This window comes from Miscanthus floridulus, chromosome 11 (genome assembly GCF_019320115.1).
Source record: "Miscanthus floridulus cultivar M001 chromosome 11, ASM1932011v1, whole genome shotgun sequence".
NCBI classification, from domain to species: Eukaryota; Viridiplantae; Streptophyta; class Magnoliopsida; order Poales; family Poaceae; genus Miscanthus; species Miscanthus floridulus.
The window spans coordinates 47,486,746-47,558,341 of NC_089590.1; the positions used below are offsets into that span (position 1 = coordinate 47,486,746).

Below are 71,596 nucleotides of genomic sequence, written 5' to 3' on the forward strand. Positions count from 1 at the left end.
GGGTCTACCCTTTTATAGCAATTATATATCAAAATTGATCTCATTCGAATCACCTCTGCTGCACCTTACACATCCTACGCGATAAACCATGCAACGTCAAAGCGCAGACAGTCAGACTGGCTGCCGATGCAATGTAAATAGAAACCTTTGACCCTGCTACGCTCACTAGCCTGACTTTATGAAGTAGGGGAGGGGGGGGGGGGGGGGGGGGGGGGGGGGGGGGGGGGGGGGGGGGGGTTATACTCATGGCTAAACCAAAGGCCGCTACATCACACGATGTACATAGGCAACTCAAAGGACCTTGACACAGTGAGGATATATCTGGAGCGTCATGACCCACAGCAGGTGTTCCCTTTCTTGACACATGGAAACCGCAGCAGTCCTCCAGACAGGAGATGGATGGGCCACAAAAATCAGAACTGCAATCAGCTAGCCGTTAATTTGGGGGAAGATTTGTGATATCTTCATGAAAACGTCCATGACCTAAAAGCAGAGACAATCGTGTTAGAAAGCTAAACAGGGTGGCACTCCCAGTCCCGTCTATGTTCATATACTGACTGACAGCAAGAGGGGTCTACAAATAGAAATACCTCCTTGTCGTTTTGGTATTTTACAATGTTAAGAGGGTTCTGCGAGCACTGCATCAAGATGGCACCATGTCAGAAGACTCAAAGGACAAAGCAGTATAATAGATGAGTTTCTGCAGGGTCTTACGTCCATGATGGCTGTCTGTATTTTTGGATTCTGGAATGCAACAGCTACATCTGGGTTTGCCATTATTTTTGATACCACTTCCTCAGGAGTCATGCCAACTTGCGCTGTACAAGCAATCAAATGATTTAGGAGTTCATATCTCATCTAAGCAAAACTGCTTTGATGGATAACCAATGGAACAAATTTGCACTAAACAGTTCTTTGATAAACAATAAAAAAATGATACCACAGAAGCACAGATTCTTAACTTAAATAACTTAACTGTTACCCTTGCCTTGCAAACACTAGAAGCATGTGCTGACTATGCTAGGTTTGAGCATAAGAAAGTAACATGGGTATTCTAAGAACACCAGATTCTCAAATCTCAATATGCTAGCTTGTAGCAGCCTCACATCAGAGGAACATATTTGAAGCAAAGAATGACAACAACCATAATGAATCGCAGGCAGGAACAAATGTATTACATAGCACGGGGAATTTTGCGGAATTCATGTGTTCCAAACAAAACCCAAGTTATGTAGAAAGCATTCAATTCACTCACCAAACTGCTGCCGCACTTCTGGACTGCTAAGGTCAAAGTTCTTTAGGTGATCAACCATGCGGTTATCCCATTGATCAGGAGAGGCACCCATGTTATTTCTGTCAATAGGTAGCAGCATCAGTAAAAAAATCAGGGAAGATTTTTGCGCTACAATAAAGACAAGGATTTCTGCTAAAAAGTTAGTGTTAAACATTCAGGTATCGATACTTGTTAGCTCAACTGCATACAGTGTCCAGTTGCCATGATAAGTTGATAATCAATTGGTCCATGAGACCATGAGTCTGGGTGTAAGTTCTTTGCTAAGACCACATCAGTTGGCATTGCCCAGAGGATACCGATACCAGGCATCATCCCAAATGCTTCTACCGTCCCATGGCATCATTATTCAAGATTTATATGGCATGTACTAATGATAGGCTTGGTCAATAATCAAACTACTAATGCCATGGTTCATCTTAATTCTAAAACAATAAGTTAAATAAAACATTGAAATATCCAAGTTAAAACGTAAAGTTAAAATATAAAAGGTGAGAAATCAAAACAGAAAGCCGATGCCTATACGAAAGCAGGGTGCAAATAGATTTAATACTTACAGCATATCCTGTAGTTGTTGCCGGTACATTGGATTCTGCAGCATCCCTGGAAAATAATATTAACACAAATCAGTATTTAAAATGGAAAATAAACTCTGGATATGTGGTATTGATTATCTAAATAAGTGATCAGGATTCACGGGCATACACTTGAACGAATCTGGGTTCCTCATCTCTTCAGGCAAGTAGCTGCAACACGTGAAGAAATCAGCAACACTTTTTCAGTTTACTTGGAACAAAAGGAGATTTCCTGTTTCTTAATATTCCTTCACAAGAATTAGTAACTTCAGAACTACTAAAATTGACTTTGCAGGCTGTCCATTACATGGGAGGCCTTAGCACAAGAGACATTACCACCACATTCCAAACACATAACAGGCAAAAATTGGAGCACTTAAAAGATACAAATCCCTCGATTAAAAGTGACGTTTTGGAAATCGAGATGGTCTCCAAACACAACTTTAACTAGTACTTTTTTATTACAGGATATTTGTAATGTATTGAAACTAGATTTTTAGACAAATCTACTATATCACTTTCAAATACTAATTCAACACATAAAAAAGAATTTTTAACCGAAGTTTAAAATAGTTAGTGTTATCCTAAATGGTAAACGGTAAACAGTCAGGCTAAACTGCCACTTAAACAGGCAAAATGGCTGTTTCAACGGGCTAAACAACCGATTAAATGGAAATGGCGTACCACCGTTTAGTGTTTAAACAGTGCGTAAATGGACTAAACGTCCGTTTAGGCAAACAGTAAAAATAGTTGACTTCAACAGTCCCACTATTTATTTGTGATTTGAGGGAATATTACGTAATCCATTTTACTATTCATTACTTGGGAGACCTTGCTCTATGGTTCTTCCATCCCTAACACCTGACAGGCAAAGAATAGGTACACTGAAAAATTTCTAGGCCATTCCATCTTTATGTTAAACCATGGAGTTCCTCCAAAGCAGGACTAACTTCACACGAAATATAGCAAGAAACTGGCTGTTAGTCTGCAGACATCATGTTTCTCAAACTAGCAAAATTCAGGATTGAGCTATTGGTCTAGTAAATCAAAGGTATTTTTTTCTAATATTGATCACTTAATTATCCTCATCATTCAGCAAAAGAACACAGGAACATAACCTACACACAGCACAGATGAGTATCACCAACGTGCAAAAGTGCTGACATCCTGACACTAACAAACACAGGAATAGGAATACTCCCTCTGTCCCTTTTTATGTGTCACTATGGTATCCGTGTTGGTTAAGCTTTCTTAAGTTTGACTAGCTTTGTAGAAAACATTAGCAACTTATTATGAAAATAGATTCAACGATCTATCTAATGATACTAATTATGTACCATAAAAATTAATATTTTCTTGTATATATATTTCATCAAAGTTGAGTATGTTTGACTTCTCGTGAAGTGAGAACGACAATTAAAAAGGGGCGGAGGGAGTATGGTTAAGCCAAGCTGGCGTCTTAGGTGCTTTCTAATACAGAGCATTTCTCTTATTGCACAAGCGATCAAGCATACTGTAAAAAAACATTTTGTGCATATATCAAAGTGGCATGGCATGGATATTTGGCATTCAGAGCAATTAAATGACAATCAACAATATTCACCAAGCTATTACAATTAACAATAAAATAAACCTAATTCTTGGGAAGCAGAAGCGCTTCTGTTTTCAATAGAATAACTGCAAAGACAGCGAAGTTAGGTGGCACTTACGGATACACCATCTTCTGCACAGCTGGATCTTCCATCATTTTTTCAATTGTCTCAATGGATAGCATAGGTCCCGAGTTACCTATAACAGAATCAGTTGAGGAATCTATTCTGGTCAACCAGGAAAACTAGATAAAAGGTACACTACCAAATCATTTTATAAGAAAGATGCTGAGATACAAATAGAGATCCGCAATATGTAGGTACAATCACTTACTAGATTCAGTTGGCCCACGAGCAGCATCTTCATTCGGCTTAAAAGTCGCTCCATTTGTGGGAACCTTCGAGAATTACAGAAATTAAAGTATTAAATAAATACGGTGGATTTTGCAGGAAGCTTATTAGTATTACCCAGCTTTGTAACATAACTTACTTTTTCCTCAGTATCCTCCTTACTTTCACTGTCTGTACTATCATGTTTTACATCTACCGTCTCCAATGAAGATTGGAGGTTCTTTTGCTGCAACTCTTCGGGACAAACATCAACAAATGCTGCATACATTTAATTATGGTCGTCAGAATGAGCAGCAGATATATGAAGCAAATGAAGATCAACATTAAGAAAAGCCGCATCACCAATGAGTAGCGCATTTTCATTTATTAGTATAAATGCACAACAATGGTAACTTACAAATTGAGCATGCCACTGCACACTGAAAGTCCCAACCTTCCATTCAAGGATAGTTAAAGAAAGAAAATATACAAGCCTAAATGCCATACCAAATTTCTTTGAAGGTTCCGGAGTTTCAGTCACATCCACCTCTTTCGATGTTCCAGCGGCTTCCACTTCGGTAGCTGAGACATCAACAGTTAACACCTGTGGGGAGGTATCTTTCTTTGGTTCCAAGTACGGAAAACTGCTTGGTGCAGTAGGAGATGCCTGTGGTGGCATGCTAAATGGGAAAGGCGAGTTGGAGCCAAATGAGTTTGGTGGTGCCTGGGTCATCATTGACTTAAATGCTTGTTCCATGGCATATCTCTGCAACAGATTTAGCAACAAGTGAAAAAAAGGGGTAAGCAAATAGATCACGCACAACCAAATTCAAAGATGCAACACAAACTGAAAAGGCAACAACAAATGGGTACGAGGGCCAAACCTAGTGAGATATGAAGTGGGGCGTACAGCGTACAATTTTGATAGGAATTGCAGCAATAGTGATAGTATGGAAGTTAAAGATATAATACAGGATGCAGAAACTAAGTTTCTGATCAAACTACAACCCGCCCCCCCCCCCCCCCCCCCCCCCCCCCACCCACCCACACACACCACCTTCATATGCTATGTTTGAAACTAATAAAACAATAGTCCCTCTGGTCATAAGTAACACTTTGAGCAAAATCGGGTCAAACTAAGGTAGAGTCTAATGGTAGAGCTGCATGAAAATGTGACTGTCCTATAGCTCTTTCGAGAGTGTAGACAAATGCCTTTTCCCTCTCTGAACCTGTCTGTAAGGTGGTAACCCAGCACAATTCTGTTGCTTTCAATAAAGCAGGGCAAAAGTGTTATCAGCCCAAAATCCAGTCAAATTTTGATGTTCAATAGTTTTCAAAATATTTAGTTAAGAAACATAAAATCATGTGTAAATGTCTTGAAATGTACTTTCATAATCTCATACTTAACAGATATTATAACTATATTCTAATGACCGTCAATAGTTTTCAAAATGTTTAATTAAAAAAAAGGGTAGACCTAGTGCTGGAGGCTCCCACATGAGTGGGGTCTGGGGAAGGGAAAAACCGAGGCAAGCCTTCCCCCCGCAAAATCTGCGGAGAGGCTGCTTCGAACCCACGACCTGGTGACTCAGTGAGACAGCTCTCACCACTACACCAGGCCTGCCCTTCTTTCAAAATGTTTAATTGAGAAACATAAAAGTCATGTATGTGTAAATTTATCTTGAAACATACTTTCATAGTATCATACTTATTAGATATCGTAACTGTAGTCTATTAAAAAATACGCTGGTCAAAATTCAAATAGATCAGAGGCAAAAACCTCAGAAATGGACTGATAAAGTACAGAGATAATGGAAGAGTAAGCAAGCATAGCACAGAAAGGCTAACACAAAGAACTCCTGCTGATTCATGTCCAACCATCAACAGACAGCCGTAGGGTAACTATTAGGAGTAACCATGCGCTTGATGGGGATACATACCGTTTGGCAACATAAAAAGCAGAGAATAGCTGTGAGCTCACCTTTACCATGGAAGAGACCTGATACATCAAACCACCAAGTATTTAAGTTACAAGTGAACATATACATAAAAGCATGGTATAGCATTAAAGACAATGGGATTCGCACCGTGGTAAACGCCACAGACAATGCTACACCAACTCCAATCCAGAAAACAGGTGAACCACTGCAGAGATTATATGCTAAGTAACTAAGTTATCATGCAAAGGTAAAGTTGATAACAGCATACACAGAAAAACGAGGGGGGAAACTCACAAGTATGATGATGGTGGAGGCATGGGAGGCAGGGTACTGGTTCCAGTAGACATATTCTCATTGCCAGTCGAAGATGACATGCTTGCAAAGCCTTTTGCTCTCGATCCATCAAAAACTGATGTAATGAACGTTTTTATTTAATTATATCAGAATAAAATTGGTACTACTACACGAATAGAAATGGGAACAACCCACGCTGACAAGTGACAAAACATTCTCAACTCTACTCATCAGCTGCTTTATTATAGTACTAAAAAGCGAATGGATAAGCTGACCATTCCCTGCTCGGTTCTCAACTACAACTTGTAATTTTGTCAGCTACAAATTCAGATGAATTATGGAAACATCAGACCGGGGATGCAGAGAGCAACCTCGAGCTACACACTCAGTTCCACAGACAGAGGCGTCAAGGATTGGGTCGAGATAGATAAATGAACAAAACGTAACAGTCATAGCAATTCAGAGGCAAGCCTGGGCCCGCTTAACGCCTAGTCAACAGTGCGCCCTCGCTCGCAGGAAACTGAGCAGCGCGCAATCAGGAAGGGGAAAAAGCATCAGAAGAGGGAGGCAGGTCCCCTCACCGTGCTCGGATCCGCGAGGAGCCGCCGCGGCGGCGACGAAGAGCCTGGGCCTCCTCGGCCCTTTCCGCGCGGCACCGCTGGTGGACGCCGCCGCCGCCGCCGGCGGCGACACGGAGCCGGGCAGCCTCCGGAAGCGGGCGGCGGAGGAGAGTAGCGGGAGCCGTGGGGACACGGAGCAGAAGGAGGCGACGACGAGGCTCTCCATGCCGTCGGGCCGGGCCGCGCTGCGCGGAGGCACTGAGGTCTCTGTCTCCCTATCGCTTGCTTGCTCGCGCTAGGGTTTTTGCTCGCGTGGCGCCGTGGCGGCGAGGCTTCGTTTTACTCGCGCGGTGAGATATCGACTCGGGGAGGGAAGGAGGGACGGAGTGTGTTTTGGGATGGGATGACGATTGACGACGAAACCAAAGCCCCCTCTCGGCTCTCGCTGTGGACTGTGGAGGTGGGGCCCACCCGCTGTTTTTTTAGTGTGGTGCTGAAACAGTAGCAACTATCACTCTGTTTCCATCTAATTGGCTGTTTATTATCCTGTTTAAACGCTACATAGTGGGACATTGTTTTCATTTAATTGTCATTTTATCCCGTTTAGGACTTTGTTTGGATGCTCATGTATTTATCTCAATCCACATTTGTTGAGACAGATTAGAGTGGAAACTAAACTAATTTATACTCCAATCCACCTCAACACACGTGGAATGACGTGAATACGTGGACATCCAAACAAGGACTTAAACGGTCATTTTGCCGTTGAAACAGCCATTTGTCCAAATAATGTCTAAACGACAAGTTAACGACTGTTTAGCGTTTAGCGTTTAGGATAACGCTGACAACTATATATCGCTATGCTGCCGAAAGACTCAAGTTACGGTAGACAAGCAAATTCATCTGTCCCACGTTTAGGGACAACCAGAGCACTAGGCTAATCACTGCTCCCTTCATCCCAAATTACAAATTGTTTTAAGTTTTATTTATGACACCAACTTAATATTATCACATACGTACATCATGAGACATATTTATAATGTACATGCTCATGTGGTGTCATAGATGTTACTGATTTTCTATAAAATCGGTTAAAATTAAAATAATTCAATGATTCTTTGGAAGTAGGAATTTATTTATTTTTGGGTAGAGAAAGTACTACCCTTTTTGTGGCCGTGGCAAATGAGTAGTACTCCGTTCGCTCTTAGTTGGTTTTGGTTTTACTATATGTCATTATATCTAGATATAGGTTATATTTAAGTGTTACAGTAGAAATTATGTATCTAAAAGAACTATCTATGGGACGAAAAGAATACTATCAATTTTTACCTTAACATAGTCGCAATATTAAATCGTAATGTAAAAGAAGTAGTTGATAAAAGTCAAAACATGTCACCTCTTGAACAAGACTCCTCGTGACCACAAGGATTAGTTACCAAATGGCTTTTAACATAGGATCCTCATTTTGAATCCTATTCCTAGTCAGGTTGCCATCCTTACGGCACTTAACCTGAAGGAAAGGAAAAAAAAAAGAAATCCATGTTCTTTCTATAACAATTTATCTTAATCAAGAACAAGAACTGCTCTGCTTCTCTTAATCATGGTGTTTCGGTTTAATTTTAAAAGTTGTTTCTAAGGAAATTTCATAAAGTTGCCGGTCTCATAAAGGCTTTGTTGTATTAGTAGCTCCAAGAGAGAAATTGAACTACAAAAACAAGAGCATGTTTTATGAGCAACAAGACGCATCGCCGAGGCACACATAGATGCATCATAGTCTTAATCAGTTGATGAGTCGAAGATAGGATGAGATTTAGCTTGACAACTTCGAAATCCATAAAAGGCTTGCTTGTGTGGTAGAATCGTCCGAAATAACACACCTTTCGGAGGCGCTCGTCTTCCACCATACACTAAGCATCCCGAAAGCTGGCTACATCAGACGGTTCCGTCGAGCACACCTCAAGGGAGAACTCGAACCATCCACGTTTTTTCTCCAGGATCCAATAATGAGAACGAGTTTACAATACTTAGTCCATTTCATACAACAAGAGTTCTCAGAAATACATTATTACAATACCAAGTTCAGAGTGCGGAATTTAACAGCGGAATTAAATTAAACATCTAACGATAAGATAAAATGATCCGTCTGTGCCCACCAGAAGAATCCTCCACACAACAGCCATTTCTCAAGCTGCACCTACAACAGGGGTAAATAAACCCTGAGTACACAATGTACTCGCAAGACTTACCCGACTAGTGGGAATAATTTCTCGACTCCAAAGGATATGATAGGCTTTATGGTTTGCTGAGTTTTCTTTTTGTAAAAAGCATTATTAGTAGTGAATCCTTATGAATGTTTTATTAGCAGTCATGATTAGTTTATTAGCTAATGTAAGCACATGTTCTACTTTCAAGCAAGAGTTGAGCAATCAGATTCATTTTACCATCTTTCATCTTTCAGTTCTTACTACGGTGCTAGATCGTAGACAAGTCGTACCGTATTACACGACGATTCACGAACCAATGTAGCCTAGCTGGGTATCCCGAAATACACGCCCCACTTGTACCCCAGGCACAAGCAGGACCAACCCACCACTTTCCTGTCAAGTGGTCCAGGTCTCCGTCTAAACTTGGACTCCAAGCCCCCCACACCTGAGTCCCGGACTCAGTGTGGTGCTTAGACCTCCACACTGCGCCCAAACCACGTGCGTGCGCGGGGGCAGATGGGGGCGTGGCGAGACGACGGCGCGGGGTAGCCCACGTGCAAACTAGGACAAGGCAAGCGGCAGTAGCACAGCGTTTCAGTGGCGTTGGTAGCGGCAGTGTCACGACGCGAGAAGCGTCGGCAATACGGACGCGATGGCGAGTTGATGGCGCCGGCAGCGGCGCGTGTGGGACAGTCGGCAGCAGCAGCGGCGGCTCCGCGCGGTGGGGCCAGCGGCAGCCGAGACCTGGCCAGGCTAGAGGCGGCCACAGTCGGCCGTGCGCGGTAGCGCGCGCGCACATGTGCGAGCAACGCGATGACGCCGAGTGCCCGAGCACGGTGATCGCGGCCAACCAGCCCGAAACCGTGACACGCACGAATTTTAAAGTCTTCAACGCGACCAGACGGTTGCTACTAAACCTAAATCGTCTTCACCATGCTCAAGATGGCACATGAGACTATCAAATCGAGCTATAACACTACACCACCCTTTAACCCAATCTCTTACATTAAATTGCTAAACATAGCAATGTCTAGCAGCCGACAGTCTTGAAAATTTCAAGTTTTAGAGCTGAATTTGATTTCTATTTGTGATTTCTAAGCTAGTGGAAATATTAGCTAGTAATATTATTTTTTGACCGTAAGTATTTCATTGTCATCTACAAAGTTTGTACTTCCAACTTTATTAAGGTGACGCATATATGTTCTATAGCATTTTTGCTTAATAAAAATTGGTTTTCAACCTTAAGCGATATAACATGACTTGAATCAACTTTCGTTTCGCATTTTAGTTGATCGTTTCGAGTTACAGAAATTGATCTACACACTTTATCACATACATTAAAACATAAATATGATGCTCATGATATGTTTTAGTAAATGATTTACGGTGTAACACTGAGGGTGTTACAGCTTGCTATCCACCAATCCACTCCAATACCTCTCAACCCATGTCGATTGGTCTACCGTGTGTAGCCAAACAAACCCTAAATGGATAACAATTAGCAATCATTCTATGAACAGTATTTGTTAAACATGGGATGATATAACTATATAAGGGTCACTCTCATTGTTATGCCACATAGAATTATCAATTCTGATGATAAGAAAGATGAAATGAGTTTCTCCTAGATTGAACCTTGTAAACACTGTTTTCAAGTTTTTTTGTGTTAGAATTAAATGCAATGAGTACTATTTTCAAGTTTATGCGTCAGAATTAAATGCAATTAGTAGTATTCTCTTCGCTTTAATTTGCACTATATTGTATTAGATTTTTCCTAAGTCAAACACTTGTATCTTTGACCATCAGTTTTTTTTTAAAAAAAAAATAGTTTCATGACATAATAAGATTTATTCAATATGAAAAATAATTTCATAATACATATTTTATATGTCGTAAATATATGGATTTTTTGAAATTGATGTTGAAAAATAATAACATTTGACTTAGGACAAACCTAATATAACATTTAAAAAAGAACAGAGTATATGAAAAGAATAGAGGAAGTACACGTGAAACACAAAAACGAGACTATTAACTGTACAAGGTTGTTTCACCTATCCATCAAATACTATTTATTGATATGACATACTCCGTTAAGATTGATATGACATACTCTCTCCGTACTCAAAAATAAAGTCGTTTTGGACAAGGCTCGGGTCATTAAGAATATAAATCATGAGTAACTTTTAAGTCGTTGAGTTAGAAAATTGTGAAAACCATATGTATATATTTAACTTGAAAAATATACTTTCACAAAAATTTACATATATCACTTTTTGATAAATATCTTTATAAAAATAAGTAGTCAAAATTATGCTTTGAAGACCGTATCGCTGTCCAAAATGACTTTTATTTATTTAGTATGGAGGAAGAACTTCGTTAAGATTGGCTTGAAGAAATAATAGATCTACAAATAACCTTTTGAGGTCACTTCATTAAATGCAGTAACTTCCATAAACTCTACCAGCCTGTCCTGATTTTTCAAACTAGTTGACGTGTCAAAACACCAATTTTACTCGCAGAAAATGGCACGTGAAGGGGTCATTTTACAACATAGATATCCTCATATGCATCATCTACAAATAAAATGCTTTTCAAGGTGCAAGGAAGTTATCAGATAACATCTTTACACAATCCTATTAAATAAAATATGAAATTATGCCTCAAGGATCGGTAAACTTTTCTGCCTTGTACTTCACAATTGCTGCTCCTTTGCTTTCTTTCGGGCCAGTGCTCGCGCTCTAGCAGCAGCAAGTGCATCATCACCTCTCTTGTAGTGATCATCAGTAACCTTTGCTGGCTGAGTGTTTTGTGGGGTCTCTTTAGCACTTGATGGAACATCAGCAGCATTTTTCTCAGTAGATGCAGCAGCTGTTGAATCCCTCGTTCGACTTGCCGAGGGTTCTTCCATACTCTTAGTCCCCTCCGATCCTACACTGGTTTCTCTTCTACGCTTTGGAGAAGGTTCAGAGGCTTCAGCACCAAGACTACTAGTATTTGTGTCATCCGGTTTATTGTCCGACTTTTGAGGGTCAGCACATTTTGTGTTACCATGTGTCCGTGCACCAAAAGCAACATTCCTCTCAAGCCCAAAGTAAAAATCACTCAAGTCTTTCTTTTTAGTAACCTAGAAAAGACAGATGGAAAAAAAAATTAGCCAACAGACTATGGCTGCAAAACGGTTATGCAGTTCCTTTTGGTAGGCAATCTGATTTGCAGATGAACATGAGGAAAACCAGCATTTCTGTCAATAATATTGTGAACAGGGAAGGCATGACAGACAAATGACAAATTGCTAAGAGGCATTTACAGTTAGCAGATCATATTTTGCAGAAACAAAAGGGCGTACCCAGTGCAGAGAGCTCCCGCTCTGTGCGGGGTCAGGGGAAGGGTGTCAGTGGCAAGCCTTACCCTCGCTTGTGCAATGCGAGGAGACCGCGACTCGAACCCGGGACCTTCCGGTCACAGGAGGTAAGACTCTACCGCTTGCACCATTGCAAAAACAAATTAAATCATTTGCTAGAAATAAATATAGTCCTGAAGTAAGGGATAAGCTAAAAGGCCAGTAAGGCATCAGAATTCATAGGAACCAAAATCCCTTCATTCATAGTCTGTTGCCACAAAGGTGGCACGTAGCCACATGTAAAAACAACTTAATTCAAACTAGAAACTTGATATATCATAAAACACAAATCTCAACAGGATGCAGTAGCCACCCAATTTACACGTAATTCAGCAAGGTGAACTAGACGTGGAAATAAGTAGAATATATCCATAGCTTTGAATAAAGTACAGAGGTAAAAATGCAGCTTGAAAGAAACATAAATAAGTAATTCAAATAGGAACTCATGAATACCAAAATGCAGGTACAGAGGATAACAGCAAACAAATGAATAAAACTTACATCTTCCTTTTCTTCTCGAAGCTGCCTCATTCTCTCTTCTTCAAGCCACTTTTGTTGCTCCTCAAGTTTCTTCCTGTAGGCAGATGTTACAAATTTATCCTTGTCCCCAAAGAGGTGGTCCTCCTTGCTTCTCTCTTTCTGAAGCTTCCTCTCGTATATTATATCCTGTTCTCGTTTGCGTAGCTCTGCTTTTTCCTTAAGTTGTGCAATATACTTTGACTGTTCAAAGGAGATGCATTGTATTAAAAAATGAAATATCAAACAAGAATAAAACTCAGAACTAGTGGCACAAGTCAGAAAGAACAAGGAAAATATCATGTTAGCATATGGAATGTTGAACCAAGAACCACTTTGGAAAAGCTTCCACTCAAATACAGGTCAGTAATCAGTTGCATCCAATATAGCATGCAGGATTCCAAAAAGCACTATTAAGTGTGCGCTAAAGCGCGCTGAAGCGCTACGCGGGGGGGGTCACTGCATCGCTTTGGGCCATAAGCGTTCCCTAAGCGGCACGGGTGCGCACTGAAGCCGCTTAGGCGGAGAAAAGCGCCGGGGAAGCACCGCTCAGCGAGCCAGCAACCGGGCGGGACCGCGGGAGGCAGCGCGGGAGATGGATTGCATGCGCAAACGACCCGGTTAAAGACCGTGCAGAAGCTCGATTTGGTCGCGTGGGAGCTCGATTTGGTCGTGCAGGAGCTCGATTCGGACGCACAGGAGAGGAGGGGATAAAAGCAGAAGAAAGCGGAGGACGGAGGTGAAGACCCACGCCGCTGCCAGAGGAGGTCGAGCTTGTTGGCCTTCCCCAAGTCCAGCACCCGCGTCCTCGTCTTCTTGCTGTACACCCGCATCCATCCCCGAGGCCTGAGCTACCCCATCTCCTGCATCTCGTGGTGGCCGCCCCCATCTCCGATGCCTGTCCTCTCGATTCTCTTCCCCACGTTCGGCAAGGTGAGATCCTCTGCTTGACTTCTTCACTGTCTGCTCCTCTCTCCTCTGCTTCTCCACTCTGGTTCTCCCTTTCCTTCTCCTTCTCCTTCCTCCCTCCTTTGAATCCTAATGTGTGCTACACTGCTACTGCTATGCTAGGTGCCATATAGGTGTGCGCATGTGCAGTCTTGGATTGCAAGATTAGTTTATGCCTAATTCCCTCCCTATGTCTGCATGTTATATTCTGCTTGTGTTGTACAGAAGTACAGATTGTTAGGTTGCTTGTGTTGTACAGAACTACAGATTAGTGATTAGTTAGTCTATGCCTAATTCCTTTGCTTCTCGTCCTTGTAGAGATTACTAGAATACTAATTAAGTAATTATAGGATGAGGTTGCTGGGACACAAGCAGAAGCAGAACCCCAGTCAGCAACAGAGGAAAGTTTACCTCTTAAGAGGAAGTCAGATGACGTAGGATGGGAATATGGGTATCTATGCGATCCTACCAATCTTAACAAGGTGAAGTGCAAGTTGTGTAAACATGAGAGTGTCGGGGGGATTTTTCATCTCAAGCAACATATAACAGGTGTTGGGAAATCTGTGGCTGAATGCGACAAGAGCACAGAAGAAGATAAAGCAAAGTGTAAGAAAGCATTAGATGCAGCATCAAATAAGAGGAAAGAAAAGGCTATTCGTGAGCTCAATCTTAGAGAAGAAATAGGCTAACTACAGCCCACCCAAACGCTCTTGTCTTCATACAATTCAATTCCAAACTCATGAGCAAGAGACAACAGATAGTCAAAGAAGATTAGTGATGGTCTCTTATCCAATGATGTCATGCAAGCTCAAGGTTTCATGTTTGATGGTGGAGATGAGTTTGCAACAGTTGTCTATCAGGATGATGATGATGAAGAAGAAATGCCTGGTACAGGGATACATTGGACTGTTATTGGAGAAGCAATGGGAGCAAGTGAAGAACTTGAGCTGCAGTTCAAGAATAAGAGAGCTCTATGCAGAAGAGGAATTTGATTCTGAAGAAGAGGAATTTGACAATGAGGATGACATGGATGAAGATGAATGAATCAGCTGGAATGATGGCATCTTTTGTTATGTTTATCCATGCAACGGGAAATTTGCATTGCCATCATTGATGTTTTATCAATTTATCATTTGCGTTGTACTGTCATGAGCTCATGAATGGGCTGTAATGATGTATCTTTTAATTAGGAAGTAAGTAGGACCTTAAACTATGGTTTATGAACTTCATATGGAATGTTATGTTCTTATGAACTAAATAGTAGTGTTGTACTGTTACTCCATTGTTCTTGCCATTGCTATTCACCTTATCTGTTTATCAATCGCCATGTATATTTTATGAACCTAATCAATGTTAAAGCTTGTGCAAAATTAAAAAATCAGGTATCTATAGGACATGCTAATTTTCGAACACCCGCATCAATAAACATTCAACAAAAGCAAACAGCCTTTTGCCAAAAAAAATGGAATTAGATCAATACAAATAGGAGATTTTCAGCTAGCTCTACAATCCCTATTTAGCCCTCAATTAAAAATTCATCTCACAAACAAGGAAACTCTCAAGCTAAGCACCAAGGCAAACCTCCTCCACATAACAGCAACGTCTTATGCTCCTTTTCCTTCCCAACAAACAAGTAAAACACCACAAGCTCCACTTCAAACACTAAGAATCAGGATGCAAGACTAAGCTAGCAACTAGTCTTCTTCATTAAAAAGTACTCGTAACTAACTAGTAACTATACTCAGTCATATCGCGGTGAGCATAAATGAAGCAAATAAAACAACTCTCAAAGGCAGGATGGAGGAATTACCTCGCGGACGACCTTATCCTGCATCTTAGGACGGGCTTCCTTCTCTTTCATTTCGTCGTACAGCTCGTCGTAGGCGTACACCGAGGGATCCTCCTCCAAGGCCTTCTTCTGCTGCTCCTCTACCTGTGAGCGCGCAACAACACCATCCGGACAAAGGGGACAGAAAAAATAATTATCTAATGTGTTAGCATGAAATCGGTGGAGAAGCGTACGCGCGAGCCGGTGGGTGGAGCAGGTTACCTTCTGGAGGGCGCGCTTCTTGGCCGCCTGGCGGAGGATTTCTTTCTCCACGTCGTCGTCGTCATCGTCGGCGAAGGCCGCCAGGGGCCGCGCCGGAGGCGGCGGCGCGCGTGACGACGAGGACGATGGCGGCTTCGTGCGGATCTGCAGTCCGTACCTCTGCATCGCGGCGGCGACCTGCCGATCTGATCGGTTCCGAGACGGGACAAACCCTAGGCAAACCGGGGCGGGTTAGGCCCCGTTTGGTAGCGATTCTGGAACCGCTTCACGCGCAGCTTCGCGTCTCCGCCTACCAAACGGGGTCGGAGGTCTCCGCTCCTCGCAGCTCCGCCCGGAAATCGCGCCGGGAGCTAAAAAAACCGGCTTCCCCCAACTCCTTCGTCCAGGCGCGTGGGGCCTCCCAAAAATGCCCCGGCTCCGTGCGGGTGCAAGGTTGGACGACGGTCGAAGGGCGGGCACCGGAGCTCGGAGTCGGAGGCAGGGGCGCGGATGGCGGCGTCGGGGCTCGGGGGCGGGCGCTGGAGCTCGTGAGCGGGGCGCAGGTGGCGGCGTCGGGGCTCGGGGGCGCGGGCTCCGTCAGCGACCAGGCCTCCCCTGCTTCGTCTGCTGCTGCGAAGGATGATGGCGCGTCAGAAGCTGAGGCATCGTCCGCGCCCAGGCCCAGGAGAGCCAGACGGTCCAATAGCCGCATTACAGGCCCACAGTGGATCGACTGATTATCTTTTACTTTAAGCGTTTTCCTTAAAAAAAATCTTTTACTTTAGAGTTATATTTAAAAAAAAACTTTAGAGTCATAAATGCACTAGCGGCCCTCAAACTTGTAAGGGTGCGTCATATAGATCTACCAAGACTTTGAAAATACATGTCTAAGTCTTCAAACTTGTTAAGTGGTGCATGTCAACTGCGTAGGCATTTCTTGCTGATGTGGCATGCAAGCATGACAATGTATTTTTACATTTAACCATTCATTTTTTTCCCCTTGAGAAATATATACCATGGGCGGTGACGGTGCAACTCTAGAAGTGACCTTGTGTAGCAGCAAGGAAAGGAGCAGCAGAAAAGAGAGGAATGAGAAGGAAGGTCTATTTTCATAAGGAAAAATAAACGTGAAGATCAAAAACAAATATATGCATACCACGCTGGCATGCCACATCAGCAAGAATGCCCATGCGGCTGGCATTACTCTTTACTTTTATATGTACTGTATTGAGGAGCGTAGAGAAGACATGTAAAATCTAAACTAAAAAACTCATATTCGAACCGGCCAGAGTGTCATCCTTGCGTCTCTCTTTGGTCTCCTCACAATCGGTATTAGTTTCTCATTTTGATCCTGGATCCCACTTCTTCCCACAACTATTTTACTTTGATTCCCAAGCGGCGCATAGCGCGATGGATCTCAATCGGGACATTTAACTTTTTGCCATCCTCACTCCTTCGTTTGCCATTTTTACACGGGCACCTACATATTTGTCATTGTAAACAGTAACCCTCCTATTTTTTTACCATTTTTGCTAATGTGGCATGCCACGCAGTCAGCCAGTGTGGCAGCGCCTCTCCTCCCGCTGCTGCTTCTCTCTCCCTCCACTCGCTGACATGTGGGCCCCACTAGTCAGGTTCACCTTCAACCTCTGGCCACCGGAGAAACTATCCCCATAGTGCAGAGGTCTTCATGCAATAAATGTGAATCTTTTTTCACTCTCTCTCTTATCCCTCTGATGCTCTCTCCTATGTTCTCTGCCAACCGAACCAAAGCGTGGCGGGCGCGGCCGATGCGGGCTGGGCCGGGGCGCGGCGGTGCGGCCGCCGTGGGCAAGCGGGGCCGGCTCGGACGCCTGGTGCTGGTGCAAGCGAGCGGACGTGATGGCGCGTCCGAGTGCGAGTGAGCAGGGCCGGCGCGGTGGCGTGGCCGACGTGGGCGGGCCGGGGCAGGCGGGCGCGGCAGCGCGGCCGAGCGGGGCCGACGTGGCCGAGTGTGGGCGTGGCGGCGCTTCCACCGTGGGCGAGCGGGGACGACTCGGGAGAGCGGTGCCGGTGTTGGCGGGCGAGCGCGACGACGCGTCCGAGCACGGGCGAGTAGGGCCGGCGCGGGCGTGGCTACGCGGCCGATGTGGGCTGGCGTGGGCGCGGCGGCGCGACGAGCGGAGCCGGTGTGGGCGGCCACGACATGGGCGAGCAGGGCTGGTGCAGGCCATCCTGGAAACCGGTGGTTTCTTCCCAACGGCCAGAGGTTGAAGATGAACCTGACTGGTAGGGCCCACATGTCAGCAAGTGGAGGGAGAGAGAAGCAGCAACGGGAGGAGAGGCGCTGCCGCGCTGGCTGACTGCGTAGCATGCCACATCACCAAAAATGGCTAAAAATTAGGAGTGTTACTATTTACGATGACAAATGTGTAGGTTGCCGTGTAAAAATGGCAAACGAAGCCACGAAGGAGTGCCATCTGTAAGGATGGCAAAAAGTTAAATGTCCCATCTCAATTGGAAGCTCATACTCAACGCTCACCGCTTTGACGACCATGACGCTAAGTGGGAGCGTCGATTCGCTGACCTTGAGCCTACGTGCCTCATCCACGAGACACTCATCGACGAGCGCATCGCCAAACTCAGTGGCATCCCGAAGGAATGTCTTACTACCCTTCGAGTCCCATCTCAATTGGAAGCTCATACTCAACGCTCACCGCTTTGACGACCATGACGCTAAGTGGGAGCGTCGATTCGCTGACCTTGAGCCTACGTGCCTCATCCACGAGACACTCATCGACGAGCGCATCACCAAACTCAGTGGCATCCCGAAGGAATGTCTTACTACCCTTCGAGTCCGATCTCAAGGTAGCACGCTTAGACAGGGATAACATTCCATAAGGTTGGTCGTCTTTCCCAAAGGGAAGAACTCCCTTATCTCTGGCTAAAGTCTTCCCACGACGGATCTTGAAAGCACGTGGAACACATCAACGCGGACCGTGACGATCGTGTCACTGTGCTGGCCAGGTGTCTCACCCCACGAATCAATCATTGGGACCGCACGCTGCTCGACGCCTCCGTAGACAAATCCATATTTTAAAACACTCCGTAGACAGATGCATATTTTAACTTTAAATGACGGAGTGCACATAAGAACAGATACCATCAACCATTAAAGCCAGGCAACATCAGTAAGCACCTTTGATTCTGTACAGCATTTCATCCCTAACACGACAGAACCCCGGGTCATCTGGTGGAACATGACAGCAAAGCACACACCAGGCGCCAAAACAACTCCACACGTCACATCCCATTTAGTCAGAACCACCAAAATGAGACGTCACTTTTACACTCTAGGTAACCTTTCTGCTGCCGCGAACCCACGATTGCAGCAGTCAAAACACGGGGTCACATAATCTAGTAACTAAATTCACCTTTATTTAGCAAACCAGGTAGTCTGATAAGTGATAACTCTTATATCTCTTTGTAAATACGCTGCACCTCTAACCTGTAAACAGCAATCAGAACCAGACCTCTTCTTTCTGGAGATATTTACATCCATCTCTGACGAATTGCTGAGGGGTTGTGTAGCCTCCAGGGGTCTTGGAAATATGTGACCACTGTCACGAGGTAGTGAGGTACTGATGCCAACCTAATCTCCATCCATTGCTCCAGAAATATCAACCTTGGGCCCAAATCAAATCTTGCCCAAAGTTGCTGAGAGCTACCTACATGCCGGGTTATGTTACTTCACTATTTCTGTGAATCAAATCAGCAAGCTCTCTTTTCAGCTATAGCTGAGACTTCGATTGACAAATCTGTGATTGCACTTCATGGCAGCATTGGACCATTGGACATTTTGTTAACATACTTCACAGGATCAACAGCTAACAAAGAAGAACGCGCTGCAGAATCCAAGACTTCCTCCACGACTTGCAATACCTGTTTTGATGGGAGTATCTGCAAAAGAGTTAGCGAGTTAGCAGGAAACTGGTGTACAGATTCCAGATATTTCAAGACCACTTATGGAAATAACACATTCATAACAATGTTGAAAGAATGGGTAAATTCTTCCATGAAGTTTCACCACAGGTTCACTTTCTTCCCTAAGGTTCTAAATGGTTCAGCCAAGTCCCGCAAAGTTGTCTTTGGCTCAATCAGGTCACCTAGCTAATGTGGAGCACCAAGTGTGCACCTAGTCATCAGCTGTGAGTGGCCTAGGTGTCAATATGTGTGAAATCTCTCATTAGCCCCATATCGGGGAATAATGCAGTCTAAAAGAATAGATTTAAACTGGTAATCTGGTATGCAGGAGCAAGAGTAATTTAACGAGTTGTGTCATCTAACAAGAACAAAATCTGTACAAATAATGTCACCTAGTTACCACATATCAGAGGATAAAGTGGAAAGTAAATATTAGATTCAAAACTGGTAGAATGCATGGAACAAGAACAACTTTGTAAGTCGTATGATCTAACAGGAATCATTTTACTATGTGGTATGCAGAGACCATCCTAACATCGTGCTAATGGGTGCACACATGTGCCATTCCATGTTAGCCTGGGGACTATATTGAGCCAACAATGAAACTTGCAGCAAATGGACCTTTGAGAAGGGACTTCAGGGATGGATTTGGCTATTCCACCAGCAATGTTCCACAAAAAAAAAAAAAGCAGCAGAATGTACAACTGATGGCGCTGGCGAGGATCATTGTAGTGTTATAGCTATCCAAAGAAGGGCTTGACGACAATGAATAAACTAGAGTAGCACAGCATACCGCCAATCAATGAACAAACTCACGAGCCTGAACTTGACTTCTGAACCCATACTTGTCTCTGCACATGGCATTCATGGTATTAAATTTGGATGAAAAATTTTGAACATAAATCAAAGATCCCTGAAATCAGCGATGGTACAAGAAATAAAATTATACTCGACCAACCCAGGATGAACTAAGTGGCTTTTTAATTAATAAATATGAACCCAAATTCTCCTCAATAAGGACTTCAACTTGGGTGGTTTGAGTACGCCCTTGACCAACTAAAAAGGGGGGCAGACCCAGTGCCGGAGGCTCCCACATGAGTGGGGTCTGGGGAAGGGAAAAACCGAGGCAAGCCTTCCCCCCCGCAAAATCTGCGGAGAGACTGCTTCGAACCAGCGAACTGGTGACTCAGTGAGACAGCTCTCACCACTGCACCAGGCCTGCCCTTCACGCCCTTGACCAACTGGTGGGAAAATAAGAAATTACAAAATAATCGCACCTCATGAGCACCATAGCTAGCAGAGCCCCTCTTTGAATTCTTTCCATCAGACACGCTAGCAGATATTTCGGTTTCCTTTGGAGCACGTGGGGGACCACGACGGTTGGCATGTCTATGTCCTGGATTAAAAACTGCGTCATGAAACTGATCTAGAAAAGGTACACATTTTATTTTTGCATACAAACCATTTTCAACAGGAACACCACGGCTACCACCATGACCCCTTGTGTCTGTCTTTCTGTCTCCATGACCTGCGTTAAGTTCAAGTTAAGAGACTCCAGGCATCGCCAACGGTGAAATCATTTCAGCAAATTACATACCATCTGCTAGTTGCGAGACATTATCTCCAGAATGTGACTGCATTTGAGGGAAATCTGACGACGAGGCATGTGAACCACCCCCAGATGTAGATTTGTCATAGCGGCGAGGTGCCCATACACCACGATCGGGTCTATCTCTGTTTCTGGCATGCCTTTCAACCTTCTCACCAATTGGAGTAGATCCGTGGAGATGACTATTCTTCTCACCAAAATGGCTTCTCTCAGCATTTTCAACTACCTGATCTTTCACAATGGTACGAGGGTTCAGAGCCCGTGGTAGCCGCTTATCCTTCTCAGTATTAAACACGTGACCTTCCTGCTCATGTTGAGATGGATTTGAACTGCGGACTTCCTTGTTTGAAAGTATAGTTTTAATAATTCTTCCACTGGCTTCAGGTCGCTGGTCTAGTCTAGAACTCGATGGTGGTACATTCTTCACAGGGGTTGATGACTGCTGAGTTGCTCCATCAGGTGTCTGTGGTAAAAATTGATCAAACATAGGTCCATAATAATAAAACTGCAAAAATATCAACTTACGTTAGAATCAACCCTTCCTCTTCCTTTCAAAATGACAATTTTGTCCCTTTTAGCCTCAGCAGCCTGACCAGATCCAGATGTTCCCCCACTTGTGGCATCTACAAAACAAAAAGATTATTAACATAGAAAAACGCACCACTCAGAGAACGTGTAATAAGCTGAAAAATTGGTCGAGCAGCCATAAACATGACAGAGACAAGAGCAAATTAGCTTCCCTTTCTCGAAAAGAAACAGACCATGTTCAGGAAAAATAAATTGTATGAAAAGAGAACACATCCTTATCTAGAATTAGAGAAGTAGCGTAACATTAGGAAACGTAAATGATGTCACCAAATACAAAAGGCAGTTATCATTCCCATAATTGGACTGAATCGGTAGTACCAAAAGTGTAACCTCTTTACATAGTATACTGCAACACGCGAGCAACCCAATCAAAAAGCAAAAATCCTCCATGTGGCATGTTAAATGATGATTTTAGCGTTGCACTGGCTCTTAACAAACACTACCTATTTCTGCTAATTTTAGAAATATGTTAACTTCTGAAGCATTTTTTTCTCTAAATGGTAAAGGCTCACATATATAGACAATTTCACCATTCAGCAACGCAAAGCAACATCAATAATGCCCTTAATCGGTGCTGCTAAACTCGGAATCTGAGGTACCATTCCCATATATCGTGCCTTGGGTGAAATTGCAATACAAGGGATCACAAACAGCGAGGCTGGACAAAAAACTCGTTGAGCTGGCTCGGTTGCTCGTGTAAAAGATGCTCCGTTTGAACTCATTTTTATTTTATTAAAAATAAAATAAAAATGTGTTGATTTTGAGTGACGTTCAACTTTGGCTCAGCTCGTTAAGCTCGGTCTGAAGTTGGGTCTCCAATAATTCAGGAGATCATGGTAAATAAGATTATGACAATATCGTAGAAAGCTAAAAAAACTGCAGTTGGCTCATTATCCACCCTCAACAAACAGTGTGCAATAGTCCATACATCACTAGATACAACATTTAGCAGCACTATAGGCAAGGTTAGGTACTAGCAAAAAAAATCGTCAGTAATACCTGGTAACATTAGACATACTGGGAGAGATAGTTAAAAAAGCAAAAGTACTACAATTAGCAATTTCTTGATTTGGTACAAGCATACCACCTGAATTTCCAGCAGCAGTTTTTTCCCTCTGTGTATGCTCCTCTCTCTTTGGCACCATGATATAGGTTGGCTTCTCCTTAGTACTGTCTCGTACAACATACTGCTCGAGAAAATAGAAAAAGGCAGCAAGATTATGAACCTCAGGTCACAATTTATTTCACAGAACAAAAGGAGGGTAGCATTTGTTGTTTAGTCTCAACAGCTAGTCATTATCAGAACAACAAACTATGGAACTTTAAGCTTCTAGCAGATCAGTAGGTCTTGTTACAAAATAGAAAATAACGACACAAATAGTTCAAATTTCAAATTAACTAAAGGTTTGGTGGTGCCTCAATTGAATATCATGGAAACATACATGCATAGGACTATAGGAGTTGAATTAAAAATAACTACGCAACTATCACCTAAAAGGAAACAATTTTAGTGAGTTCATTTAAAGTATATAATTATACAAGGAGCACATTATGCACAGAAACCAGAGATATAGAAATAAGAGCAATTGTGCTATTTTTCATAAATACAGTAAACCGTAAGCATAGTACATCAGGGACCATCTGATGAATGAGGAAAAACATAATGATGAGTTAGTACCATACAGAACGAATCTTACTGAACAAAGGAATATTGCCAACATAGGCACCCATGTGAAGGTACACCCGTTATGTCAAAGAAATTATAAACTGAGAATAGAAAGTTTTATCAGAAAAAATCAGAAAGCTCCAAATAAAGCATGCTACCGTGGAGGATCTGCGCTTCTCAGAAGACCTTTTAGGACTGGAACTGCTAGTTACGACACCTGCAACTTTTCTGCTAAGTCTACTTCCAGGTCTCTGCAATTTAAGAAAACAGTAGCAAGTTAACAGTTGATAAAGAATAGCCCTATGTTATCAGTTAAGGAATAAATGTACCTGAGCCATATTCTTAGCTGCCCTTTGCTGGCGGACATACATCATAAGAGGTGTCACAACAGGTGCCTCCTTTCCAGCAGCTGACAAAAATAACCAAATGTGACAACCCCATTTTATGCTTGGCATATTTGGAAAGACACATCGATATAGCAAATACTTCCTCCATTCCAAATTATAAGATGTTTTGGCTTTTCTAGATACATTGTTTTTAGTGTGTATCTAGACATAGTGTATATCTAAGTGCATAGCAAAAGCTATGTATCTAGCAAAGCCAAAATGTCTTATATTTTGGAATGGAGGGAGTACTATTATGAATAGAATGTAATGATGGCATATTCTACCTGCCCTTTCAGCTTCTTTCCTTTCAAGCTGAATTTCAGCACTAGGCAGATGCTCAGTAGGCTTTGAAATAAGCTCAAGAAACTCCAAGTACTCTGGATCTAGTAATTCCAAAACAACAAAATCCAAGTTTAGGAAAATGGTAATATGATAGAACGATACAATTGGGCAAAGAATTAGGTAAAGTGATTGCCTAAGACCTTTCATAATAGTTCCTTCACGGCCATCCTTCTTGATATTTGACTTGGGAACCTGTTGTGATGGTGCATATTCCACGAAAGCTTTAAATTGAGCACCTGACAGAACCATAGGCAACATCCATGAGACCCAATTTACACAGCAGAGCATAAATGACACCCCCCCAAAAAAATCTACAAACACACGTGGTCTACAGTTGCCAAAAAAAAGCACCAAATTTAATACACTGGTAAGTAGTTTATTTCTGTTTCAGCGTAACAATATAACACTGTACAAGAAATATTATCAAGCCAACATATGCTGTTCTTGCTTCCAGCCACCACCATTAGCACTGACCTAAGTTGGATCAACAAGCACAATAACGTCAAGGACAAGATTAATGTCAGTATGTCATCGTTCATGTGCTAGCAATGCTGCAACCTTATGTAAGTACATCCAATTCAATTTCAAAATTTCCTTCATACCGAATTTTCACTAGTGTGTTTCTCTTGGATCTCTTCTTCCACACTCACCAAGGGAAAACAGAATCCTATACACCAACAGGTCAAGTAGACAGTGTTCTAGAAAGCTAACTATAACTAGACCCAATCAATACGAAGCTAACTATAACTAGACCCAATCATATACAACTTTCAGTTTAATGGTTATGTAAATGATCAAGCATCAAGATTTAACATCAATTTGTGTTTGTGACGCCACATAGAAGATGATAAGGCGTGCACCCATGATAAATTTAGATCGCAGGAGTTGTGAACAATGAAATGGGTATGTCACTTAAGGACAAATAGTTTTTGATATTAAAAAAACTGAATAGTCAGTGCTTGTAACTGATGGAGTTGGCACAATATGATAAAATTAAAATGTATATAAGGTGCACATCCTGAATATAGATTATCATGGACAAAATTCAACAAGATGAAGAAAATACCCTTTTCATTCACAAATACGTGCCCACTGAAGACCTCAGCAAACTCAACAACATCCTCTGGGCGCTTGAAATTAAGGTAAAGTCGAGAATACCTATGATTCTTTTGGCTGGATAAAAGGGAGAAAGAAGAATGTTACCATCATTTAGCTTCAAAATTAAGCAATATACTAACATGCTCAAGCAAAGAAGCAAATTGCTATATACAAAGTAAACAGTCCCCAACCAAGATCAGGAAGAAAAAATATATTGATCATGGGGGACGTGTTACTGACAGAAAACCTGACTGTAACTTATTGTTATTAATAAATAAAAGGAAATATATTGCATAACACATTGTGAAAACAGGGAGATGGAAGTGCCAAAACAGATCAATATAAGCACTAAGCAATTGTATAGGCAAATCAGTAAAAAACATGAATCGCTCAAGAAGAAATTCCTACCAAATTCTTCTAATGTAGATACAAGTCCCTGTAACATTAAACTAATATATAAAACGGCCAGAGGAAATCACTAACCAGTAATCAATTACTGCAAAGCAAAGAAAGTTGAATATGAAAAGGTAGTTCTAAACTTCAGCTGGATTTAATTCTTCTCAGCAACTTTCTCTATATAATGAGTCCAGAAGCAACAAAGATCGAATGAAAAAATGAATCTGCCCTAACCAATGATTTTAGCCCTTTTAAACTCTATCAAAAGCACAGGTAGGTCAGATACAGATTGTGCGATGCAATCAACAGAGAGAAACAGCTAAGAAGGCAACTTAGTTCTAAATTCTGACAAACACTTCAGTAGCAATCAATGCTAAGGCAAATAAAGTTAAACTTTGAACAGACCTTAACTATAATTCAGATACCTCAGAAACTCTCCTAGGCCATTGCAAGCCAGAGAAAATAATTAGGTCACCACAATCAGAGAAAAGTAAATTTCGACAACTCAGTAACTAATCTCATGGCTCTACCTCCATAATACACTGATGAGCAGGCTAATTGCTTGCGAGAAGAGTACACTAGAACTAGCAAACGGAACGTAATCAGAGACATCGCAATAATAGCTTCCTACCATGGTTCAAAGGCTAAACAGGATAGTACCACAAGTCCTAATTACGGACCTACTCCCACCCACAGCAACGCCACAAGCACTGGAAACGCAGAGAGCACGGACCTGGCATTGCCCGGGCGGAAGCACGCCCAGTCGTACCGCCCAGCGAAGCGCGCGTCGACCTGGTCCAGGACGGCCTGCTGCGCGATCGCCGGCGGCAACCGCCGGAGCACCACCTTCGTGCGGTGCGCCGGGTCCTTCATGTGCGCTCGCGCCGCCGACGCCACCTCGAATCCCACTCGCGTCGCGAATCGCCGCGAACACCCCCCACCGCGACACCGTCTCAAACCCTAGGGCCGGGTCACATCGAGGGGAGGCGGGGCAGACGCCAGCGAGATCTGGGGGACGAAGGGGGAGGACGGGGGAGGTGGCTAGGGTTTGGAGCCGAGTGGGGATTTGTCTCTCGCTCCTGCTTCCCTTCCCTTCCCTTCACCGTCGCGTCGTCGCGTGCAATTTTTCTTTTTCTTTTTCTTTTTCTTCCGCTTTGGTATCGAATAGGGTTTGGGGGTTTTGGGGATGGGGATGGGGATGGGGATGGGAAATTGGAAACTGCCGCAGATTGGGGGATGGGGGGTAGAGGAGACGTGGGGGAAAGGACAAATTTTAATGTTTAACCTGAGTTCGCTCGATCCAATTTGTAAGTCTTTCGATATTTGACCATGTGAACGCGAATTATTTCAATCTAAGAGATTATGAAGAATTTATATCATTTCTTATTTCTAGTGGCCTCTTATTTCTAGTGGCCTCTTTACCCTGTTTAGGACATGGGAATTGACCATACTACCCTCCACTCTTATAGATGCTCGCCTACTTCCCTGGGTGCTTTTCTCCCAACATCATCCCGGCCGGCTTGGTCTTTGTTGTCGTCAGGCATATGGCCGGTGCTTGATGTGAATTTTTTTTTTGGCTAAGCTAACATCGTGTTAGTACGGCCTCGATGCATGTTAGTAGTAGTATTAGCTTAATCTAAATCTAGCTAGCTAAACATGCGTGATAACCACTTCGCGTATATGGTATATGTTGGCATGCATGTTAGTAGTAGTATTAGCTTAATCTAAATCTAGCTAGCTAAACATGTGTGATAACCACTTCGCGTATATGGTATATGTTGGCATGCATGACCGGATTGGAGCTGCTGCAGACATCGCGCGCGCAGTCGGCGGGCAATCAGACACGCGCTCCAAGGCCACGATCGATCGTGCCGCGCGCCGTCCACCCATCCGATGCGGCTGGCCGGCCAACCGGATCGAGGCGGCGGATCCCAACCATGATGGTCACCACATGCTGCATGCGCGGCGGAGTGATGGAGGTGGAGGGCGACTGCGACGACACCAACCAGTGGTGCTGGTCGGGTGGGGGCCGGTCGACCGACGACGGAGTGGCCGGGGAAGCGGGCGGCGGCTGGTCGAGCGCGCAGCTGCTCGTCGCACCCCGGGCGGAGGGGGTCTAGGCATGCGGAGGTGAACTAGACAGGCGCCCCGGCGCTGGCGGGCAGCCACCGGCAATGGGCGGGGTCAGGCGGCGGCCGCCGCGAGCGGCCTCGCTCCTCCGTGCGGTCGCGATCGCGAAGGAACGCGAACGGTTGATAAGGATGCGTGGGTAGTTTTGTCATTTCCCATGTCTTGAGGAGTGAGAAGAGATATTTAGAAATAGAAAAAGAGAGAAAAATCTAAGAAATCCATTGGATTGAAAGAATTCGCATGCGCAGGGTCAAATATTGAAAGGCTTACGAATTGGATGTCAAATACTGAGATGCATGCGAAATATTGAAATTTCTTTGGGAAAGGGGGAGACGAGGAGAGAGCGAAAGGTCGTAAAAAGCGAAGGAATTCAAAGAAGCCGGCCTTTGCTAAAATTTAGCTTATGTTGATTTGTTGTGAGAGAAAAATACTGTTTTTTACTGAAAAGTACTGTTGAGCGAACAGGGCCACGAAAAGCGGAGGAAACTCGAATGGAAGCTGAAAAAAACAGAAATTCATGGAAATACTCTGTTTTTATTTATTATTATTTTATCAATAAAATATGTTCATGTGTTATAAGAGACCTAACTTAAGCTCTGTTTGGCAGAGCTTCTCCACCATGTTTCAAGAGCCATTGGGAGCCGTTTTTCGCTAAGCAAATGAAACGACTTCACTAATGAAGCCCCTTAAAATCTGCACTCGCATAGGTATAGGTTGAGATTGGAGAAAAAATAGCTTCAATAGGCTTCACCTCGTCTAGGTGAACCCCAACATGGATGAAATCTTAGTTTGCCCCTAGTTGACGCGCACGGGTGCAGGGGTGCTCGACCATTGGGACAAGAAGCGCAGGCACGATCGCAAGGCCATGCCAGCCCTGTCGCGGCCGCCAGGGCACACCGAGGCTGCCGTGGCCGCTGAGGATGCTCCTAGCCTAAGAGGCGCATGGCCACTGGGTGCAGCCGCCATGGTGCGCAACCACTCGGGCTCCACACGCGCAGGGGTGCTCTTGAACTTGCGTGTCTCGGTGGAGGACGAGCCCAGGTCCTTGGCCATGCGTCTGATGGTCGCATCGATGACCTTGATGTGGCTACCCTTGAAGCTCTCTTGCTCGTCAACCAGGACATCATAGCAGTAGACCACGTGGATGCGCTCCACGACATTGCTTCTTCCTTTTTAGCTACTTTTGAATTCAGAATTGTAGATTTTCTTGATAGTACATTGAACTTGAGCAATGAACTTGTTGCCACTGTCTTCTCTTTTATTTTTTCCTTGACCAATCTCACATCCCTTTTTCTCCATCTATCTATTATGTATTTTTCTGGTATCCTGCTGACTTCCTTTTCTATCATTATTTTCAAGATGTGTGAGCAGAGGATGCCATCTTTGTTAAATTTGGCGCTGATGCAATTGAAATCTCCTTCCCCTTGACTGAGGTCAGTAAGCACTATGTATCTTCTTATCCTTTGTAGCTTCTGAACCTAGTTACTTCTTTGCCACACTTCAAACACTTTGCCTTCTTGAATTTCCTTGTAAGTCATTATTGATGTAGCTTTGAGTTGTACCTGGAACTTTTTGTATATGTTCCTGGTGTACAACTCTTGTGCTTGTCTCTCAAATGTGTAGCCAAACAGTAGTTCCTTCGGCCTTTTCTGGGCGCTGTAGTGGTGTTCTAGATTCTCTGCTCTGTCTATTATGTCTATTATGTGTTGGTACTCTGCCAAGAAGCTAATAATACTATAGGTCGGCCCCACATTCTTGTTGAATCTTGCATTCGTAGCCTCACTCCTTGATGTGGTCTGGATGAAAGGGAAGAAATCATTTTTGTAGTAAACTAGGATGAATCTTTCCCTTGTCTCCCACATCCTCGTGAAGTACTTATTGTTCTGTAGCTATCTTTCCACAATCATCTTCCCCCACAAGTACTCAAATTCCTCTTCTGTCAAACTGTTGTTCACCATGTCTTCAAATTCTTCATAGAGGCCATCTTTTGCTGCAAATATTTTGATATTCTTCAAGTAGCATTTTGTTTTGATGTGAAACAAGCAGTTTTTGTGCCTTGTATCTGTGAACACCTCCTGAATAGCTGCTTTCATCGCTTTATCCTGGTCTGTTATGATAGTTTTAGGGTGTTTGCCTCCCATTGATTCTAGGAATGTTTCAAACACCCATTTGAAAGTTTCTGTAGTTTCATCATGTAGGAAAGCACATCCAAAGATACAAGTTTGCGCATGTCCAGTGATACCCACAAAGGATGCAAATGGCAACTTATATTTGTTTGTCATGTATGTTGTGTCAAAGTTGACACAGTCTATGTATTCTGCGTAATATTTCAGTGACAATCCATCTCTCCAAAAACTATTTTTTTTACTTTGTTCTCCTCATCTAATTCAAACTTGTAGAAGAAGCTAGGATCATCAGCTTTCCTGATTCTGAAGTTGTCCAAGACCTTAGTCATATCCTGTTTATTTTTGTTCTGAAGTTGCTAACATCCTTCTTCACCGGAAGTGCTATGGCTCCTCCTCTGAGATAGGACAATATAGAAATCATCTTTCTTGTTGGAATATTGTTATCATTCAAGGTCCTTATGAGTGCCTTCTCCATATCTGTCATATACTTGTGTCCACTAAACTGGTCTCTGTGCCCTGGTTGCAGCTCATGGTTGTGATCCAAATCAAGTCTAATAATCCTCCAAACTCCATTTTCTTCTTTGACAACCATAACACACTGGCAGTCTGTTTTCATTACTACATTTGTTTGTCTTTTTGGTCCCTTCTTTTTTTCCAATATCCTTGTCCACTACCACCTCCTGTTGGTCTACTGTCTTTGGTTGTTTTTGTTTCCATACTTGTTACACTTGATTGTGACTTTGGTAACTTCATTGTTCCTTTTCTTGCTTGTAGTTTTGAAGACATATGCTACGACTGTTTCAAAACCAGCAAGGTATGCATAGAAGTTGAAAAAGTGTTGAGCATCATCTTTGGTTTTAAATTCCATCCCTAACTGTGGAGTGTACAAGCTATTGATATCTACGTTGTTTCCTTCAGAAGCTAACATCTGCTCTCTACTGATAAATTTATCAATCTCTTGTTCAGTGAGTTCTTGGCTTCCATTTCTATCTGCTCTATCTATTTCTTCAGCTAGCATGCTCTGTTTTGATGTTGTCATTGTTGAATCTTCTACGGCACTTGTTGGTTCTTGTATCTCTTGAATTTCCATGTTTCTAAAGATGCCATTCTGCCATTGTTCTTCTTCAGGCTCTGATAAGTATTCTTCATCCTAGTCCCTGAGTTGGTAGTCCTAAAACTTATTCATATTTTTTGTATCATATTTGAATTTATTAATACATATATGTTCTATGACTTCATGTCTTTAGAGTCTTACCTCAAATTCTGTAGTCGAGTAATTGAATTCTTTGTTTCTTTTAGGGCTGCTATTCATGCTATCGAGAGCCATCTGCAAAACATATTGTTAGGAATAAAAACAAGTTTTCTGATGGTTTATTGTGCTTAGTCAACTTTTTTTGGCATTCTTTACCTGTTTCCCTGTTTGCTTTCTAGATAAGACAGTCATCCCCTGTGCAATAGTCTGATATTTGTGTCTGTCCTTGTAGATTTTCCTACATAATAAATAATAATAGCATTTTTTTTGTTAAATAGAAATAAGTACATTTGTCTTTTGAGTATTATTATTCAACCTTTTGCATCTATATAATTAGTTTTTTTTACCTAAAAATGCTGTGGACCATGCAACATACTTGTATACAACCCCTGCTATCGGGGACCAATACCAGGGTACCCGAAGAGGAGGAGCTAATAACCATCAACATTGATTCGTCCGAGCAGTCAAGAGCGCGACTATAACTCTAACCGACCCCTAGGTACGCAAACTCCACCTCGCCCGACCCCTAAGGGTTGGCTCCGCCTCACCCGACACCGAGGCCGCAGGCTCCGCCTCGTCCGACCCCTAAGGGTTGGCTCCTCCTCACCCGACACCGAGGTCGCGGGCTCTACCTCGCCCAACCCCTAGGGGTTGGCTCCGCCTCGCTCGACACCGAGGCCACGAGCTCCGCCTTGTCCGACCCCTGGGGGTTGGCTCTGTCTCACCCGACCCCTGAGGGTTGGCTCCGCCTCGCCCGACACTAAGGCCACGGGCTCCGCCTCGCCTGACCCCCGAGGGTGGCTCCGCCTCGCTCGACCCCTAAGGGTTGACTCTGCCTCCCCAACACCAAGGTCGTGGGCTCCGCCTCGCCCGACCCCCAAGGGTGGCTTCGCCTCGCCCGACCCCTAAGGGTTGGCTCTGCCTTGCCCGACACCGTGGCCGCGGGCTTCGCCTTGCTCGACCCCTGAGGGTTGGCTTCGCCTTGCCCGACAGTGAGGCCGCGGGCTCCACCTCACCATGACTCCTGGGGGTTGGCTCCGCCTCGCCCAACACCAAGGCCGTGAGCTCTGTCTCGCCTGACGAAGACCCATACCGCCACTGAGCACTCTAGGTCCAAGCGTATGGGCCTAGGTCAAAGCTCTGACACCAGGGAGGTGGCCGACATGCCCTGATATAGCCTGTGGCTATGATGGGCCATACCTGAGCACTCACATTAGCAATAGCATCGGGTGAACTAGTGTCGTTCTGCCTAACCCTCATATGAACACTGATGGGCATGTTAGTTCACCACGATGTCCGCCAGGATGGAGTAGAGCGCCATGATCGGCAGACGACGCCTGCACATGGTGCCAGTGATGGATAGGGCCATGACGTGAAGGTGTCCCTATTGATGTCTATAGGGTCATCGGGACCCGCATAGAAGAGAAGGACCCGGCGATCTTGGAGGACTTCTTCTCCTTCGGATTGTCCTTTTTCCCTTCGCTATAACCCCTGCTTTCCCTTGGCCTATAAAAGGGAAACTAGGGCGTCCCATTAGAGGCATCGAACAAAGCATCGGAGTAACGATCGAAACACATCATACCGATTCAGACTCAAACCCCGAACTGATTAGAGCACACAAGCACACAGCCGAGCAGCGACCGAGCTCTCGGCACCCATTCACCCTTTCAATCAGAGACTTAGGACATGTCCCTCTCTCGACCATTTGTAACCCCTGCTATGAACTTTCAGTGCTAGTAACACAGGTAGCAGCAATGAACTGGACATAGGGACATTCTGCCCAAACCAGTATAAACCTCATGTCCTCTTAGAACACCATCTAGGTCAAACACGTAATATTAGAAATTTACTAGTTGGTGGCAACTTGAAACACCGATAGTTAGCACGCTAGGTGGGGGCCTTTTGCGTGTCTTGACATCCACACCAGGCCTCAGATGTCTAGTCACAACCTCAGCTGGGTCCCGGGCACGCACGTGCGCTTCGAGGACCTAGGCTTCACCATCACGATGGAGGGAGAGTTGGCAATGGCTCCTGTCACCGTCTGACCTCTCTACTGTGCTGGCCTCGACGCAATCACCGAGGCACTTGAGGAGCTGTAGCTACATGCACCGGGGTCCTGCATCCCTGGAAGTGACTAGCTCCTCTACTTCGACTATGGGAGGTTAGAGAGCCAGCTCGGCACCTTCCTAGGACCCCGACCGTCCTGGGAGGACCTACACCACCTCACCTTCTCGTTCGCTAATGTCATGGCGTAGCTTTCAAGGAGAGTCTCCTCAAAATACCTCATTTGGAGCGCCCCAACAGCGCTCCCTATCGGTCTCTACAAAGCCATAGAGACTGATGACCACCCTATGGCGTAATGCACGCTTCCATCCCCCGTGAACGACGAGTTCGTGGGGATGACCGAATATGTCATGGAGTCTTTCCATGACCTCCTCGCAGGTACCCCCGAGGGACATATCGAAAGCGTCCACGAAGAGGAAACAACCCCGATGAATGACCTCAACGACGAGGTCAAGGGGGAGACAGGGGCCCCACCTTGCCTACGGGCACTATTCGCCTAAACAGTTATTTAGCCCGTTTAAACACCATGTAAACGCTACACGGTGGTGCACAGTTTCCGTTTAATCACCTGTTTACCCCGTTTAATTGCCCGTTTTGCCCGTTTAATGGGACATTTTGCCCGAATAATGGCTAAACAGTAGGTGACCGACTGTTTATCGTTTAGCGTTTAGGAAAACACTACCTACGGGTGGAGCAGTTGAAGGCCTAGCACCTTGAGCTCGAGGAAGCATGACTCTAGCTCGAGCAGGAACATGCGGAAGCATCATGGAGATGGTGGGCGCTCGTGGATGATGAAGCCCTCCCACACTTTGCCTAGGCGAGCCAGAATATCACTGCTACGATGGCCTTGCTCTGTGGGCTTCGAGGGCCTGCGACACCCGAGGATCGACGGCCCACTATGAGATTCGCACGTTGCTCGAGCGTGCGGTGGCGTAGTAGGCCAAGAGCTCGCTGTCTTGGTGATGTGAGCTCAATGCCAGCCCGCACATGCCCTTAGAGCGACCCAACAAGGACACGTCAGTCCACCAGGCACCACAAGGTGGCAAGCAGTGCACCGCAGTCCCGTTGCTTGAGCATCTCGACTGCAACCATGACGCACGTGACACCCTCAATGCTTGTAGACGTTCCTGCCATGATTCTAGAGAGGGAGCTAGCCATGGCTATCACCCTCGTCATGGTGGATGCTATGATAGTGGCGAGGACCGAAGCCTAAGCCCCAGCCTACCGGGGTCTTAGGCCTTCGGCCGACACCTCCTCAACGCCGCCTTCCTGCCAAGGTACCAACCACCAACCAATATCCCAAAATACTCTAGGGAAATAAACCTCAGACTGTGGCTTAAGGATTATCGGCTTACCTACCAAGCCGGTGGATTGGATAATGATGATTTCATTATTTGCAACCTTCCATTATTCCTGGCCAATTCAGCGCGAACATGGTTGGAATACCTTCCGCCCAACAAAATCCAAAGTTGGGCAGACCTAAAAGAGATCTTCGTGGGATACATCTAGGGCACGTACAAGCACCCTGGGAACCCATGGGATCTCAAGAACTGTCGATAGAAGGCCGAAGAAACCCTTCGTGGGTACATCCGACGTTTCTCTCGGCAGTGCAATGAGCTGCCTAACATTGCCGACGCTGATATTATAGGAGCTTTCCTATCTAGGACCACCTGCGAGACCCTGGTTCACAAGCTAAGACGTAAGGGCTCGAGAACCACCAAGGAGCTCCTTGACATCGCCACCATCCATGCCTCTAGCGAGGAGGCAGTCAGAGCGATCTTCGACCGTCTAAAAGGCAAGGTGAAGCAGGACGAGGACGTCGGTGAAGGCACCTCTAACCGTCCCATCAAGAAGAAGAACAAGCAGTGATACGAGGGCTCACTCATGGCCACTGCTGACTGTAGGGGGGGTCAGAAGCCCATGAAGGGCACCCCGAACCACTTCAAGAAGCTACTCGAGGGGCCATGCCCAAACCATGCCTTCCCCGTCAAGCACCTGTACAAGGACTGTGGCCTCATGAAGCAGTTCTTGCCTGGAGGCTCCAACAAAGGGGAGCATGGGAAGGACCCTGACCCGACCGTGGACGACGCCGAGCGGAAGGGCGGTGATTTTTTGACGCTAGATGGCTACCTCATGATCTTTAGAGGGTCGGCAGCCTATGACTCCAAGCGTCGTCAGAAGCTCATGTGCCATGAGGTCTATATGGTTGAGCCAGCCGTGCCTACCTTACTCTGGTGGTTAGAGTCCGCCATAACCTCTGATCGGACCGACCATTCAGAGAGCATCCCACAACCAGGGAGGTATCTGCTCGTGGTCGACCCGATCATCGACATGAAGTGACTCTCTAAGGTACTAATGGATAGAGGCAGTAGCCTCAACATTATGTACGCCAAGACACTCGACGCCATGGGCATCGGTCGATCCCGCATTTGACCGACCGGAGCACCTTTCCACAGCATCATGCCTGGAAAACAGGTAGTGCCACATGGGTAGATTGACCTGCTCGTCACCTTCAGGAATCCATCCTATTATAGGATGGAGACCCTCACCTTCGATGTGGTTGGGTTCCATGGAACCTACCACGCCATCCTAGGACATCGATGCTACACGAGGTTCATGGTCGTCCCCAACTACACCTACCTAAAGCCAAAGATGCTGGGCCTAGGTGGGGTCATCACCGTCGACACCTCATTTCAGTGTGCCTATGAGTGCGAGGTTGAGTGATGCGATCATGCTGCAGCAATCATTGCCTCCAAAGAGCTCACGACCATCAGGAAGGAGGTCGCCGAAGAAGCACCCAACCACCAGCGGTCAGCTGGATCTTTTGAGCCGATGGAGGGCACTAAGGAGGTCCTCATAGACCCCAGCAGCTCCAAAAGAAAAGTGGTGCACATTGGCACCGTGCTTTCCTCTAAATAGGAAAGCGCACTCGTCAACTTCCTCTGCGTCAACAAAGACATATTTGCATGGAAACCCTTGGATATGACAGGCATTCCAAGGGAAGTCACCGAGCATACCTTGAAGATCAAACCAGGCTCCAAGCCAGTGAAGCAGCGCCTATGTCACTTCGATGAGGGGAAACATAGAGCCATCGGTGTGGAAATCACAAAGCTTTTGGCGGCTAGGTTCATCAAGGAAGTGTACCACCCCGAGTGGTTAGCCAATCCCGTTCTTGTATGAAAGAAGAGTGGGAAATAGAGAATGTGTGTTGACTACACGGGTCTCAACAAAAGCATGTTCGAAGGATCCATTTCCTTTGCCATGCATAGACCAAGTAGTCGACTCTACCTCAGAGTGCGAAACCCTTTACTTCCTTGATGCATACTCCGGGTACCATCAAATCACGATGAAAGAGTCTGACCAGCTCACGATATCTTTTATCACCCCCTTTGGATCGTTTTGCTATGTCACAATGCCGTTTGGTCTAGAGAACATTGGGGCTACCTACCAGCATTGTATGCTCAAGTGTTTCAGAGACCTCATCGGGTGAACCATTAAGGCCTACGTGGCTGAGATCGTGGTCAAGTCCAAACAGGCTGACCAGCTCATAGCGACCTTGAGCAGACCTTCGTAAAACTCTAAGCAAATGGCATTAAGCTCAACCTCAAGAAGTGCATTTTTGGGGTCCTGAGGGGTATGCTGCTCGGTTTCATCATCTCCGAGCATGGCATCGAAGCCAACCCAGAGATGATCTCGGCCATCACAAGGATGGGCCTGATTCAGAACATAAAGGGGGTACTATGAGTTATAGGGTGTCTCGCCATGCTTGGTCATTTCATCTCGTGCCTTAGTGAATGAGGTCTCCCCCTTTATCGACTTCTAAAGAAGCCCGACTGCTTCGAATGGACGTTCGAGGCCTAGGAGGCACTTGACACGGTCAAGAAGCTTCTGATGAAGGCCTTGATCCTAGTTCCTCCAACCAATGGAGAACCCCTTCTACTCTACATTGCGGCCTCCACACAAGTGGTCAGCACCACCCTAGTAGTAGAGTGAGAAGAAGAGGGGCACGCCCATAAAGTACAGTGCCCCGTGTACTTCATTAGCGAGGTCCTATCTGATTCTAAGACCCGGTACCCCCAAATCCATAAGCTCCTATACGCCGTCCTCATCTCCAAGAGGAAGCTATGCCACTACTTCAAGTCACATCTAGTAATGGTCGTGATGTCCTTCCCCCTCGGTGAGGTCATCCCAAACCAGGATGCTACGGGAAGAATCACGAAGTGGGCACTCGAGCTGATGGGTCAGGGCATTACATATGCCTCTTGGATGGCCATCAAGTCCTAGGTGCTGGCTGATTTCGTTGCAGAATGGACCGAGGTCCAAATGCTGCCAACGGTCATCGACCAAGAGTATTGGATGATGTACTTCGATGGATCGCTGATGAAGAAAGACATCAGCGCAGGGCTAGTCTTCGTTTTGCCCCTTGGGGTACGCATGAGGTACATAGTTTGCATCCATTTCCCCTCCAACAATGTGGCCAAATATGAGACACTCGTTAACGGCCTACGCATCGCCATCGAGCTTGGTATCCGGTGCCTTGATGTCCGGGGTGACTCCCAGCTGGTCATCAACCAAGTCATGAAGGAGTCGAGCAGCCACAGCACCAAGATGGCTACATACTACCAAGAAGTCCACCGGCTAGAGGACAAGTTCAACGGCCTTGAGCTCAACCACATTCCATGATGTCTCAATGAGGCGGCTGATGCGCTAGTGAAGGCAGCGTCCGGCCGAGAGCCGGTGATAATAGGTGTCTTCAATGGCGATCAACACAAACCCTCGGTCCGCTATGAGGAACCAGAACAAAGCCAGTGATGGGCCACCCACCCTAGGCTCAGGGGCTAACCAATCATCGGCTCCATCCGTCCCTAAAGTCGTGGAGCTCGAAGAGGACCCAATGACAGAGCCCGACCCTCTAGTCGACTGGAGAACGCTCTACCTCGACTACCTCCTCTATGAGGTGCTACCGACAGACAAGATGGAGGCCCGACGGCTTGCGCGTCATGCCAAGTCCTTTGTCCTTGTTGAGGGCAAACTCTACATGCAAAACCACACTAGGATACTACAGCGCTGCATCCCCATCGAACAGGGGAAGCATTTGCTGAGCGATATCCACGGTGGGGTCTGCGGTCACCATGCCACGCCTAGAACCCTAGTCAGAAATGTGTTCTAACAAAGCTTCTATTGGCCGACCACAGTAGCCGACACTGAGCAGATTGTGCGCATCTGTGAAGGGTGTTAGTACTATGCTCGGTAGACGAACCTGCTGGCCTAAGCACTCCAGACAATCCCCATCACGTGGCCATTCGTGGTCTAGGGGCTCGATCTAGTCCGACCCCTCAAAAGGGTGTCCGGGGGCTACACCCACTTGCTTGTCACCGTAGACAAGTTTACAAAATAGATAGAGGATTGGTCAATCTCCACGATCAAGTTCGAGCAAGCCATGTTGTTCTTCCTCGACATCATCCATCACTTTAGAGTCCCGAACTCCATCATCACGGACAACGACATGCAGTTCACCAAAAAAAAGTTCCTCTGATTCTACGATTAATACCACATCTAGGTCGATTGGGCCACCGTGGCGCACCCCCGCACAAACGGGTAGGTCGAGCATGCTAACGACATGGTCATACAAGGCCTCAAGCCTAGGATCTTCAATCGGTTGAACAAGTTTGGCAGACGATGGGTCGCAGAGCTTCCCATGGTGCTCTGGAGCCTGAGGACGACCCCCAGCCAGGCCACTAGCTACACACCATTCTTCGTGGTCTATGGTTCCGAGGTTGTCCTTCTAACCGACCTCGAATATGGAGCACCAAGGGTCAGGGTGTATGATGAACAGGGAGCCAAGGCATCCCTCGAGGATGCCATGGACCAGCTAGATGAAGTGCGTGATGTTGCCCTCCTCCACTCAGCCAAGTACTAGCAAGCATTGTGATGATACCACAGTCGTTGAGTGCGGGGTCGGGTCTTCAATGTCGAAGACCTAGTCCTCTGCCTCGTCTAGAGCAGCAAGGACCACCACAAGCTCTCCCTACTATGGGAGGGACCATACATTGTTGTGATGGTGCTCTGGACAGGTGCTTACAAGCTCAAGACCATCGATGACAAGGTCTTCACCAATGCCTGGAACCTCAAGCAGCTACATTTCTTTTACCCTTAATAAACACACACTGTCGGGTTCATAAAACCGGGGTCCCTTGTGGACTGGCTTCCCAATAAAGGCTCAACCTAGCAGATGAATGTTGCGAACAACACATAGCTCTTGGGCAGGCCCAAGTACCTAAATGATAGGCTAGAAGGGCAGTCCAAATCTCCAACTAGAAGGCTTGGCCGAGGAGGAACGGCGCCCGCTTCCGACCCCGACCCACCTCTCCGACCGAAGCACACGCTTTGGTCTCCAGCCCACCTCTAGATGGTCTCTCTGATCGAAAGGCCTAGCTGAGAAGGAACAGTGCCTGCTTCTGACTCTGGCACACCTCTCCGACTAGAGCGCTCGCTTCGGTCTCTAGCCTACCTTCGGACGGTCTCTCCGACCAGAAGGCCTGGCCAGAAAACAAATAAGGAAAGTGAGGCAGCACACTCAAGTCAAAAGCAATACCGAGGACCATACCCTATACACCTACAGGACAATACACTACGACCTCCCAGACATGACAGAACACAAGCAGTGTTGTAGGCACCGACATTTTTCTCTATAGTGTTGTGGGCGCCATCAACTCCCATACCAGACAAATACGGTAAGGCTCCCCCCACGTGCCTCTAAGGCATCAACAGTGTTGTGGGCGCCGGCATTTACCATACCAGGCAAACATGGTAAAACCCCCTGCATGCCTCTCGGTAACAACATATAGCAGGTACCGACATCTGCTATACCTAAAGAAGACGACGCAACCTCCCACGTGCATCTAACATTCAACAGTATTGTGGGCGCCTACCATCGTATTGTACCCACCGGCATGGGCAACAAGACTTAGCGGTGAGCGTACTCCCTCCCTCTTGTTTGTAAAGCTATCCCCTTCATGTATAAAAGGGGATGCACTCTCTTCCAACAGATAGGTTGATTTAGATCGATCAAGTTCACTAATACACAATAGCAGAACCACCAGGTTCAAACCAAGAGCACATGCTCAAACACTTAGCATATAGCAGAGCTCCCATCGCTCTCGGTCCCTCTAACCAAAGTTCAACCGGACCTCTTGTACCCCCATGTTCTCCTTCTCGTTTGTAACCCCACTACAAACTTCGAGCACCTGGGCTCAGGAATAAAGTCACCGACCGACTCAAACTGGACGTAGGGCATGTTGCCTGAACCAGTATAAACCCTGTGTCATTGAGTGCTAGGCCACCTCCGATCACAATGTATGGCAAAACCACAAATATTTATGTGTTGGTCACTTTCTGCACCGATAGTTGGCGCCGTCCGTGGGGAAGCTGTTGTACATTCAACACTATCTCCTGCTAATTATCCAGAGGGACCGTATTGATCGCACCACGAACACTATACGATTAGTTCCCCTATGGCCTCGCGTCCCCCATGGACGCGTGCGCTTGGGGGCTCCGAAGGATGCTGGCACCATCCCCTCTCACATCCAAATTCATAGGAATGGTGAGCTATGCTCCTACCATTTTCCCCAAACTCCTAAATGATGAGGGTGAGAGCGACGACTCCAGCATCGGCGACGTGGCACCTAGCCACCGTCCGTCCTGGGAGTGCGCTATGGTGGATGCTCTAGGACAACCACCTATGGTTGTGGAGTCTATGTAGACTCACACCCCTCCAGACCCACGTGCGGGGCCCTTGCATTTGCACAAGAGCACGCCGAGGAACTACGACAATAGTGGTAGAACTAACCGCCGCCTGCGCTGGCGCACTTGGTGTGGCACGTTGCACCCCATGCGCATGACCCAGTGGGTGGCACCTAGGGTCACGCCTGCCAGGTCCAACACGACATCATGAACGAGGGGAATGATCCCCCATAGTTCGCTCGGGCTAGCTAGAAGATCGCTGCTACAGCAATGCTTCAACGCGGCGTTCTCGAGCCCATTGACCCCTAGGAGAGGACGGTCTACCGGAACCTCTGGGTGCTGGTAGAAGCTGCCGCTATTCAATAGGTGAAAAGCTCTGCATCATGACTCCGACACGCACCCTCTTTCCCCACCGAGGGAGTGGGGATGCGCTAGATGGATCGCTCCATCCGCTCGCCACTACAGCCACCAAGTGCGGCTTAGGAGGCAGCGGCCGTGCTGTGGTCCGACCTGGCGCCTGCTCTACACCAACCGCTGGTACGTGAATGGCCCGGTCTACACCAAGATGCTTGCAACGTCATCAGCAACTGGCATCAGGCCCGGTATGATGATGACGTCCACTGGGCGACGATGAGGGTAGGCGACACGGGTCTCGGCCAAACCATCGAGGGGAGCGGTGAAATGCGCCCTAGGCATGGTCACCGGTCAGATGACCGAAGTCCTAGCCCTGAGGGCTCAGGACCATGGGCCTTTGACCGGTGTATCCGAAGAGCGTTGTTCCCACAGTGTTTCCGACCACCCACCAACATCACCAAGTATACCGAGGAGACAAACCCCGGTATTTGGCTCGAAGATTTCTGGCTCACCTATCGAGTCAGAGGGGTGGATGATGACTATTTCATCATTCAGTATCTCCCCACCTGCGTGGGGGAACATGTTTGAACATGACTTGAATTCCTCTCGCACAACAACATCCACGACTGGGTGGACCTCAAGAGGGTCTTCGTCGGAAATTTTTAGGGGGCGTATGTCTGCCCTAGAAACTCCTAGGACCTCAAGAGTTGCCAACAAGAGCCCAGCGAGTCCCTACAGGATTACATCCATAGGTTCTCCCAATGATGCAACTCCCTCCTTGATGTCGTCGACATAGATGTCATCATCACATTCCTCTCCGAGATGACCTATGAGTCCCTGATCCACAAGCTTGGCTACCTGAAGCCCCGTAACACCCGTGACCTACTCAATGTTGCCACTAACCACGCCTTCGGCGAGGATGCGGTCGGAGTGGTCTTCAATGGAGGTCGGGATAAAGGCAAGGCCAAGCGCATGAACCAAGATGAGGACCCCTCCACATAGAGGGGCAAGAAGAACAAAAAGGATCGGCGCCGATCGGACAACACCGTGTTGGTTGCCGTGGCTGATTGCATCGGCAAGCAGCCCCAACAGGGACTGCCTGACCACTTCAACAAGCTCATGGACAGCCTATGCACCAACCATGCCTACCCCATCAAACACCTCTACAAGGACTGCGAGCTCCTCAAATGTTTCCTACGATAGACCGGTGGGCCAAAAGAAGGAGACGACAAAGAGACGGCAGCCAAGAAAGGAGGCACGATGGGCAAGGATGGAGATGGCTTCCCTGACCCTAAGGAATGCATCATGATCTTCGGCGGATCTGACGCCATTTGGTCCAAGCGCCAGCACAAGGTGTGCTATAGGGAGGCATGCACCACCAAGACAGCCGTCCCCTCCTTCCTCAGCTGGTTTGAATCTCCAATCACCTTTGATTAGAGGGACCATCCCTCCCACATCATGAGGCCAGACGTTACCCGCTCATCGTCGACCCCATCATCCATAAGAAGCACCTCACTAAGGTGCTGATGGATGGAGGCAGCGGCCTCAACATCCTATACGTCAACACCCTTGATGCCATGCACATCCCTAGTCGAAACTCCACCTGGCGAGCTCTCCCTTCCATGGGGTGATCCTGGGAGCGTAGGCATACCTGCTCCAACTTCTGCTCAGAGGTCCTCACCTTCAAAGTGGTGGACTTTCTAGGGTCCTACCACACCATCTTGGGGTGGCCATGCTATGCCAAATTCATGGCAATCCCCAACTACACCTACCTCAAGCTGAAGATGATGGACTGAACGGCGTCATCACCATGAGCAGCGCCTTTTCGCACGCCTTCACGTGCGACCACGAGTATTTCGAGCTCGGCACCGTGGTCATCAACTCGTATGGTTCTTCCATGGTTTGGGGAGTCATCGACCCCAACAGTCCCAGACTGCAACAAACCAAACTCCTCGACAGCCTTCTGCCCACTTGAGGAAACCAAGGCGGTGGGAATCGACCCGAGCGACCCAACCAAAATGGTGCGGATCGAGACCCAGCGCCTGGCCAAATAGGAATGCAAGCTCATCGATTTCCTACATGCCAATCGTGATGTCTTTGCATGGAAGCCATTCGACATGCCAGGCATACCATGGGACATCGCTGAGCACACGCTGTGCCTCATCCCAGGCTCAAAGCCCACTAAGCAACGCCTACACTGTTTCGACGATGAAAGGCGCAGGGACATAGGCGAAGAAATCGCCAAACTCCTGGCAGCCGGATTTATCAGAGAGGTATTCCACTTCGACTGGCTTGCCAATCCCATTCTTATTAAAAAGAAGACCGAGAAATAGAGAATGTGCATTGATTATACTAGCCTCAACAAGGCGTGTCCAAAGGATCACTTTCCTTTGCTATGCATAGACCAGATAGTTGACTCCACCTTGGGTTGCTAGATCCTTTCCTTTCTGGATGCCTACTTAGGCTATCACCAGATCGCGATGAAAGAGTTTGATCAGCTTACAACCTCATTCATCACCCCGTATGGTTCGTACTGCTACGTAACCATGCCTTTTGGCCTAAAAAACGCTGGCACCACCTACTAAAGGTGCATGCAGCAATGCTTCACTGACCAAATTGACCCGCTCGATCAGCCTGATCAAGCCAAGCGACCAAGACCAATGATCGCTGTCTATGTTGATGACATAGTGTTCAAAACGGCTCAAGGTTCCGACTTGATTGCAAACTTGGCCGCAACGTTCGTGAGCCTCTAAAGGTTCAACATCAGATTGAATCTAGAGAAATGTGTTTTTGGGGTTCTAAAGGGGAAGCTGCTAGGATACATTATGTCCAAGTGCGACATCGAGGCCAACCCCAAAAAAACCATGGCCATTTCCAACATGGGCCCCATACGCAATGTCAAGGGCATGCAAAGGCTCACCTGATGTCTGGCCGCTCTGAGCCGGTTCATCTCTCGGCTCGGCAAACGAGGAATGCCACTCTACAAACTCCTCAAAAAGACGAATGCCTTCGTCTGGACTAAGGAAGCTCAGTAGGCTATAGAGAGCCTCAAGGCATCCCTAACGTCGGCCCTAATCCTCATCGCTCCCGAACAAGGAGAACCCCTCCTCCTCTACGTCACGGCCAGCAACCATGTGGTAAGCACCGCCCTAGTCATCAAAAGGGAGGAACTAGGACACCACCTTAAGGTCCAGTGACCCATATACTTCATCGAGGAGGTACTCACCGACCCCAAGGTCTGGTATCCCCAGGTGTAGAAGCTCCTATATGCCGTGTTGATGGTGACCCGGAAGCTCCTGCACTACTTCACCAACCATGAAGTCGCGGTTGTCACTTCATACCCGCTCAGAGACATCATCCGCAACCATGACGCCGTAGGATGGATCTCCAAGTGGGCACTTGAACTCATGGGCCACGATATCAGGTATATCCCCCGTACCGCCATTAAGTCTCAAGCTCTCACGGATTTTGTTGCTGAATGGATAGAGGTCCAGCTACCGACCCCAAACGTCACCCACGAGTACTGGACAATGCACTTCCAAGGGTCCGTCATGGCACTAGGATCAAGGGCTAGAGTGGTTCTGATCTCCCCATATGGGAGTAGGCTTTGCTACTCCATCCACCTCCACTTTTTAGCCTCAAACAACGCCATGGAGTATGAGGCCCTCATCAACGGACTGTGCATCACCATCGAACTTGGTGCTACATGACTCTACATTCGTGGTGACTCGGAGCTGGTCATCAATCAGGTCATGAAGGAGTCCTCCTACAAAAGTCCCCTCATGGCGACATACTACCAAGAGGTGCACAAGCTCGAGGACAAATTCTAGGGAATTGAGCTACATCACGTCCCCCGAATGGACAATGATGCCGCTGATTGTCGACGAAATATGGTCGGCAATCCACCGAGGGGGGTGCCCGTGGTGGTAGATTGTCGGTAGACGGTGCGTGTAATCAGGAACCAGATGGTGACACAAGGCGTAGAGACAGCGATTTAGACAGGTTCAGGCCATCTGGTCGACGTAATACCCTACGTCCTATGTCTTTGGTGTATTGTATTGAGATATATACAGATTGACCTGTCCTCTAGGGGACCCTTGTCTCTCCTTATATACTCTGAAGAGACAAGGTTATAAGTAAAGTATCCTATTTGGTACTATTTACAATATATAGTACAACTTGTAATCTTGATGTGCACGCCTTGATCTTATGGGCCGGGCCACCTCGGATGGTGTGGCCCATGTACCATCTTGTGGTACCCGGGGGTATATCCCCCACAGCTAGTCCCCGAGCGCCATGTATTCTGATGCGACACGCCATTTTAACCTTCTCTAAACAGTGAGGCTTGAGTTCTTGACATCTCCAACCATCATTGTCGCTGGAGAAATAGGTTGTCCGAAGAATGTATGGTGCTCTTAAAAAGAAAGAAAAAGATTTCCATCCTGGGAAGTGTGCCCACTTGTATTTCTGAAAAGAAATGTAAGTGCGTCTTGAAGCGTAGCGTCTTTGATCATCAGATCGAGCACATTCACCGCAAGGTGAAGTGTGTCCACTTAGTCCCCGAGCCTGGTAGTAGGTGACGTAGTCACATGGTGCCAGGGTCTAAAAAGAATTCCTAGTTAAATTGAGAATCCAATTGTCGTACAGGCGATACGAGATGCATCGGTAGGTGCATCATACCGATGTAGTCCCCGAGCTTGCTGGAAGGCGAGGTATGAGCCTTGTAGCAAGGTCTAAGTGCGAAAAAATATCCCCAACTATATGCGAGTTGCCAGTCACATGTAGCCGAGATGCAAAGTCCTCGAGCCATGGTCGGAGAGTGGTCGAGGCAGTCCCCGTGCGTAGGTCAAGAAATGAGCGACGAAGTCCCAAAGCTATGGTCAAAGAGTGATCGAGGTAGTCCTCGAGCACAGGTCGAGGAGCGAGCGACGAAGTCCCCAAGCCATGGTCGGAGAGTGATCGAGGCAGTCCCCGAGCACGGAGTGGTCTGGCCAGAAGTCCCAGAGCACGGAGTGGTCTGGCGAGTCCCCGAGGGTCCTAGAGCACGGAGTGGTCTGGCGAGTCCCCGAGCACAAGGGTGGTCTAGCCAGAGTCCTCAAGCACCATAGTGGTCTTGGCGAGCCCCGAAGCATGAGCTCGTCGACCAAACTATGTTCCTGAAAAATAAACACAGAGAGCAGTAGTACATGATGATGTATGAAATATATTGATCTCTCTATAGGAGGTGAAGTAAACACTTGGTGTTCGGTTGGCGATGAATTATACTTGGTGTAATATTCGAAAAATAACATTAGCTGTTTTTAGCCCTTTTTGTTATGTAGCGACGTAGCGCGATGTATTAACCTGTCCTGGAGAATGCGCCAGCCCTGAGCTAACCAACATCTCGTAGCGCGAGGTACGGAACGCTGCCGCGCGTAGAGTGCCAGTGTTACTAGGGAGCGACTGCCGACTCCCCGTAGCGCAGTGGGCGGACTCTCATGCACGCATGGGGTGGAGCCGGAGATAGTGCCGGCTCTGGGATTCTCAAGCAGGAAGGAAAACATATCGGCGAACCGTTGTAAAAACTTATACATGTTTTGGATTGTATGTATGGAGAAAATTCGACGCGGAGCGCACCCTTAGGGTGGTCGGTGGAGGTGTACGATGATCAAAGAAATTTTCAATTAAAAATAATACTTAGCTTTATTGACGACCGGTGGGAGTAGTCGGCGTGTTGTGATGTTCGAGAGATGGCTTGACACGGCTCACTTGTGGCTCGGCGCGGCTCGCTCAATGGCTCGACGCGGCTCAACGTGGCTCGTCGTGACTTGCTAGACAGCTCAGACGGCTTGTTTGACGGATCGACACGGCTCGCCGATGGCTCAACATGAGTTGATCGACGTCTGGCTTCCGAGTGCTCCAGAGCTCATGTACTTGGCCTTGACGTTCCGACCTGTGTCTGTACACCCTCTCCTCCAAGCTCCAGCGGCAGGCATGTGCCTTGAGTCGATGATCCCATCATGCACGCATCTTGCTTCGGTCATCGTGAGATGCCGCGTGAGATGGTGCATGAGGAAAAATAAAAAGATTTGTGTGTCATTGAATAAAAATCAAGTAATAAATATTTAATTGAGAATTCACTTAGCTTTTGGGCGTGTGAACAAATCGTCTTGGCCTTCTGCCCAATGAGATGGCTTGCTTGTATACTTGTGTAGATGTATACGCATATATGTGTAACTCTTGGCTAGCTTGCGTTGTCTTCATGTTGCTGTGGATTGAGCCGACGCCTGGTCGGAACTTTGGCCTCATGACGGACGCACATGAGGGCCGTCATGGACGATATGATGGAAAAAACCGCCGTCACGGATTGACGCCGAGTTGCCGCAATTTTGACGAAACTCCACATGTCGTCGCCTTGATCTTGCTGGATTGCATGTCCGTTGTGCATGAATACAATGTATATACTAGTTGACGTCACCTCTTGCATGTATCCTTGGTACAGTGATCGTTGAACGCCTGCCGCAAGAAGCTGGGTTGCCGCGGATGGTGTTGTTGTGGAAAATTATCTTTGGATAGACATCTGGTTGGTCGCGATGAAGTTGTTCGGTCCTCGAGCTTTTCGGCCTGTCGCCATGACTGTGGTCACGATTGTCGTAGCGCCGTTCTTCGTGGCGGTCATCATTGCGACGTGGTCTGGTGGCCGATGTGGTCGGAGCTCGGCGGAGCTGCTCGGGACGTGGTCGTGGTCGACATGGTCGGAGCTCGGCGGAGCTGCTCAGGACGTGATCGACGTGGTCGTGGTCGGAGCTCGGCGGGGCCGCTCGAGACGTGGTCGACGTGGTCGCGGTCGACGTGGTCAAAACTCAGCGTGGCTCGCTTAGCGGCTCGCTCCGCGGCTCGGCGTGGCTCGCTTGATGGCTCGGACAGCTCGATGTATTCGGACTTTGACGTATTTCATTGTACGTGTTGCATTGTATGGATGCGTCCGATTGGTTGGAGTTCCAGGTTAATGATGGCTGCTCGGCTCCTGCCAAAATAATCACGCATATGTGGGAGATATCTAGACACGTACTATCTCATGGGATATAAATTAGAAAATAAATACAAGTATTGACTTAGCTTTGGACGTCGCCCGTTAGCTGTTTGTACATGTATATGCACACACGCATGCAGGCTAATTTATCAGCACGTGCATGCTTTGTAGATCGTCCAGTCCTTGTTTGCTTGCATGCATGCAGATTTGCTTCCATGAAGATTTCTGCTGCACGTTGTGTCCGATTCGAATTGGAGTAGGACTCCCATGCGGATGCGGCCTGGAATATGAATGCCACATAGTAGCGTCGCCGAGGCCTCGGCAGGTCGGTGAAGTCAGAGAAGACGCCGATGGCGAGGTTGTGTGCATGCGGCTATAGGCCATGCGTCCTTCGATGGTTGCATGTATCATCTAATAGCACAGCGCTGCTTTGCATGCAGTCTTGTTGAAATCCATAGGCTTGCACGTGGTGCTGTTGGTCGCTGCACGGATGTAGTGCTGTGTCATGCTGGGATCACGTCGTGGTGGTGCAGTTGGATGCGCCGACGCTCGTAGATGATTGAAGAACGACACCACGATCCGCCAAGCTCCAATGTCCATTTACGTGAAGAAAATTCTCGTGCAAAAACCGAAGGTGAAGGTTGATTTCGCCGAGAACATTATGTCGAGGTTGAGATCCATCCAGTTCACTATGGGATCAGCACACACAAACCCCTAAAAGGGGACCCCTACCTGGTGCGCCACTGTTGACGAAATATGGTTGGCAGTCCACCGAGGGGGTGCCCGTGGTGGTAGATTGTCGGTAGACGGTGTGTGTAATCAGGAACCAGATGGTGACACAAGGCGCAGAGACAGTGATTTAGATAGGTTTGGGCCATTTGGTCGACGTAATACCCTACGTCCTGTGTCTTTGGTGTATTGTATTGAGATGTATACAGATTGACCTATCCTATAGGGGACCCTTGTCTCTCCTTATATACTCCGAAGAGACAAGGTTATAAGTAAAGTATCCTATTTGGTACTATTTACAATATATAGTACAACTTGTAATCTTGATGTGCACGCCTTGATCTTATGGGCCGGGCCACCTTGGATGGTGCGGCCCATGTACCACCTTGTGGTACCCGGGGTATATCCCCCACAGCTAGTCCCCGAGCGCCATGTATTCTGATACGACACACCATTTTAACCTTCTCCAAACAGTGAGGCTTGTGTTCTTGACATCTCCGACCACCATTATCGCCGGAGAAATAGGTTGTCCGAAGAATGTATGGTGCTCTTAAAAAGAAAGAAAAAGATTTCCATCCTGGGAAGTGTGCCCACTTGTATTTCTGAAAAGAAATGTAAGTGCGTCTTGAAGCGTAGCATCTTTGATCATCAGATCGAGCACATTCACCGCAAGGTGAAGTGTGCCCACTTAGTCCCCGAGCCTGGTAGTAGGTGACGTAGTCATGTGGTGCTAGGGTCTAAAAAGAATTCCCAGTTCAATTGAGAATCCAGTCGTCGTACAGGCGATACAAGATGCACCGGCAGGTGCATCGTACCAATGTAGTCCCCGAGCTTGCTGGAAGGCGAGGTATGAGCCTTGTAGCAAGGTCTAAGTGCGAAAAAATATCTCCAACTGTATGCGAGTTGCCAGTCGCATGTAGCCGAGACGCAAAGTCCCCGAGCTGTGGTCGGAGAGTGGTCGAGGCAGTCTCCGTGCGTAGGTCAAGAAACGAGCGATGAAGTCCCAAAGCTATGGCCAAAGAGTGATCGAGGCAGTCCTCGAGCACAGGTCGAGGAGCAAGCGACGAAGTCCTCGAGCCATGGTCAGAGAGTGATCGAGGCAGTCCCCGAGCATGGAGTGGTCTGGCCAGAAGTCCCAGAGCATGGAGTGGTCTGGCGAGTCCCCGAGGGTCCCAGAGCACGGAGTGGTCTGGCGAGTCCCCGAGCACAAGGGTGGTTTGGCCAGAGTCCTCGAGCACCATAGTGGTCTTGGCAAGCCCCGAAGCATGAGCTCGTTGACCGAACTATGTTCCTGAAAAATAAACACGGAGAGCAGTAGTACATGATGATGTACGAAATATATTGATCTCTCTATAGGAGGTGAAGTAAACACTTGGTGTTCGGTTGGCGATGAATTATACTTGGTGTAATATTCGAAAAATAACATTAGCTGTTTTTAGCCCTTTTTGTTATGTAGCGACGTAGCGCGATGTATTAACCTGTCCTGGAGAATGTGCCAGCCCTGAGCTAACCAACATCTCGTAGCACGAGGTACGGAACGCTGCTGCGCGTAGAGTGCCAGTGTTACCAGGGAGCGACTGTCGACTACCCGTAGCGCAGAGGGCGGACTCTCATGCATGCGTGGGGTGGAGCCGGAGACAGTGCCGGCTCTAGGATTCTCAAGCAGGAAGGAAAACATATCGGTGAACCGTTGTAAAAACTTATACATGTTTTGGATTGTATGTATGGAGAAAATTCGACGCGGAGCGCACCCTTAGGGTGGTCGGCGGAGGTGTACGATGATCAAAGAAATTTTCAATTAAAAATAATACTTAGCTTTATTGACGACCGGTGGGAGTAGTCGGCGTGTTGTGATGTTCGAGAGATGGCTTGACGCGGCTCGCTTGTGGCTCGGCGCGGCTCGCTCAACGGCTCGACGCGGCTCAACGCGGCTCATCGTGACTTGCTAGACAGCTCGGATGGCTTGTTTGACGGATCGACACGGCTCGCCGATGGCTCAACAGGAGTTGATCGACGTCTGGCTTCTGAGTGCTCCAGAGCTCATGTACTTGGCCTTGACGTTCCGACCTGTGTTTGTACACCCTCTCCTCCAAGCTCTAGCGGTAGGCATGTGCCTTGAGTCAATGATCCCATCATGCACGCATCTTGCTTCGGTCATCGCGAGATGCCGCGCGAAATGGTGCATGAGGAAAAATAAAAAGATTTGTGTGTCATTGAATAGAAATCAAGTAATAACTATTTAATTGAGAATTCACTTAGCTTTTGGGCGTGTGAACAAATCGTCTTGGCCTTCTGCCCAATGAGATGGCTTGCATGTATACTTGTGTAGATGTATACGTGTATATGCGTAACTCTTGGCTAGCTTGCGTTGTCTTCATGCTGCTGTGGATTGAGCCGACACCTGGTCGGAACTTTGGCCTCATGACGGACGCACATGAGGGCCGTCGTGGACGATATGATGGAAAAAACCGCCATCACGGATTGACGCCGAGTTGCCGCAATTTTGACGAAACTCCACATGTTGTCGCCTTGATCTTACTGGATTGCATGTCCGTCGTGCATGAATACGATGGATATACTAGTTGACGTCACCTCTTGCATGTATCCCTGGTACATGATTGTTGAACGCCTACCGCGAGAAGCTGGGTTGCCGCAGATGGCGTTGTTGAGGAAAATTATCTTTGGATAGACATCTGGTTGGTCGCGATGAAGTTGTCTGGTCCTTGAGCTTTTCGGCCTGTCGCCATGACTGTGGTCATGATTGTCATAGCGCCGTTCTTCGCGGCAATCATCATTGCAACGTGGTCTGGTGGCCGATGTGGTCGGAGCTCAGCGGAGCTGCTCGGGACGTGGTCGTGGTCGATGTGGTCGGAGCTCGACTGAGCTGCTCGGGACGTGATCGACGTGGTCATGGTTGGAGCTCGGTGGGGCCGCTCGAGACATGGTCGACGTGGCCATAGTAGACGTGGTCGGAACTCAGTGTGGCTCGCTCAGCGGCTCGCTCCGCGGCTCGACGTGGCTCGCTTGATGGCTCGGACAGCTCCATGTATTCAGACTTTGACGTATTTCATTGTACGTGTTGCACTATATGGATGCGTCCGATTGGTTGGAGTTCCAGGTTAATGATGGCTGCTCGGCTCCTGCCAAAATAATCACGCATATGTGGGAGATATCTGGACACGTACTATCTCATGGGATATAAATTAGAAAATAAATACAAGTATTGACTTAGCTTTGGACGTCGCTCGTTAGCTGTTTGTACATGTATATGCACACACATGCAGGCTAATTTATCAGCACGTGCATGCTTTGTAGATCGTCCAGTCCTCGTTTGCTTGCATGCATGCAGATTTGCTTCCATGAAGATTTCTGCTGCACATTGTGTCCGATTCGAATTGGAGTAGGAGTCTCATGCGGATGCAGCCTGGAATACGAACGCCACATAGTAGTGTCGCCGAGGCCTCGACGGGTTGGCGAAGTCGGAGAAGACGCCGATGGTGAGGTTGTGTGCATGCGGCTATAGGCCATGCGTCCTTCGATGGTTGCATGTATCATCTAATAGCACAGCGCTGCTTTGCATGCAGTCTTGTTGAAATCCATAGGCTTGCACGTGGTGCTGTTGGTCGCTGCACGGATGTAGTGCCGTGTCGTGCTGGGATCACGTCGTGGTGGTGCAGTTGGATGCACCGATGCTCGTAGATGATTGAAGAACGACGCTGCGATCCGCCAAGCTCCGTTGTTCGTTTACGTGAAGAAAATTCTTGTGCAAAAACCAAAGGTGAAGGTTGATTTCGCCGAGAACATTATGCCGAGGTTGAGATCCATCCAGTTCGCTGTGGGATCAGCACGCACAGCCCCCTAAAAGGGGACCCCTACCTAGTGCGCCACTGTCGACGAAATATGGTCGGCAGTCCACCGAGGGGGGTGCCCGTGGTGGTAGATTGTCGGTAGATGGTGCGTGTAATCAGAAACCAGATGGTGACACAAGGCGCAGAGACAACGATTTAGACAGGTTTGGGCCATCTGGTCGACGTAATACCCTATGTCCTGTGTCTTTGGTGTATTATATTGAGATGTATATAGATTGACCTGTCCTCTAGGGGACCCTTGTCTCTCCTTATATACTCCGAAGAGACAAGGTTATAAGTAAAGTATCCTATTTGGTACTATTTACAATATATAGTACAACTTGTAATCTTGATGTGCATGCCTTGATCTTTCGGGCCGGGCCACCTTGGATGGTGCGGCCCTTGTACCATCTTGTGGTACCTGGGGGTATATCCCCCACACTGATTTTCTCACAAAATTGGCCGTCAGGTGGGATCCGTCCCCGAGCGGGGTCTTCATCAACGATCTCTACGAGCCATTCACTCATGTCCTAGAAGGTCGGATCTAGACACACCCCGATGCCAAGTCGGCGCCCAAGGGCTTCGACCCCGACGCCAAGCCAGCGCTCGGGGGCTCTAACCCTAATGCCTCTATGACAAAGTCACCAGCTGACGTCGCCGTATTGGCACTCAATCAAACCAACTGGTGAGCGTCGCTACTCGCCTACCTCTTCGAGGAGGTTCTTCTACCAGAAAGGACTAAAGCCCAATGGATCACTTGACGTGCCAAGACCTTTGTTGTGCTTGGTGACAAACTCTACAAATGGAGTCCATCGGGGGTGCTCATGAAGTGCATCCCCACCAACCAGGGGAAGCAGCTCCTCCTCGGGGTCCATGCTAGGATCTACAGACATCATGTGGCCCTAAGGTCACTGGTTAGAAAAACCTTTCACCAAGGTTTTTACTGGCCCACCGCACTACGAGATGCAGAGGAGGTCGTCCATAGGTGTGAGGGATGCCAATTCTATGCTCGACAAACTCATTTGCCGGCACAGGAACTTCAAACTATCCCCATCACCTAGCCATTCATGGTCTTGGGCCTCGATATGATAGGACCCCTCAAAAAGGGCTCGGGTGGCTTCACTTACCTACTCATAGCAGTCGACAAGTTCACCAAGTGGATAGAGGCCAAGCCCTTCACCAACATCCGCTCGGAAGAGGTGGTCAAATTCTTCCTCGACATCATCTACTAGTTTGGTGTTCCTAACTATATCATCACTGACCATAGGACTAACTTCACCGAAAAGAAGTTTCTAGACTTTAGTAATGGATACGGCATCAGGATTGACTGGGCCTCGGTCGAACACCCATGTACTAATGGTCAGGTCGAGCGTGCCAATGGCATGGTCCTCCAAGGACTTAAGCCATGCATCTTTGACTGACTCAACAAGTACGTCGGACAATGGGTTACAGAGGTCCCAGCGATCCTCTAGAGCTTGAGAATGACCCCAAACCGATCCACAGGGTTCACACCCTTCTTCCTGGCATACGGAGCTGAAGCAGTACTACCCTCCGACCTCAACCACAGCACCCCAAGAGTGAAGGCTTTTGATTACGACCGAGCCACAAAGGCTCAGCAAGACACAGTCGACCTGCTCAAGGAGGCCCGCAAGACGACCATCATCCACTTCGCTTGCTACCAGCAAACTCTCCACAGGTACCACGAAAGGAAGATTAGGGGGAGGATCCTCGAAGTCAGCGATCTCATACTCAGGAGGACCCAGTCAACGAAAGAAAAACATAAACTCTCTCCACCATGGGAAGGACCCTATATGGTAACCAAAGTGATCTGACCGAGCGCTTACCGACTGGAGGATGATAATGGCAACGTTCTCACCAACACTTGGAACATTGAACAGCTACATTATTTTCCCCTAAATTTGGTCTTATCGCTTTTTAGTCAAACACTTGCTCCTGTAAAGCACCCCAGTCCGAACACTTTTAGCTTGGGTCGCTCGGGGGCTCCATGAGGGTACAATACTAAATACTACCTCTCTTTTTACTATCACATGGTAACAACCTTGTCCCCAAATAGAAGTGCATTTCATTCCTTTGATTACCCTACGTAACTTTGTTCTTACTCCTAACCGAGCGCACCACGCCACGACCTACGATTACGAGCAGCCAAGCTCCGTGGGCCATGCCCAGGTTCTTAAAAGCTGTAGCCTATGGAACTAATAGGCAGGTGCAAAAAAGAAAGGACAAAAACAAAAGCTATGCTAGGATAAAAACAAGGAACATATAGTGATTCTATCACAAAAATAGAACTGATGTATTCATTGATACAAAAAACTATTCACATGGGGACTCACCCACGAACTCAACTATTACATTTTCTAACTACTACTCTAAATACTACTGCGGCCGCTCGACAACATCGCCTAACGCCAAAGGAGAGGCCACGACACACGCTGCCGGACATAACCACCGCCACAAGGGCCCCGCCCGGTTCCGCTCCCTCGACTTTGGTGAGCACAACAGGTACCTCAAGGGACCCACCTGGTTTTGCTCCCTTGACTTCGGTGAGCACAACGGGTACCTCAAGGTCATCGCACCCATAGATGCTCAGCAGAAGAGCATGGAGCTCCTAACCTTCTCATGCAGTCAAGGTAGCTCCTGGGCAGGGACGTTGCCACTGTGGTATGGCCACCATGGCTAGAAGAGATCTCATCAAACTTTATGAACTGGCCAACCTGAGCAGCTGTAGGCACAAAACCCTCCACCAACATGATCCTAGGCAACTTCCCCTCCGACAAGGCTCACCTAGTGAAGATCCACCGGAAAGAATCCACACATGGATCCATTCCAAAAAAGGCCTCACAGATGAATCTAGCGCACCACCTCCTTTGGCGGAAGCCACCCCTTCTTAGGCAAAGACGACCAACACTACCTCAGGCGGCCTCCAGCTCAACATCATGCTCCAGATTCATGAAAGGATCTATAAGTCCCCCCCTCGCTTACCCTCTCTCTCACTTAGGAACCACCGCAACATATAGGCACTCTCGGTGAGGAGGAAGAAGGAGGAGAGGCAATAGTTCAAGAACAGGCAAAGGACTGCAATGAAAAGCCCTCTCCCTCCCCCTATTTAAAGAGAAAATGTGACAACTGAAGAAGGGCAAAGGATCAGAGCAAAAAACTCTCTCCATTCCCCCATTCAATGTGGATGGGAAACGATGGGACTCACCTTGACCGATGGGATGCACACTGACTGATGGAATGATGCCGGGTCAGATGGAATGACGCCTGGTCAGACGGGACGTGGCTGAGTATGGCCCACCACTACCGCACACCGGGCACAAAAACCAAAGCGTCACCATGCGTAGGTGGCTCTCCGCCTCCCTAGGCGGGACTTGGAAAAACCCAAACAATGGGATCTCCGCTAGGAGAGACCATCGGGCTTCCTAAGTCAATCGAACGGCTCAGAAAAACATACCGAGAGATAGGTAAGGAGCAAAGGGATGCCCCATGTAGGCCATGCCAACTCCATCACGAACGATGAGCATAGGTCCCAATCGGACATTTCCGATTGGAGCTCTTCAAACCCCGTCACTAGAGACATCAAGGTAACACTACCGACCATAGCTATTTCTTTATATAATCATTCATACATTCATACACGCATTCATTCCATATGCCCATGTCCCTCGGACGATTCAGGCCCTGAATCGCCTGAGGGCTTAGGAACTAAAGCATCGCACATGCGGCAAAATGCATCACAACGCTTCGTGTTGCGTCATGAAGCGGCAATTGCCTCAATCAACATGAGCAACGGCCGACCGGGGTTCGAAGGCTAGCCCACGAAGGGCTTGAGGACAACCCACATCAAACAGAGCCAGGGGAGAAAATGTAGATGAGCCCCATGCGGCCCTCGCCTAGTCTACCCCAAAGCAGACAGGGTCATCTCAACCTTCTTGTTTGATCCTAAACCTCTCACCAAGCCCACAGAATCTACATCGAGGGGAGGCCAGCAGGCCACCCAAGTCAGTCTCTGGAATGACCCAGGCATCTATTGGGTTATAGGTAAAGGAGCAGTGGAATGTCACAAGAGGGCTATGCCAACCCTGTCACAAACGATGGACCCAGATTCCACTCGATCATACCCGTTAGCAAGCTCACCGAGCGTGTCACTTGAGCCTAAGTGATCGAGGCAAGCGACAAAGCTTAGCCCCTCCAGTTGTGAGAAATCAAGGATGGGGTAATGCACAAAACTCAAAACCGACCCCTACCAAGCCCAATGGGACTTGAGGGCTTAAGATCCCTAAACTAACTGACTAACTACCTCAGCTACGTGGGCTGCACCAAGGCCAGAATCCGCGAGCTCTGCCTCGCTCGATCCCTAAACTATCTGACTAACTGCCTTGGCTACGCGAGCTACACCGAGGCTAGGATCCACAACTCTAACTTGCCCAATCCCATGGCACGCACTGATGCCAGGATCCGCGAGCTCTGCCTCGCCTGATCCCACAGTGTGCACCGACGCGAGGATCCATGACTCTGACTCGCCCGATCCCATGATGCGCACCAATGCCAGGATCCATGACTCTAACTCGCTTGATCCCATAGTGTGCATCGATGCTAGGACCCCTGAGCTCCACCTCTCCCGATCCCTAAAAAACAACTGACTCGACTAAAATACACGCACACATGCCCACTGATAAAACCCCTAGATGATTCTGCCCGAATCGCCCGGTGGCTTAGGGGCTACACCCACTGACAAAACAAAAACTTCCCTCGCAGGCAACATGAAACCCCCCAGACGATTTTGTCCAAATCGCCCGGGGGCTACACCCATGGGTGCGCTCATGCGCACCCGCCGTCAAGACAAAAAAAACCCTAGACGATCCTACCCAAATTGCCTAGGGGCTCGGGGCTCCTATCAGGTTCATAAACCTAGGGTCCCTCATGGACTGGCTTCCCAGCAAAGGCTCAGTCTAGTAGACGAACGCTGCGAACAATGCATAGCTCTTGGGCCGGCCCAAGTACCTAAACGATAGGCCAGAAGGGTGGTCCAAATCTTCGACCGGAAGGCCTGGCCGAGGAGGAACGACGCCCACTTCTGACCCCGGCCCACCTCTCCAACCAGAGTGCTCGCTTTGATCTCCAGCTCGCCTCTAGACGGTCTCTCCCACCGGAAGGCCTGGCCAAGGAGGAACGACGCTCGCTTCTGACTCTGGTCCACCTCTTTGACCGGAGCGCTCGCTTTAGTCTCCAGCCCATCTCCGGATGGTCGCTCCAACAGGAAGGCCTGGCCAGAACACTACTTCCAACTCTAGCCCACTTCTCCGATCGGAAAAACACTAGACCCCTACCTACGTCTCCTCTCCGACTAGCGTGATCAAAGCCGACTAGGACCAGGAAAGAACTAGGAAACAGATAGGGAAAGAAAGGCAACGCACTCAAGTCAACCGCAACACCGAGGACCGTACCCTGTACACTTGTAGGATAGTACCCTATGACCTCCCTGACATGATAGAATGCAAGCAGTGTTGTAGGCACCAACATTTTTCCCTACAGTGTTATGGGCGCTAGCATTTACCATACCAGGCGAACATGGTAAAACCCCCTGCATGCCTCTCGGTAACAACAATATAGCAGGTATCGACATCTGCCATACCTAAAGAAAACGACACAACCTCCCATGTGTATCTAACATTCACCAGTATTGTGGGTGCCTACCATCATATTGTACCCACCAGCGTGGGTAGCAAGACTTAGCGGCGAGCGTACTCCCTCCCTCTCGCTTGTAAAGTCATCCCCTTCATCTATAAAAAGGGATGCGCTCTCTTCCAATAGATAGGTTGATTCAGATTGATCAAGTTCACTAGTACACAACAGCAGAACCACCAGGTTCAAACCACGAGCACACGCTCGAATACTTAGCATATAGTGGAGCTCCCATCGCTCTCGGTCCCTCTGACCAGAGTCTGACCGGACCTCTTGTACCCCCCATCTTCCTCCTCGTTTGTAACCCCACTGCAAACTTCGAGCACCTAGGCTCAGGAATAAAGTCACCGACCGACTCAAACTAGACATAGGGCATGTTGCCTGAACTAGTATAAACCCTATGTCATTGATTGCTAGGCCACCTCCAATCACAACATACGACAAATCTATAAATATTTATGTGTTGGTCACTTTCTGCACTGACACACACTTTCTCTTATCAGTTTTGCTGTCAAACTCCTTGAACTTTAGTGACACCTGACCCCAGCAACGACAAAAGGTCATGCCTTGCTCGAGGGCTAATAAGAGCATATCTATCCAGTAGAAAGTCTCTATGTCCAAACCTTTCTCACGATTAAGACCCAGAAGCGAAGTTTGCGGAAACAAACGCTGAGTAAAACTGGTCGGACTACGAGAAACCTACACCTCGGTGGCTATGGCGCGTTTGCTCACTAGTGTGATCAGAGTTTTTTTTGCACCCCGGGCTTTTTGGCCTTAGCCACGGAAAGAGTCGATACGCGTTTAAGAGTCTATCTTCCTAGTGAACATCCTCTGTGCCCAACCCCCTCTCATGTTAAGACCTAGGAGCTAGGGTTATAGGAACAAGCTCTGAGTATAACTGGTCGAACTATGAGAGACCTATGCCTTGATGGCTCCAACACCTTTGCTCACCAGTGTGATCAGAATTTGCTCACCCGCACCCTTAGCTTGACGACCTTAACAATGGAAAGGGTTGGAATGCACTATCCTTTTTATATGAAATTAGAGAAGGGCTAAAAACAGTTTGGCGATAACGAAATCTAAGACCTTGTCCATTTATTACGAGTTCATCGCCTGGTTTATCTACCTAACTAAGTTTTTGGGTGAGATGTTCTCATCCCCTATCCCCGTAGGTAAATCCTATCCCAGCAGGTAACACAAGTCGATCAGACAGCTTGGCCGCTACCAAGAGACAAGTAGGGAGCAGTAGGATGTCCCACGTGGGCTATGTCAACCCCATCATGAATGACAGACCTAGATTCTGCCCAAACATATCCAGTAAGAGCTGCTTGAACCTGTTATTCATGCCATTGAGGTAAGTCCTATGCTAGTGGGCCACCAAAATCAATCGAATGATTCAGGCCGCTGCCGAGAGATGGGTCACCCTTACTTTACGTGCACTAATTTCACTATCGAGCCCCTGACCCCAGTAGTGGCAAGGGGTTAGGTCTCGCTTGGTGGCTGGCAAGAGTGTCTATTCGGTAGACATTCTCGATGCTCGACCCCTTTTTCACGCTAAAAACCTAGAGGCAAGGTGTGTAGAAACAAGATCTGAGTAAAACTGGTTGGACCACTAGAAACCTATGCCCTAGCGGGTATGACATTTCTGCTCACCAACGTGAATAGAGTTTTTGTCCCCGCACCCCATGCTTTAGCCTCTGCCTTCCCAAGAAGGATTTGGAGGGACCCACCAGCAGAATCTCCATCGAGGAGAGGCCAATAGGTCGCCTAGGTCAGTCGGACGGCTAGGGCCGCTACCAAGAGATGGGTACAAAGAAGTGGGATGCCTCATGCTGGTTACGCTAGCTCTGTCATGAACGTCAGACCCAGACCCCACACGGATATATCCGGTAAGAGCTCCCCGAACCCGTCACTCGAGCCATCATGGTAACTTTACTGATCCCCACTTTTCTTTTCCATTGCATGATCATTCATTCATCCATTCTCATGCCTACATTCATACATTCATTCATTCATCCATTCATCCATACATTCATCACATACATCCAAGCATTGTATATGCAAATGCTGCATCACAATGCTTTGCGTCGCGTCACAAAGCGGTAGTCGTCTCACTCGACATGAGCGGCAACTAATCGAGGTTCAAAGGCCGGCCCACAAAGGGCTCGAGGCTACCTCACGTCAAATAGAGCCTGGGGAGAAAAACCAAGATGAGCCCCAGTGGCCCTTGCTTGACCCTGCTCAGAAGCGGACAGGGACATCTCGACCTTTCTCATTTGATATTAACCTCGATCCAAGCCCACAGAATCTCCATTAAGGAGAGGCCAGCAGGCGACCCAAGCCAATCTAATGGCTTGGGCATCTATTGGGACGTGGGTCAAGGAGTAGTGGAATACCACATGAGGGCTATGCCGACCCTGTCAACGAATGACAGACCCAAATTCCACTCAGACGTGACCATTAGCGAGCTCACTAAGCGTGACACTCGAGCCATCAAGGTAAGTGTCATTAGCTCGGCCCCTCCGGTTGTAGAAACCAAGGACGGGGTGATGCATGAAATCTGGCCGACCCCTACCTGTAACACCCCAGGTGTTTGGCTTCTACATTTGCACTTGCATTTCATGAACATGAGCATCATTCATCCATTCATGGGCTTATATTGCATGAAACATGTTTTCGAAACATTGCAATATATTGTTATATTTCATGTGTGTTGATTTTATGAAATGAATAGTGTGCAACACTCAAGTGCAACATGTGCAACTCACTTTAGTGAAACATGGTTAGTTAGTACTATGCAACAAAATCATGAAACATGTGAAACATGATTTTGAAACAAATGTAACATTTCACTTGTTTTTCCTTGTTTCAATGCATGTGATGCTTGATTTTGGTGTGACCAATGTGTGGTGTGGCTAATTATTCTCCTAAGAACCTTAGTTACACTTAGAATGTCACTTGGAACATTGTTCATGTTGACCATGTTGTCTAATTATGATTTCAAGTAATGGTTTGACTTGTATTGACCCCTAAACTCTTTTGTTTGACTGTTTAAAAAGTGTAGCTTAGAGTGTTTGCATGTCTAAGCAACCTAAAGCAAAGTTGTAGCAAATTTTATAAGGAACAAACTTTGTTTAGAAGCCAAGTCATGAAAATGTGCACAACATGCTCAAAAAGGTCCCACAAGTCGGTTTTGGGGTAGTATTCAACACTTAGAAATTTTCTAAGTGTGAAGACTGGATTTCAGTTTCATGTACCCGACTTGTTCACGTTGTAGCTCCCTAACCAAGCCGAAACAGCTCGAGCTCCAATTGGCAAAGTTGAAGATCTCACTTAGTACTACAACTTTGTCAACTACGACATGAACTGAATCATCACGGTTTAGGAGATATGGAGCGATGAACTTGCTCTATCAGTCGGCACCGTGGAGCACTGAATCAGGAATTTCAGATCGGCACAGTGGCCGACCGGCCGTAGGCCGTTGCCACCGCATGGCCGCCACACGCTCGGCTGGCCCTGACTGCGCTGCACGCTGGTCGGCATGAAGAGGAGGACGCCTGCTGCCTCTCTGCTCGCTCTCAGTCGCTTCCTCCCTCTCGTGCGCGTCCGTAGCACGAAGAAAAACAAGCCGCCGCCGTCGCCATTGCCCCGCCGAGCTTGCACGCGCTCGTCGTCGCGTCTTACCTCGCTCTAGCTAGCCCAAAGCTCCGCTAGCATCCCACATACCTCGCCGTCACCTTCGCTGAGCCAGACAAGCCGTAGGTAAGGGCCTTTGGCCATTTCCACCGCCATCGCCCTTGCGGCCACCTCGCCAGAGTGGTGCTCGCCGTGGCTAGCACAGCACAACCACTCTCATCCTTCCCTAGCCTCCGTCTTAGCTTCACCGTCACTCACCATTGCTCGGGTGATGATGTAGCCAGGTCTACCGGTCCGGTCAGGCCAGAACGTGGCCGCGCTCTGCCGTCGCCATGGCCGAGCCACCGTGCTCCATGGTCGGAGTACTTAGAGGTCGGTAGAGAGCGCGATTAGGGCACCAATCCACGCGGGAGGTCGAGGCGGTCACGGAGGTACCCTCCTCGTCGCTGGTGAAGCCACCGTCGGCGAGCTTCACCGCTGCCACGCCATCGCAGCCGCCTCCCCTGTTTCCTCTCGCTGACTGGTGGGGTCGTCTGACCCGAGGGCCTCGCTTGTCAGTGACTGCTTAGTAGAAGCCAGTTCAAATAATTCCAGTTTTGAATGTTGTTTTGTGAAATTTGTATCTCTAGTTTTGTAGATCCAAATTGGGTGGTTCTAATTTTGTTAGGATCATAGTGAAGTCTAGTATTTAGGAAAAATATGACATGAACAATTGTAGTGGAAATTTTGGATGAATTAAATAGGAACTTAAAATGTGTTTTTAAATGCATGCAACCTTGTTTAAATTATATCTTGAGTTTCTGTGCTCCAAAAATTATGAACTTTTGTTGGTAAGCTATTCTTGCTTAGTAGAAGCTCTGGTTAAAATTTGAGAGTCATTGCATGTATGGTTTTTGAGTTATAGATTTTCCTTTTATCATTGAATGATCCTTGTGTAAATTTTTGTAAATTATCTAGGAATCCAATGACCATGAAATTCTATGGGGAGTATCCTAGTACCTTAAGGATGCTAGGAAAAATATAAAATCTGTTGCTTGACACTTTTCACTAAGGTTTCCTAATTATGTCATTTTAAGCCATTATGTCTTATTATTTTTGTGAAGGCTGTTGTACTTGCTCAAATAGTGTGAAATTTTTATAGTAGCCTACTTAGAGCATGTAGTAATTACTGTAATTTTTGTAGATTAAATGGTGTAGTTGGCATATATATTTATTATTCCTCTTAAATAATTAAATAAATTACGAAAGGTATTCAAAGAAATGATTTGGTGATGAACACCTTACTTTCTGGTGTTCTTGTGATATGTGTGATGAGTGAGTGTAGTTGGTTTCGTCCATTTATGTGTTTGCAACATAAGTTAATAATTAATTTTCTGCATCGTGTCTTCCGGGACAGTTCTGGGGACTTTACAAAGTTTCCTATGATAATTTGGTTTGCTGGGAATGTGGTGAATACAAAAGTTGTAGATAACTTATGTATCTAGCTCCTGTCAAAATTTGATAGCATTTGGCCCAGTAGTTTAGGAGCTACAGCTGTTCAAAGTTAGATTCCAGAGTTGCTTGTTCTCTGTCTTGTTTGGACTTGATCATGTAATTCTGTAAACTCGACCTGGTAAAGGTTGGAATCATGCCTTGAGGTCTAAAAATGAATTGTAGGTAATTTCATAAGCTTTCCAAATTGTCTTGTTGCATGTCATTTGGACTTGTAGATCTTCAGTTATGGCTAGTTTACCGTACCATTGTATAGTCTCTGTTTCGCTGAAATCTGAATAGTTGTGTGCATGCTTTGTTGCAATGTTCTTGTTGATTGTTTAGGTGCTAGCCTAACTTGAGAACATGCTTAGGTGCAGGTGCTAGGTCCTTAACTGAAGATGAGCAATTACACATTAGGTTGTATAAACTTGGTAAGTTAAAGTGATTTGAATAGAGCTTAAGTTGGAATATGCGGACTGCAGTGAGCATGTGCATTCCCCGAGCATCCCTAACTTCGTTCATGTGCATCCATGATATTTATCATGTGCATACATGCAATAGGTGTGCCAGAGGGAGTGACGCTGCTAGAATTCGAGGGAGCCAACCAGGAGGAGGAGCCCGAGGTGCAGGAAATCGACGCAGCAGCCGCCGAGGAGGAGTTGCCCTAGTGCCTTGACCACCAACCGTCCTCTTTCCTGAAAGGCAAGCCCCGGAGCATATTAAGCCTCCCATGTTTTTACAAATACCTTGAGTATCTTTTATTCGTTGATGATGCATTAAGTATAGGAATTGGTTGGAACCAATCGTTGCATTATATATCCATCCTTGTCCAGATATCGCACTAGAATCCTATTTAAGTCAGGAACGGGTTAAATGCTTAGCCATGCTTAGTGCGGTAGAAGTCAGGTGATTTCCTGTCACCGTACGAGCTTTAGGATGAGGTGGATCACGGTTGGCTATATTTGCTATCGTGGAAAAGAACCATGTTAATATTGAATTAAGACCGGGCGGAGTCTTGTGTAGGTTTTGACATAGTGACTCCGTCTGTGTCATTTAAGGACCGATACGCTATACGTCCTCATGTCATGTTGAACGTAGCCTAACACTTAGCTAGCCGGATAAGTCGTTCCAACCTCAAAGCCGAGTAGCTCAACTCTAGCTAGGAACCATGGGGGTTGGATGCATTCTAGAGGTAGTAAGGATGTGCGGAGAGCCATTGGCATATGCCCAAGGGGAGTCAGGTGCTTAAAATCCTACACTTCCTAGCAGAGTGGTTCTCTGAGAATGCAGGGCGGCCTAGACCCACGTCTTTTCTTTTATTTTTCTCCTGAGTTGTACCAAAGGTGACTTGTTTGCGACCCTGATGGGGGGAGCAAGGTTTGTGTTAGAAATACCCCTCCAGCTGGATAGGAATCGATTTGAATCGCCGTCTCTCCTGGATAGTGAGAACTTGACTAAGCAGCGGCAACGTAGATTCACTTAATTTAACGATATGGTTAAATGGATGATGATGATAATGTTGCCACGATTTATACCTGATATGGTTATTAATGTTTGCATCTTAATCAAATGATTGCTTAGTACAGGTGCTAATATAGATGACAGGTTAATGGCTAAAAGTCACTGCTAGTTCAGGTTAAGAGTTGATCATTATTACTTATGCTTTTTCGCAAAAAGAAAGTGTCAGCCAGATCCACTAAATTAAGCTATGCATGATCCTTAGTGTCATTTGTTTTGGTTTCCGATGGGTAAGTCTAGCTGAGTACATTCTCGTACTCAGGGTTTATTTCCCTCTTGTTGCAGATGACCTTCTATATCAAGGATTCTGTAAGTATTGTCTCCACCCGACGGGTGACGAAGACTAGATCATGGGCATGATCTCTGTTTCTCTTATCTGAATGCTTTTGTGGGTTGTGATCAGCAAACCAGTATTTGTATTTGAACTCGGGTGTGTAAGTCAAACTATTTGCTTCCACGTACTTTACAAGACTTGTTTTGTAATAACGATGACTCTGAGGTGTTGTAACCTATTTGCAAACCGTCTGTGAAATGTTGTAACGTACGATATGTTATGTTGAATTACTATGATCTTGGTTGTATGCAAGTTGGTTTGAAATCATTCGAGATTTTAGTTGACTACCGGGTTTATATGGGCTCAAGTGTGAGAATTTGATCGTTTCGGCGATTGTTTTTGTACTTGTGCTCTTATAAATTGGTCGGTTCTGTGACAGCTGGCATCAAAGCTAGATTCAACACTAAACATGTCATACGGGTATTTAAAACAAAAGCTTTTGTTGTGAAAATGGTTTTCCAACTTATAGTTATATATAAGTGTTCAAAAATAAAAAATTTTATGGTGTACTGGTGATCACATCCCTTGTAGCCCACTTAAGGACTTCTAGGTGGCTTATATATAATTACTAACTTGGGGGGAAATTGATTGTTTCTATTTCGTCGTCCATGGGGCGTGATATTGCATGGGTGCCATTCTCTTGAATGGTAATGTATGGATCAATTGCCTCTACGCTAAGGTAAGTGTGAGTTGTGAGAGCATGACCGTCCAACCATCGGTCTAGGGGAGAGTTAGTTGTGGTTACTGGAGTATTTACATGTTGCATACATGTATATATGAAGGTACTTAATTATGGGTACATCTGTTGAGTAGTTTGGATACCTAAGTATATATATATCCGGGGATGTATATATGGAGAGTATCTTAGTTACTACTTGTGTTATTAGCATTATATCTTGTTGGGTTGGGCTGTAATGAAGTTTTCTGCAGGTATGCTAACAACGCACCGTGTAGATCGACTTATTACCGCTAATTGAGAGAACGTATGTATGCCACCGTATATTCTGCTATAACTTAAATTTTCTTAGGTTTGTGAGGACGTACGGAATGAGCATGCATCATATTCACTCATGTCATTCATATTGCATTACTCCCTCCCTTATAATTGCCTATCCCAAGTATTAAGTACAATCTCTCAGCAAAATAATCCTCTCACATGAGTTGAATCCCTTTTTGATACAGATGGCCGCGCCCGTGTTTCCTACTGGTAGTAGCACCTTTTTGGACCAGTTCGGTACTCCTACCTTGCTCTTGAGGGTGCTTAGTTCAGTTGGGTACCCGGAGGCACCCCGCTACACATGGAGGCAGGCGGTGCCATTGGGAGATGTACCTTGGTACATTGTGACCTTTATAGTACCGCAGAACCCCACGAGACCATTATGGCATGGGTGGAGCATTGAGACTGATGGGCAAAGCCCATGTGAAGCCGCTCAAGTTGCTGCCCTTGATGTGCTTATGGATATAGCACATAGCTTTAGGGATGAGTTAGTGGGTGGACCAGCTTTATCCATTCCCCGAGTGGCTCCTACTAAGGCTGAGTGGACTCAAGAAGTTGGCCAGGCCTTGGTTCGAGGCCGCGGTGAACGTGTTCAGAGCGACAATACTAGAATGAGTGCTATGATGGTAGTCTTGAAGCTTTGTCGAGTCAAGCAAGACACCCTTTCTAGTGTGCTAGAAGAAGCTGGCAAGGCAATGGCAGCCCAACACAAGTTCAAGTTGCATGCCTGCAAGTATCACCGTAGGGCGGATGCATGTGGGCGAGCTCAACAAGAAGTAGATGAGATTCGAGGTATTGCAAATTATTGCCTGCAACAGTGGGGTCAAATAGCATGTGAGAGAGATGAGCTTCATAACCAGCTGATGAACCTCACTATATAGAGAGATGAGGCAGCATAAGAGTTGGATCGTGTGACCCGTCATAGAGATGCAGCTTTAGAGTTAGCAGAAGAAAGGCGTCAGGGTTGGATCATGGCTAACCATAATGCTTTCCAAAGGGAGCAAGAACTCCAAGAGCAGCTTGAAGAGCTTCAAGTTGAACACCATCAACTGAACAACCATCTGTTTCCTATTCCTCACCCCATACCAAGGTATCCTAATGTGGGTGGACCTCAAGTGATTGAGGCCGATGAAGAAGAAGAGGACGTGTAGATGGATGACAATGCAGCTGAACTTGCAGATGAAGAAGAAGAGGAAGATCTAGAAGAAGTCCAAGGTGTCTCTGATGTGGACAGCGATCACTTCGATGAGTAGTTAGTTAGCAAGTCTCACTAGTTTAAGCTTTTGCAGTCATTGATGTAATGGACTTAAGTACGATGACTGATGTTGGATGTACCTTTTTAATTCAAACTTGGCATGTAATGTACTTTAATTCGCTCTCTTTGGGATGCGTACCTTGATGGTTAAGTTTAAAACTTGTCATGTTGGAATGCACTACATATGGCGCTAGTAAGCTGATTGATGATGTGGTGATTGGAGAATGAATTATTGCCTTTGTTTATTGTATGAAGTTTTCATTCTCTCCAGTAAATTCAGTTTGGCGTAATTATATTGTTTCTCTCCAATATGCTAACATCACCAATAATTACTGGTTGTGCATGGTTGTAGATGCCTCACACTCGTTCTACTGGTGCGGCTAGTGATGATGATGATCTTCCACCACCACCACCACCACCACCCACACCAACGGAATTGATGGCAATTCTTGCGGAAGGACAGCGCACTATGGCTAAGGCTCTCTACACGATTACAAATCATGATGTTCGTGGTGCACGCCAAGGATCGAAACCAAATCAATACAGTGACTTCAAGGATTTCCTTGACACGAAACCCCCGATCTTCAAGGAGGCTGAGGAGCCCCTACAAGCTAATGAGTGGTTGAACACTCTCGAGCAGAAGTTCCGTCTGCTTCGGTTGACTGAGGTGCTGAAGACTGAGTATGCATCTCACCAACTGCATGGGCCAACTGGTATTTGGTGGAGTCATTATCAGTCCACTATGCCCGCTAATGCCCAAATCACTTGGGATCAGTTCAAGTCTGCTTTCAGGGGAAATTATATTCCTCCTGGTCTCATAGCAATCAAGCATACGGAGTTCATGAAGTTGACCCAGGGGAACAAGAGCTTGAATGAATACCTGTAGGCTTTCAATAACCTTGTAAGGTATGCTACTGAGTTTGTTGATACTGATACCAAAAAGATCGCTAGTTTCAAGTAGGGACTTAGCCCCAAATTGATGAAGACCATGGGAAATTGCAAGTGTGCTCATTTTAATGAGTTTGTGAGTGATGCTTTATCACAAGAGAACAACAATGTTGTATATGCTACTTCAAAGAATCGTTAGAGGGCCTATGAGGCGGGTGTCTCACAATCTAAGGCTCCAGTCACACAGAGGGCTCTGTTCCGTCCTCCAGCATCAGCCGCTAAGTTCCGCCCACCGCTGAAGAAAAATCCAGGCAAGACTAGGTTTCGCAAGGCATTTACAGTTGCTCTTCCCAAGGGCACTACCAGTCAAGGCAGTTCTAATGTTCCTCCAAGCAACATGCCATGCTGGAACTACAACAAGATAGGTCACTAGGCAAGGAAGTGTCCTTACCCTAAGAAGCATAACCAAGGTGGCCGTTAGGGGCAGGTGAACTACACCAATATTGCTGATGTTCCTTCAGGAGAGGTAGTAACTACTGGTAAGTTTCTGGTTGATCAACACCCCATAGTTGTACTATTTGATTCAGGTGCTTTGCATTCTTTTATTAGTCCTGCATTTGCATCCAAGTTTATGCAGAAACATACACTGTTGAGGGTGAGGGTTATTGTATTAGGGCTGCTAGTGGTACTATCCCAACCAAGCTTGTAGTTGGGGACGTACAATTTGTGATAGAGGGGCGAAGTTATCAGGTTGATCTGGTAGTTTTACCAGGGCTGGGTATCGATGTGATATTGAGAATGAACTGGATGAGCAGTCATGGAGTGCTTATTGATACATTGACTAGAGTAGTCATGCTCAGAGATCCTGGTAATCAGGAGGGTTTTCTAGTATAGCTACCTAGGGACATCAATCTTTCTTGTACGACTAATGTGGTGCAAGTAAAGGCTATGGCAGATATCCCTGTCATGTGTGATTTTTCGGATGTTTTTCCTGATGATTTGCCTAGATTGCCCTCAAATCAAGACGTGGAGTTCAAGATAGAGTTGCTACCCAGTATAGCACCCATCTCTAGAAGGCCGTATAGGATGCCTCCCAATGAACTAGCCGAACTTAAGAGCCAGTTGAATGAACTTCTAAAGAAAGGCCTTATCCGTCCTAGTTCATCTCCGTGGGGGTGCCCAGCTATCTTTGTAAAGAAGAAGGATCAATCACTACGCATGTGTGTAGATTATAGGCCCTTGAATGCAGTTACAATCAAGAATAAGTACCCTCTACCACGCATAGATATCTTATTTGATCAGTTGTCTAAAGCAAAAGTCTTTTCCAAGATTGATTTGAGATGTGGTTATCATCAAATCAAAATTCAGCCTAAGGATGTTCCAAAAACTGCATTCTCCATAAGATACAGTCTATATGAGTACCTTGTTATGTCTTTTGGATTGACCAATGCCCCCCTCACACTTCATGTATTTGATGAATTCGGTGTTTATGCCCGAGTTGGACAAATTTGTGGTGGTATTTATAGATGATATCCTGGTTTATTCTGAGAATGAAGAAGATCATGTTGAACATTTGCGAGTGGTTCTCGCTAGATTGCGGGAACACCAGCTTTATGCAAAGTTCAGCAAGTGTGAATTCTGGCTTCGTGAAGTACCTTTTCTCGGACACGTATTGTCCGATGGTGGAATTATGGTGGATCCCACCAAGGTGCAAGAAGTGTTGAACTGGAAGGCTCCCATCTCGGTGCACGAGGTTCGGAATTTTCTGGGGTTGGCTGGCTATTATCATCGCTTCATCCTAGATTTCTCTAAAATAGCCAAGCCTATGACTCGGTTGCTGCAAAAAGACATGAAGTTTGTCTGGACTTCCGAGTGTGATGTGGCTTTCCACACCCTGTGAACTCTTTGAACTTCGGCTTTGGTTTTGGCACAACTGGATATCGAGAAACCTTTCGATGTGTTCTGCGATGCATCAGGTATAGGTTTAGGAGGTGTTCTTATGCAAGAGGGTAGAGTCATTGCTTATACCTCTCGCCAACTTCGGAAGCATGAGGTGAACTATCCAACGCATGACTTGGAACTCGCTATAGTTGTTCATGCTTTGAAGGCCTAGAGACATTATTTGCTCGACAATGTGTGCAACATCTACACTGATCATAAAATTCTTAAGTACATCTTCACTCAACCAGAGTTGAATATGCGTCAGAGAAGATGGCTCGAGTTGATCAAGGATTATAACCTCCAAGTGCACTATCACCCTGGCATGGCAAACATCATCGCGGATACCTTAAACAGGAAATCTCATTGCCACTCTTTGATTGAAAGTGACTTCCATTTGTCAAAACTCCTTCATCCTGCAGTCCTTTATAACATCACTGTTAGTTGTACTCTATAGAGTCGAATTATCGAGCTGTAGAAGACAGATTCAGGTATGTTCCACATCAAGTGCAAGATGAAAGAGCAAGAAACCAAACATTTTTAGGTAGATGAGAATGACGTGTTATGGTTTAAGGATAGGTTGGTGGTTCTGAAGGATATAGAGCTTAGAAATTAAATCATATCCGAAGCCCATTCCTCTAAATTATCTATTCATCCTGGTAGTAGCAAAATGTATCATGATTTGAAGCCTCGCTTATGGTGGACCAAAATGAAGAAAGAGATAGCCACTTATGTGGCTAGGTGTGACACTTGTTGTCAAGTCAAAGCTGTGCACATGAAAGCTGGATTACTTCAGCCACTCTCTATTCTAGGTTGGAAATGGGAGGAGATAAGTATGGATTTTATAGTTGGACTCCCTACTACTCAGA

General features: G+C 46.7%; 3 protein-coding genes across 4 annotated transcripts; all 3 read right to left on the bottom strand.

Moving 5' to 3' along the window:
• Positions 1-259: 259 nt before the first annotated feature.
• LOC136493051 (protein TIC 40, chloroplastic-like) lies at positions 260-6,969 on the bottom strand. Its single transcript, XM_066489081.1, has 14 exons — positions 6,601-6,969; positions 6,020-6,134; positions 5,873-5,930; positions 5,767-5,784; positions 4,293-4,551; positions 3,946-4,064; positions 3,790-3,853; positions 3,576-3,654; positions 1,997-2,037; positions 1,849-1,894; positions 1,256-1,353; positions 715-818; positions 591-638; positions 260-483 (listed from the first exon to the last, which is right to left on the bottom strand). The coding sequence occupies exons 1-14, from the start codon at positions 6,803-6,805 to the stop codon at positions 430-432; spliced, it is 1,308 nt and encodes a 435-aa protein (XP_066345178.1). The 5' UTR covers positions 6,806-6,969; the 3' UTR covers positions 260-429.
• Positions 6,970-11,273: 4,304 nt separating this feature from the next.
• Positions 11,274-16,342, bottom strand: LOC136493052 (uncharacterized). Its single transcript, XM_066489082.1, has 4 exons — positions 15,701-16,342; positions 15,461-15,583; positions 12,688-12,906; positions 11,274-11,910 (listed from the first exon to the last, which is right to left on the bottom strand). Exons 1-4 carry the CDS (start codon positions 15,863-15,865, stop codon positions 11,479-11,481), a joined length of 939 nt encoding a protein of 312 aa, XP_066345179.1. The 5' UTR covers positions 15,866-16,342; the 3' UTR covers positions 11,274-11,478.
• A 2,466-nt stretch (positions 16,343-18,808) lies between these two features.
• Positions 18,809-26,887, bottom strand: LOC136490607 (regulator of nonsense transcripts UPF3-like). Of its 2 annotated transcripts, XM_066486817.1 has the most exons (13): positions 26,461-26,887; positions 25,300-25,406; positions 24,374-24,469; positions 24,176-24,274; positions 23,835-23,914; positions 23,664-23,756; positions 22,927-23,026; positions 21,777-21,874; positions 21,240-21,714; positions 21,105-21,170; positions 20,920-21,038; positions 20,436-20,493; positions 19,480-19,618 (listed from the first exon to the last, which is right to left on the bottom strand). In XM_066486817.1, exons 1-12 carry the CDS (start codon positions 26,598-26,600, stop codon positions 20,455-20,457), a joined length of 1,512 nt encoding a protein of 503 aa, XP_066342914.1. In that variant the 5' UTR covers positions 26,601-26,887; the 3' UTR covers positions 19,480-19,618; positions 20,436-20,454. The 2 variants fall into 2 exon arrangements, with proteins under 2 accessions (XP_066342913.1, XP_066342914.1); XM_066486816.1 differs by lacking the exon at positions 20,436-20,493 and having other exon boundaries at positions 18,809-19,618.
• Positions 26,888-71,596: the final 44,709 nt, after the last annotated feature.

Excerpts from the sequence above, each read along its gene's own strand:
- LOC136493051 (XM_066489081.1), bottom strand. The coding sequence starts at position 6,805 with ATGGAGAGCCTCGTCGTCGCCTCCTTCTGCTCCGTGTCCCCACGGCTC. Across the intron at positions 4,065-4,292 it reads GGAACCTTCAAAGAAATTTG|CATTTGTTGATGTTTGTCCC; the intron begins GTATGGCATTTA and ends AAATGTATGCAG. Across the intron at positions 3,655-3,789 it reads TCGTGGGCCAACTGAATCTA|GTAACTCGGGACCTATGCTA; the intron begins GTAAGTGATTGT and ends ATTCTGTTATAG.
- LOC136493052 (XM_066489082.1), bottom strand. The coding sequence starts at position 15,865 with ATGCAGAGGTACGGACTGCAGATCCGCACGAAGCCGCCATCGTCCTCG. Across the intron at positions 12,907-15,460 it reads AGGATAAGGTCGTCCGCGAG|TCAAAGTATATTGCACAACT; the intron begins GTAATTCCTCCA and ends TCCTTTGAACAG. Across the intron at positions 11,911-12,687 it reads TTCGAGAAGAAAAGGAAGAT|GTTACTAAAAAGAAAGACTT; the intron begins GTAAGTTTTATT and ends TGTCTTTTCTAG.
- LOC136490607 (XM_066486816.1), bottom strand. The coding sequence starts at position 26,600 with ATGAAGGACCCGGCGCACCGCACGAAGGTGGTGCTCCGGCGGTTGCCG. Across the intron at positions 25,407-26,460 it reads TTCCGCCCGGGCAATGCCAG|CCAAAAGAATCATAGGTATT; the intron begins GTCCGTGCTCTC and ends CCTTTTATCCAG. Across the intron at positions 24,275-24,373 it reads TGAAGGAACTATTATGAAAG|ATCCAGAGTACTTGGAGTTT; the intron begins GTCTTAGGCAAT and ends TGGAATTACTAG.